The following is a 58,565-nucleotide window of genomic DNA, read 5'->3' as shown; positions in this document are numbered from 1 at the left end:
AGTTTCTTTCAGTTGAAACAGCTCAGACTTACGTTTTAGTCTTGGGACTAGGTTTGTCTGTAAAAATGGGGGTGAGAGTTTCTACATCCATATTCAATAAGTTTTGGTAAGTATTTTGAAACGGTCTTTTTGAATATTCACTGATCAGTCTTTTTCTCAAATACAAAAATATTAGATCATAGTGCAGTGTATAACAAGAAAATACACTGGAGGAGCGCAAATATAATTCTGTACCATTCATGATTATGAGACTTTACTCTGAATCTGCTCCAGAAAATACAAAATGGTAAAACTCATTCAGTCTGTAGAGGGAGACATATCACACCAACCTGTGTAATAGACCTACTTCGGAATCATGTAGTCAGTGGTTCCCAACCACGTTCCTGGAGGCTCCCCAACACTACATATTTTGCATCTCTCCTTTGTCTTTCACACCCATTTCAGGTCTTGGAGTCTCTACTAATGAAATGATCATCTGAATCAAGTGTGTTTGACTAAGGAGACATGCCAAACATGCAGTGTTGGGGGGCCTCCAGGAACGTGGTTGGGAACCACTGACGTAGATGATTTTTAATCCTTCATTAAGAAATCCAACATTGAAATAGGTAAACAAACTGTCACTATATTCATGGGTAGGCCTACAACATATTTTATGAGTGGACCTCTCTTCTCAGAAATAAGATTTTTCTCTGTTAGTTGATATCAAAAGAGATTGCTTAATATTTAGTCAGCTGCATATATGGCTTGACCCCAAAAAAAATTCAAACAAAAGGTTTCTCAGTGGTTTACAGTAGTATCAGATGTACTTAAAAACATATTAAAAGTTTACCAAAGTTGGACTCCAAGAAAGGCCACATTTTCAAAATCCCATCAGGTCCTTAAAATGACCATTACTCTTTAGTATTCCTCCTAGACCAGGAATACTGGTGCCTGATACATGTTTTGGCCATGTAATATTTTAATTAGCATATTTGCATGATAGATACAGGTAAATTATAAAATTAAAATATAAATATATAAATTAAAATGTTGTGGAAAAGTTCATTTATTTCAGTAATTCACCTCAAATTGGGAAAGTTGTGTATATTAAAGGGGATGCCCATTTTCCAGAAGTTCATATGATTCTTTACGGTCTTAATGAAAAGTCTGTAATATACTTGGTTAAAAATGCTCAATAGTAGTGTAAAAAACACCCTTTTACCTTGTCAAAATCAGCTTTGCAAAATATCAGCTCATTTTATCGCATGGGCCCTTTAAATACAAATGAGCTCTGCTCTCCCCGCCCCTCTCTGCTGAGGAATTATGAGCTGTAATATTTACTTTAGCTGCATTTAGCCTTGTTTATTGGCAAAACTTGCCAACGAGCACATTATTAAGATTCACACAAACAGAGACACATATGTAAATCAGGATCAGCGCTTTCCTTTTAAAAACGAAAGTAACGTTGTCCTCTACCTCTTAAGCAGCTCAGATGTCGGGAGCAAATGATTACTGCTATGTTCATTATTACATCCAACAACAGAACAAGATAAGACGCTCATGTCAATCTACTATCGTGGGAGGGGCCTCTGTTGGTGTTCCGTCACAACAAGAAGCTGAGAATGGCCTGATTTTAAAAAGGGGATATTACTTTTGGTTCTTTTAATTTTGATGATTTGGCTCACATTTAACAAAAACCCACCAATTCACTATCTCAACAAATTAGAATATGGTGACTTGCCAATCAGCTAATCAACTCAAAACACCTGCAAAGGTTTCCTGAGTCTTCAAAATGGTCTCTTAGTTTGGTTCACTAAGCTACACAATCATGGGGAAGACTGCTGATCTAACAGTTGTCCAGAAGACAATCATTGACACCCTTCACAAGGAGGGTAAGCCACAAACATTCATTGCCAAAGAAGCTGGCTGTTCACAGAGTGCTGTATCCAAGCATGTTAACAGAAAGTTAAGTGGAAGGAAAAAGTGTGGAAGAAAAAGATGCACAACCAACCGAAAGAAACCGCAGCCTTGAGATGCTTGTGAAGCAAAATCGATTCAAGAATTTGGGTGAACTTCACAAGGAATGGACTGTGGCTGGGGTCAAGGCATCAAGAGCCACCACACACACAGACGTGTCAAGGAATTTGGCTACAGTTGACATATTCCTCTTGTTAAGCCACTCCTGAACCACAGATAAAATCAAAGGCGCCTTACCTGGGCTAAGGAGAAGAAGAAATGGACTATTGCCCAGTGGTCCAAAGTCCTCTTTTCGGATGAGAGCAAGGTCCTGGAGTCTGGAGGAAGGGTGGAGAAGCTCATAGCCCAAGTTGCTTGAAGTTCAGTGTTAAGTTTCCACAATCTGTGATGATTTTGGGTGCATTGTCATCTGCTGGTGTTGGTCCACTATGTCTTTTTGAAAACAAAGTCACTGCACTCGTTTACCAAGAAATTTTAGAGCACTTCATGCATCCTTCTGCTGACCAGCTTTTTAAAGATGCTGATTTCATTTTCCAGCAGGATTTGGCACCTGCCCACACTGTCAAAAGCACCAAAAGTTAGTTAAATGACCATGGTGTTGGTGTGCTTGACTGGCCAGCAAACTCACCAGACCTGAACCCCATAGAGAATCTATGAGGTATTGTCAAGAGGAAAATGAGAAACAAGAGACCAAAAAAAAAATGCAGATCAGCTGAAGGCCACTGTCAAAGAAACCTGGGCTTCCATACCACAGACTGATCATCTCCATGCCACGCTGAATTGAGGCAGTAATTTTTAGCAAAAGAAGCCCCTACCAAGTATTGACTACATATACAGTAAATGAACATACTTTTCAGAAGGCCATCAATTCACTAAAAAGTTTTTTTAAATTGTTTTTTTTATTAAAGTATTCTAATTTGAGTATTCTAATGAGTATTCTAATTATAAGTATTCTAATTCTAATTTGTTGAGATAGTGAATTGGTGGGTTTTTGTTAAATGTGAGCCAAATCATCACAGTTAAATAAACTACTTCAGTCTGTGCAATGAATTTATTTAAAACACAAGTTTCACAAGTTGAATTACTGAAATAAATGAACTTTTCCACAACATTCTAATTTATGGAGATGCACCTGTAAGTGATTACAAGTACAATTATATATTAAAGCAATTTGAAATGAGTGACCATTTTAGAGGGTTCACACACAGGCCTCTGTTCAGGATAATTCAGAGTTGTTTATGATCAAAGTTATACAACTCCAATTTAAGGAACTTTTGGGTGCAATAACTTTTACATTGACTGTCAAGTCTGTGTTTTAGCAAAAAAAAAAAGCTGTGTGTGTCTAAAAACACATACTGAGTAGGAGTTACATGACATAGGCTAAATCGTTTACGTCTCTGGTTCACCCCAAACAAAGATAAAACCTTACAGTAATCTCACAACATCATATATTCCATAAGTATGTAATCATGTCAGTGCAATTTAGACGAGTCCAATGGATTCATAGACCCAGAAAACATGGGGTTAGACACCAAGATTACTTGGTTAGGTCAAATAATGAAGGAGTTAGGATATTTTAAGGGTTTTCTGCCCATCTAGAAAATGACACCTTTCTAGTGGTCAAACTTTGGTAAACTTTTAGTATGTTATTAAGGACACCTAATACTACAAAAAACAGCTGAGAAACCTTTTGTTAGAATTTTTTTTAGGGTTAGGTGTTTTTTTTTTTCATATATGCAGCCGCCTAATTGTACTGATTTGAAAACACTGTTAAACAGTATAGGCTAATCATCACCTTTGAGTGTTATCATGAACGCTGAACAACTACAAATGCTCAGGATCTTCTACTATAAATATAAAATTGAAATCGGTTCACAAATGCTACAGGGCAATGACATGCTCTGCGTCAGTATGTCTGTTTTTATGGGGTCGTATATGACAGGGATTCATACAGGTTGCATGAATAGATAGACAGTGATAAGTTAGTGCTGATGACAACACAAGCTCAAACGGAGCTCTTTTTCTGATGATACAAACTGACTTTTGTCACTTGGATACCTCCTCTCTGTAGTACTAGCATATAGTGCTCAGGTTAACTCACTGACCCTCTCTGTTTGACTGCCCATTTGAGACTAGGAATGTGAAGTCTATTGCCAAGCACAAGAAAAATATTACGTCTTCTTAAAGAGAGTGCTTTAACAAAGACCTGCACTTACATATTTTATTTTAGTAGACAATGTTATCTGGGCCATTCTACATTTAGCAGTTTTCAGTCAAACTGCTGTCCCACAAACACAAAACACATTTAAAAAGCATTCAAGTATTTAAATCTTAGATGTTTACTAAGATCCTTCTATTATCTGTTGAAATCCACAATATTTAAAATATCAGTAAGCTTAATACATGTATATAAAATCATTTATTTGGTACTTTCAATTTGGAGGTGGCTGTCCTGAACCCTAACCCCTAAACTTATGAAAATGATATTGAAGTCATTTTTGTTCCATTTTATTCCATTGTTGTTTTTAAAAATATCTTTTTGATTTTGTAAAAAAGTAAAAAAAAAAAAAAAAAAAGTATTTTATATTTTCTTTGTAAATTATAAAACTTTATGTAAAAAAAAAAAGTACTTGCATTTTCATGTCACTATCAAAACATAATGTTTATGTGTATGTTTCAGTCCATTGGCTGACACGGAGTTTAAATACACAAATTTTATCATCAGGAAATATTCCTGTCCCTCCCTCTCATAGCTACATGGTGAGTAGATAGGCCCTATGATTTTAATGCCAATAAAACATTTCTTAAATGACATATTAGCGTGTTTCAGTAATGACAAATTTAGGGAGAGGACAAATATTCCAAAACTAGTACTAGAAATGTGTACCTTGGAAATTACACAATTTGCATTAAAAATCAGTATGTTTCCAACTTCTGTCGAATGGCCCATCTACATCTTGTTCACTTTTGTATAAATCAGCATTGTGGTTAATTTATGAAAACTAAACTGAGAAGTCCTCAGTTTCAGTCAAAATGCCACTCAGCATAAGCCAATCAAAAGACTTTTGCTTGAGAACGTGAACAGTTGAGTAAATCAAGAGACAAAGATAACTAATTGATCAATGACCCCTGGTTAGTTATGTCTTTGTTTGGTTGGCAGCTGATAAACTTGGAGGCAGACAGAGGTGGAGATCAAGGTTTGCTACACGTTGCTAAACGCTTAGAGATAACTCCACAGTCTTGTCATGCTTTTGCCATTACTCTACCAGTTTATGACAGTGAGATGTAATCACATAGATGCATTGTAATCAATAACAAAGTGCTTAATCACAAACCAATACATGCAATCTACAGAGCACCAAAATAAAATAACAAATGTTGCACCTTTTTTTTAAATCGCTGAATTTTAGTACTTAGATTTATATGAAAGAATTTAGAGTTTCTTGCTTCTAATGCTGATTCGCTGAATAAATATTTGTCGCAGAAATTGTTTAGATACAGCTAAAAATCTCATAAAATGGCTACGCTGTTGCATTTAGATTCTCAGGGATTTAACAAATGTAGATTACAGTAATATGAAAAAAATGGCTTCAGTTCTGGCATGGTTTGTGTTTAGTGAGACTGAGAATGTGCACTGACGTATCTACAGGTATCTAAAAGGCATCTCTTATTGCATTTAACCTTTGCTCCTCTGATGTGTAAGAGGACAGGGTTCCAACTCCACATGCACTGTTCCTGCCCTATATAAGACCATTGCCTCTGCTGTCCGTCCTCGCACATTCAGAGCAGCAACACCCAGGTAAGAGCTCAAAGCAGCAGGAGTAGCTCAAGGGAATATTAAAAGCAAATTTTGGTCAAACAGTGTTATAATAAATGTTTTATCTTTCAGAGCTTAACCATGAAATTCGTGGCTCTTGCACTGACCATCCTCTTGGCTGTGGGTAAGTAACAGATTTTTCTTTAGTAATTTAAATTTACTTAATGCCTTTTTTCATGGTAACTGTTTGACCATCTGTGTTACTTGACAATTTAAAGGTCCTAAAGTAGACTTCATTGTGCTTTGAGGACTTTTGGTTTCTAAAGCTTTTCCTGTCTCCTTAGGTTCCCAGGCCCGTTTCCTGCAGGCTGATGCTCCCTCCCAGCTCGAGCACTACAAGGCAGCAGCCTTGGTGTACCTGACCCAGGTCAAGGAGCAGGCTCAGAAGGCCTTTGACAACTTGGACGGAACTGAATATGAGCAATACAAGTAAGAGCCACATCTTATCGAGTTAACCTCTCATGTCTCTCACTCTTTTCTCAATCTTCTGTTTGTGTTTTTTTACTGTTCCCAAATCCCACTTTGCCCCTTCTCAGTTAAGTAATTCTCAAAATAAGAGTATCATCATGTCACAACTTGACATTTAAAGTCAAGTCTAGTGGTGATAGTAGTGGAGAAGAAACCAGGCTCAGTTGGGTGGCTAGTTCTCCTCTGGCCTTAATGAACAAGCACAGAGTGATTTATGATTCCAGACTGAAATGGTTTGAGTTTCCTAAATTTATGTTCTTTTCTCTTCAGGGTGAAACTTTCAGAGAGCCTGAATAGGCTCCAAGATTATGCCCAGTCCAGCTCCCAGACTCTGACTCCCTATGCTGAGACCATCTCCAACCAGTTCCTGGAGAACACCAAGCAGCTGCGCGAGCGTGTCATGACCGACTTCGAGGACCTTCGTTCCAAGCTGGAGCCCCACCGCGCTGAGCTGTACGTAGTGCTTCAAAAGCACTTTGACGAGTACCGTGAGAAGCTGGAGCCCGTCGTCCAGGAATACGCCAACCTGAACCGCGAAAATGCTGAGCAGCTGCGTGCCAAGCTGCAGCCCATGTTGGAGGAGATGAGGCAGAAGTTCGAGACCAACGTTGAGGAGACCAAGTCTAAGATTGCGCCCATGGTCGAGGCCATTCGCACTAAGCTGACCGAGGGCCTGGAGGAGCTGAAAACCATGGCTGCCCCCTATGCTGAGGAATACAAGGAACAGCTGGTGAAGGCTGTCGAGGAGGCCAAAGAGAAGCTTGCCCCCCACACCCAGGACCTGCAGGGACGCATGGAGCCCTACATGGAGAATGCGAGGGCCAGGTTTGCACAGGTGTATGAAACCATCGTCAAGGCCATGCAGGCATAAAAATGCACAAGGACTTTGCAGCAAAGAACAGAACTCATGTTTGGTGATGGAAGGAGTGTAGATGCAAGGGTTGTGTAATGAATGTAATAGTGCAAACAAATAAAATGCAAAAAAAAAAAGTTCTTTGTGTCAATGTTTTCTTCCATTCTGAAACAGCTTGATATGTCACACTACAGTTTTCATACTTAACATCATTATTTATTTTTAATGTTGTAAAAAAGGGTGACTTTCAGTGATTACAAAAAGACAATCCATTTATTTTTCCTTTTTAATGTATGAAACTCTCTACATAAGCCTCTGTTAATCATTAATTTAATAAAATGCAGAAATTATTAATAATAACTGCAACATTTTCCAGATAAGTACAGTTTTGTATCACTTGGTAAAGTTTTGAAAGAAACCTTTTATTTACTTTTGGGGTTATGTATGCTACATTACCTTTATAAAAGCGTACATAATGGAGATTATACTTTAGGGTATGTTTGAAAATCTTTGGAATAACATTGAATACTGAAAAAGTACAATTCATATTGTGAGAATTTCCACTGATCTGCAAAGTATCATTAATTAGTATAACATTGTCCTTATAATAATTAACTGTGCAGGAATGGAACAAAATGCTTTTTTTATATTAACCAGAGCTATTTCAAGTGTCTTGATAACTATTTATATATTCATTCCACTTGATTTTTTGCAGGTACTGGCTCAACTATGAGTGTGTGTTTTCTCCTGAAGTCAGACCTCATTTGGATGGGCAGAAAGGACAGGAATTATTCTTGCTAGTCTTAAGCCAAACGCTAACGCACTAAAAAAAGGAGAGAGAAAAAAAAAACAGAGTTATTAGAACACACCAGACAAAGGCAAATACTGTGTATTTTGTAAATGTTACACACTCACTTCTTTGTGCATGGTATGGGAGCAATTGGTGTTGTACTGAGTTCCAGCATCCACAGGATTCTGACACATCAAACAAAATTTCCGGATAGTGGGCTGAGAGAGAAAGGGATAAAGTGTGTGTTTATATGGTTAAAAATAAGAATGACCAAAATGTTTAAAATTATTCTAATACATTCAAAATCTGAATACTGGTCTTCCTGGTTGGTTTATAGATAAAACAGTATTACACTGTGTCCTAACTACACACAACACGACAAGATTCCAGCGACAAGCAATTTGGTGGTCAACATCAAATATCACAGCCATTCAGAAGCGCAAAAGCGCTCACTGCACTCCCAACGAAATGGATGCGTTTATAATCTAATTCATAAATATTAAACCTTTAATACTGTTAAAACTACATACTAAATGACTGACACCTTCTTTGTCATGGAAAACTCTTGTTGGTTTGCACTTTTAACGTATATGTTTGCTTCAATTTATTTTCAAGATCTGAGGTAAAATCTGTTTTTGCTTTTAGTATGGCTATAAATGTCACACAATATGATACTAAAACTCACATTAAACATTTTTAAGATTGTATACAGCACATAATCAATACCTGAGATTTTAACTGCCATGGTCTGTATGTTGTTGTTCCAGCTGCGACGTCGCAGAAATTAGAATTTCTAAAATAGAAATTTCGCCTGTCGGCAGCGTGGCTTGTTAAGACAAAAACGCTGATTAACATGGGAAAAATATATTTTTCCTTTCATTGCGTGTCTCGGCGCCGCGTGTAGTTAGGACATGGTGTTAATATTTATGTTAATTCATTGTTTTGTCTTACCATATTCCCCAAAGATTTTATATACTCTAATAGGACTGTCACTAATGATTATTTTGGTAATCGAGTAATTGGTCGATTATTCTGACGATTAATCAAGTAATCGGATAATTTTGCCACAATATAATAGCAATGAGGCAATAATAATTTGTTCAAATAAAGTAGTGGAATGCTGCAGTATTTTGCCAGTTTTTTGACATGGGCAAAACTCAACTGACAATTTTTAATAATTGAGTACTCAAATTGAATTAAGGAATCCTAAAAGCCCTATATTCTAATGGGGGCTAATTTGTAGGGTTGGGAATCGAAAATCGATTCCGATTCTGGAATCGGATACTTAAGATAAAGAATCGGATACTTGTTATAATATTAAAATTTCGATTCCTCGTTTCGATTCCTGGTTGCATTTTTTCCATCTAGTGATCTGCCAGGACCTTCCGCGCGTGCAATCTGCCAGGACTTTACGTGGTAATGTAAACATCAGTCGAAAAGATGGATCACGGTAAGCGTTTAAAAGTGTGTCTACGCTTTGTAAAAACCGAAGACAAATCTACCGCTGCACGCAAACTTCATCTTAGAGATCTGCAAGGGACGGATTTTAGTCCTGCGCCCGCCCACTCCAGAAGGAATATATGTTATTTCGTCCCGCAAAAGCCCACATAAAAGTCACTTATACCCCCGCGGGAAGACAGGTATCTACTTTATCTCTTGGCTGCATGAAACAAACCCTCCCGGTAATGTAAAGACAAAGATGACCAGAGTAATAGTAACGAACTCGCGCGTGCCTAATGTATTCATTCTTGTATATCGGAGTCGTACATTAGGCACGCATAAGTCCGCTGTTGATTCACTAACTATTCATGCTTTCGGTGCTCTGATCCATATTCATTTTGAAAACTATGCAAATATTTTGAAATTTCACGCAAAAATACTGTCCTGTGAGTTTTTTATAATGAATGCTTACCCATAGAGGTGGATCTTGTAAGGGTCAGTGGTGTTTAAGCACATATGAGCACCAGCATAAACAGATTTACAATGTATTTACTGTATTTTTCATTTATATGTTTATTTTATAATGAATACAAACAGTAGATATTCAGTCACTTAAGAAAGAGTACTCTGAAGTTGTGAAGAATGTCTGAATTAAATAATTTAGGTGCTTTAAATCTGTGTGTATTCATGTTAAAAAGTTAGAGCAGAGGATTTTCTTTTAAATTCAAAAGTATAGCTTTAATTTAAAGTTTGCTTGATTTTTTTTAATAACATGCAGGAGAAAAAAAAAAGGCAAAACTAATGTTTAGGTTAATAAAAAAGGTTTAAAAATAAACACCTTTAGAGGAAATGTCAGGCATAGGGGGGCCTTGCAAAACTGACCCGAGAAGAAGGGGGCCCTGATATAAAAAAGGTTGAGAACCCCTGTAATAAAATAATATGTTGCAAGCTAGCACTGAAAATAAACATGTTTAATATATTAATGTTTGACTTTTGTGTTTGTTGTTTTTTTTTTTTACTAAATCGGAATCGAAACTGGGAATCGAAAAGAATCGGAATCGATAAGTGGAATCGGAATCGGAATCGATAAAATTCAAACGATACCCACCCCTACTAATTTGTCTCACTTTTTTTCTTTAAACGTATTACTTTTTTGTCGTATTTAAGCTAACAGCTGACTAATTTCTTACTATGAAGAACTTCAGTAAAAAAAAAAAAAAAAGTGGCACAGCTTACCCCACACTCTCCTTTTACGCGTTTAAAGTTGAATTTTACCTGCGGGGGTCTTGTGTGGAAGACCTGAGCAACAGGGGGGCGGAAATGAGGCCGCATAGGATGCAGTGGCTGGGCTACAGGACGCTGAATTGGACCAACTGCAGCAGGAAAGGCTCTTGCTCCAGATGGAGGTGCTATAGGCCCTGGTGGCTACAACAGAGATGAAGTAATATATATATATATAAACTAACAATAAAAACACAATGTAGAGGAGTGAGACAATAAGTGTTTGTTCTCACCGTTTTTTGGTTCTGTGCAAGTCTCTGTGCAACCTGCTGAGTAAGATCATCAATTGACATGCCAGCCATAGTACCACGCTCACTCTTGATTTGCTGTAGGACACGTGTTAACTGATCTCTGATGCAGACAGAAACAGAGATCAATTTCAAAAAACAAATCTGTCAATTGTCAATCTATCAAAATACTTGCTCCTAAAAATGTAGTAGGAAGGAAACAAACTTATCACATATCTTTGTGATCTCAGTACCTTGTGCATTGTGGGAAATGTGAGCCTAGTCTCTCCAGCAGCTTGTCCAGTTTTCCTGCTGGTGCAGGATTGGAGGGGAGGGGCTGAGGGGAGGAGTTACGTGTAGCCGTGGATGGCAAGAATGTTTGGGGAAGGCGTGCTGCAGCTTGGGGTTGAAAACTAACAAAAGTGCCTGCTGAGGCAGCTGAAGGCGCATGGGAGACACCTGAAATGACTACATGTGTCTGTGGTAGGATCTGTGGGGCTGGTGTGATGGGCCCATGGGATGAGGTTTGAGGCAGGCAGATGGGTTGCATGGGTATTTGTGAGGCAGGTGCATGAGTTGTCATGGGGGCATAAATGTTTGGGATGTGTGCAGACTGTGGACCTATCGTGACGGGTAGGTATGGTGTGGTTTGAGGAGATGGGGAAGAAAGTGGAGGTGTGGCTCTTTGGGGTGGTGTGATTGAGGAGTGGAGTTGTGGGTGAACTATGGGAGGAGACGTTGTAGTGGTCGGCAGACCACTATTGAAAACAGGATAGGATGCAGGATTCTGAAGTGGACTCATTATCATCTCCAACTTCGGAAAGTCAAAAATAAGTGACACAAACACAAAATATACATTAGTTACATTAGTCTACTGTCAATGTAAACTATAAAAAATAAATATAAAACTAAACCACATTCCTCATTATATCTCACTAGAGTCACATATACATAAAACTAGTGCTAGGCAGCAATTAATCGGATCCAAAATAAAAGTTTTTGTGTACATAATGTGTGTGTGTACTGTGTTTATTTGATATGTATATATAAATACGCACATACAGTATATATTCTGAATACGAATATTAATATATCTAGGTATTAATATATACATAATAAATTTATACAGTAAACATATATTATGTACACAAAAACTTAATTTGGATGGGGAGGTATGCGATTAATCGCAATCAATCATTGCCCAGCACTACACAAAACTTAAATATGACTGGATAGGCCATGTTTCAAACCGTGATAGAACAAACATTTTAAAACAGCCAGTTTATCAACGCTTTACCAGATTATCAATCTTACAAAAGCACAGCATATGCCGTCATACAATATCGTTCAAATGTTTGGGTTCAGTAAGAATTTGTTCTTTCAAAAATAAATCAATACTTCTGTTCAAGACAAATTAGTTTGCTCAAAAGTGACAGTACAGACACCTATATTGTTACAAAAGATTTCTATTTCAAATAAATTCTGTTCTTTAGAATTTTGAAAACTTTCAATGAATTCAGAAAAACTATCAAGGTTTTCACAAAAATATTAAGCAGCAATGCAGTATACTGCATTTTCTAAATCTGCATTTCTGAATGATCATATGATACCGTTCATGAATTAAGAAAATTAAGCTTTGCCAACATATGTAAATTACATAATTTTTTTCCAATTAGAAAATAGTTATTTACTCTGTGTAAAGGTACACGGTTATCACGGTTTAGTACGTACCTTGGTTTTGGAGTCTTGGTTCGATACAAGTACGTTACAACAGGAAATTTATTTTTTCATTTATTTTGAACAGACAGTAGTGCTACTGTTTTTTGATGGCAGGTGGCACTTATGGAACATGTTATGCTCCATGAAGACTTTCTGTAAATTTACTACCGTAGATATATGAAAACTTAATTTTTGATTTGTAATATGCATTGCTAAGAACTTAATTTGGATAACTTTAAATGTGATTTTCTCAATATTAGGTTTTTTGCACCCTGAGATTCCAGATTTTCAAATAGTTGTATCTCAACCAAATATTGTCCTATCCTAACAAACCATACTGGAAAGCTTATTCATTTAGCTTTCAGATGATGTATAAATCTCAGTTTCAGAAAATTGACCCTTATGACTGGTTATGTGAACCAGGGTCACAAAAAAGGAATTTAACAGTAGTGTACCTTCCAACCCTAGGCCATATATGACTAAGGCTCAATCCCAATTCTACCCCTTACCCCTACACTTAGCCCTACCCCTCCGTTTGGCGCGTTCACGTGAAGGGGTAGGGGTGTCTCATTTCTCTTTTGGTTGGAGGGGTAGGGGTAAGGGGAAGGGCCAGATAGCCCTCCAAACGAAGATTTTTCAGGACCTCACTACAAACGAAGGGCTAAGAGAAATTTCCAACATGGCTGCTCACTCGAGCAAGCAGACTCGTAAATATAAGTAATTTTTGCCTTTAATAAGGATTTTCATGACAATGTTTCATTATATGTATATTACCTTCAATCTTGTGTTTGTGTTTATGGTGTTGTTTTGTAAATAAACGCTTGCAAAAAAATCGCTAAAGTTTGCTAGCAGATAGCACTGATTGCACGATATTACAAAATATATTTTTATGTCATATACACTTGACTGCATGTTAGAAACATGAAAGACCAGTGGCACGGCAATTTGCAACGGTGGTGTAGTGGATGGTGTACGCAGGTAACGTACGGTGTATACACACTTCCACTTTTTAAATCCCCTCTGATGCGCATTATTCAGTGTCCTGCATTCGCCAAAATCATGGCAGTCCACCACATCCAGTCATGTGAATAAATGTAAATATTCGCTCAAAACACCCAATAAAGGCAGTGATGATGCAGTCAGGACCGTGGAGCCGGCTTGCTTTGAAATGTATTTAATGATTGCGCCTAATGCACCTGCGCCCGCTCACCGCACCAGTAATTTAAATCAGTACATAATAATAAAAACGATACCTTACAAATAAAAAGAAGCTGATTTTTACGATCAGAAATTTCTTAAACCAGTGAACCCCTGTAAACATTTTAGTCCAAGGATCCAGAAAACGAATGCGTTCAAATAGAAAGTTGAAAACGAAATTCACAAATGAAGCATATATACTTCTCCAGGCACCACTACACTGATTAGCAATTTGCCGCGCATGTGATAATGCGTTGTTTGTTTTGCTTATGGCCACATGTGAATGAACGGTGCGTACACCGTACATTTGTACTTTTTGCAACATGACAACATTTTGACATCTTGGAATGAGTGATAAACATCTGCGCATGTCCTCTGACGTAACATTAGGAACTAGCGACAACGTATGATGACGTATAACAGTGTTGTAGTGGTGTCCCATTTCTTAGGGGAAATATTTTAGCCCTTCCCCTTTACACTTTGTTTCAAGGGACAAGGGGAAGGGGCGAGGGGTAGGCGAAGGGGTAGAAAATAGAATTGGGATTGGGCCTAAACTGATACTCACTGTAGGCACTGGTGGAAGGACTGGGAGCGGGACTGAAGGCAAACTGTCCAACTGTTCACCTCTCTGCAGGAGTTGATGGTTTTCATTAAACTTATTCTGTGAATGAAAAACAGAAAGAATGACAGCGAGAGAAGCTTCTAACTCTCTTCACCTGTAATCCACCAATATTAACTCCTCTCCTCACTTTTAGTCCCACCAGACTGCTGCGGACCATTGCTACATTCTGCTCCCACTTCTGTCGCTGGTGCAGGTGGTTCTGAGAAGGATTTAATCTGTCCAGAATGAGCACAAATCCAGATGATATCACATCACCATTACACATACAAACACACTGCACATGCATTAATCAGACATTAATTTACAGACAGTACCTGAGAAAATTCAGATATTTTTCAGCGTCTGCAATCCAGTCCTCCACTTGAGAAAGCGCAAGCTCTTTCTGCATCTCTAATGCAGCTATCTGCTCACACAGAAACATTTACAAACACATCTACATGATTAATTACACTGTCCATAAGATTTCTAAAAGATGTTTTCTGTGAAGGTGCAGCATTTGCCTCATCTTGAAGAACGGTTTGACTGGCCTGCTCTGCCTGTCTGCAAAGTGTTTCCATTTCCACCCTCAAGTCAGCTATTTCCTGCTCCCAGGACAGCCTGTCACATAAACAAGTCAATAAATTAATAAATAAACACAGATACAGAGACATTGTAGGTATTTCTTCTTTAATGTTTTGAATGTTTTACTTTTCTTGACTCTGTTCCTCAATCAGCAACTTGAGTTTCTTTTCTGTTTCCTCCAGCTCCTGAGCCAGCCTAAAACATACACAAATCTTATTTAAATTCAATGACCCATCCAATATTATATACTACTGTTCAAAAGCTTAGAATCAATACAATTACAATTTTTAAAGAAATGAATACCTTTATTTAGCATGGATGCATAAAATTGATCAATAGTGACCAAAACACATTTATATTTGTAACGTTTTTTTTTTTTTTTTTTAATGCTGTTCTGTGACATTTATATTCAAAGAATCCTGAAATAAATGTATCAACTTCTGCAAAAATATTAAGTAGCACAACTGTTTTCAACACTGATAGTAAGAAATGTTTCTTCAGCACCAAATCAGCATATTAAAATGATTTCGGAAGGATCATGTGACACTGAAGACTAAAAAAAGGTCACAGAAATAAATCTTAAATTATATTAAAATACAAATAGGTTAAATTGTAATATTACTGTATAACAGTATACAGTAATATTACAATTTAACCTATTTGTATTTTAATATAATTTAAGATTTATTTCTGTGACCTTTTTTAGTCTTCAGTGTCACATGATCCTTCCGTAATATTACTGTATATAATTGTAATATTATTGTATAACAGTATTTTTGATCAAATAAATGCAACCTTGGTGAGAATAAAAGACTTGTAAAAAGACTTATAAAAAATTACTTTTGAACAGTAGTATATATTCTAGCCCAGTGATTCTCAACTCCAGTCCTCGGGGCCCACTGCTCTGCACATTTTGTATGTTTCTGAATCTGACACACTCAGTTCAGTTCATGGATCTTTCTCCTAACGAGCTGATTATCTCAATCAGGTGTGCTTAATGAAGGAGACATACAAAATGTTCAGAGCAGAGGGCCTCGAGGACTGGAGTTGAGAATCACTGTTCTAGCCCAAGCTGAAAGCTAGATTTGATAAACATTTTAATGCTTGTTTACCTTGTTTTTTCCTCTTCCATTCGCTCTTTGTCTGCAGTAAGCTCTTGCCGTTTTACCATGAAGTTTTTCCGTGTGGTCTTGCTGCTATTCAGCTCCAATTTAACTTGCAAAGACTCAATTTTTTCAATAAAACCCTACACGTAAAAAAACAACAACACACACACTGCATTTTAACAATGAAAATGAAGTAATACCATGTAAAACTAGAGTGTTGAACTAGGGAACTGAACTGAATATTAGACACTGAACTCACTAGGGAATGGTAATGCTTTGTGCAAAAGATATTAAGCACTGCTATTCAAATAACCTTGGGTAAAAGTCAAAACCTCTACAGACCATCTATAGTGGTAGTGGTTTTATGTAAATGTATGATTCTGAACCTGGTACTGATGATTTCTGTCATCTCTGGTCTTTTCCAGACTGCGGACATGGAAGTTGTGCTCCTCCTGCTCCGCTGCATGCTGCTTCCTCAGTGCCTCATACTGTTCACTTAGCTCAATACTGCAGTCTTCTATAGCTCGCTAAAGTGACAAAAAGAGAGAAAAAAATACATACATTAGCGTCTGAAAAGTCTGAGATTATTCTGAAAATTATATATCATTATATAATTATCATTGTACAAATGGATGTTCTTGCTACCAGTGAATCACACAACACTCTTTGAAACACTGTTAATTCATGGAAATGTTTTAATAATCTATGTACTAATATTATGTGGTCTCAGACATTTGAACCCCACTCTACACACATTCACATTTCTAAAACATCTATAACACATTTATAAACTCCACAAAGAGTAAAACAAAAAAGCATAGGGTTCCAAAGCTGATTTTTTTTTCTAAATTTGAATTTTTAAAAAATTACAATTGCTACAAAGTTTGTATTTGCTACAAATCTCCCGAGGACAATAACAAGGTTGTTCTGTCCAGCAGTACAAGGCTAAAGTCTCACAAATACACACACAAACAAATACTGGTTACACCGTCACACAAACATGTAAAAGCAAAACACATTTTGATTTCAAGGATAACTTTAAATGCTTCAAAAGTAATTGTTCAACATGTTCACTATATTTGTGAGAATATTTTCACTACTATTGCTTGTACACAGAGAGACACAGACACACACATAAAGGTTTAAATGGAGACCAAATTTATGATCATTACCTGTGGGGACCATTTTTTCTTAAAGTTTTAGAGGTCTAAAAAAATAAATAAATGATACTAACCATTGTTTTGTTAGCCTACACACAACTTCAAACATCTGAACTAAAGTAATGACTTGACCATGCTAAATTGAGTGAACATACCTGATAGTGACCCTTATTTGCATGCGATTTGCACAATACACACCCTTTCCCATTAGATTTGTGGGGACCTTGTAACAACATACATATAACTAATGACAAAAGCATTTATACCAAGTAAATCATCAGACTGCATTTGTGCATTTGCACTTAAAAAAGAATGTCTACAACTAAGTAGAATTAAAAGATACAGTAGTAGTACAAAACAGCTGAAATTTAAAAACTGAGCTAAGAATAAGTTGTTCATATGTAGTTGATGAGACGTAATGGGTCCTGCAAATGGTGCTAGTGATTCAAAACTTATGCAAAGAACACCTGTTGTGTATGTAGTATAACCACAACATGCAGAATTTTTGGTTCGACTGATTTTCCTAGATAATAGGAATAGCAGTGTGATTGAAGTGCACTGGTGAAGCAGTGAAAAAAGTTCTCTCTTCACATATGAGGTATTGAAATTGTAGTGAATTACTGAATATTTTCCAACCCATATCAAACCTACAAGTGAAACCTCTAAACCTTTCCACGTCAAACTTTTTTTTTAATGTAATTGTAATGATTTAAGTGTATATCCACAGCAAACTATCAGCTACTAGTTCCCCTGATACTTCTTACTATGATAATAAATCTACTAATAATTACTAAATGAACCTTGAGACATAAAATCACTTAATTTGCTGAATGTAACTTTTAATGAGTTCAACTTTACAAACAAATGAAGTCAAATAAGCCCTGCAAAATCTTAGTGACGCCACATTTGTCACCTATGTCCTTTGCTGGACACTCTCATTGCTTCTTTTTCAGCCTGTGAAAAATATCTTTGTAGCTGTCCCATTGGCTAATATGTGTGAATGTAAATTACTGTTGCCTCACACAAACTCTATTTCAAATGTTGTTTGCAGTATGTTTTAGGTTTCTGATGAAAGCTACAAGCTAGAAAGCACTGGTCTAACAATACATTTGTTTAATAATCTACACATTTGACCTCTTTCAAAACAGCATAGGTATATTTAGCAAAACTTCACCTACCTCAACATTGAATGGAAGAGAAAAAAAATGCTAATAAAAACAAACAGCCATACCAGAGAGTTGGTAATCTTCATATTATTAGCACTGCAAACTCTTTCTATAGGCTGTAATGCGATTATATATGAAGAATTTCACATTCTTCCAGTCCCGGTTCTTCAGAGCTTCTGGTTCAGCCTTTAAACACTTCTCACAGTCACTCTTTGCTGGTACAGTGAAAGATGTGATGAATTGCATCATGTGCCTTTCCACCGCCTGCACCTCTGTCTGCTGCCAGGGATTTTTCTTATGGGTAGTTTTACCTTAAAACAGTGAATACAATTTTTTTTATTAAATTAAAAGATTAGAAATAAGAGTGTGTGCTAGAATTTTAATCCAAAGTTATGAATCATATATCAGTATTTATATCAGTATCTATAGTGCAAGTAAAGTTATTTCCACTCTACATATAAATATACACTGATTTCTACATTGTCACTTGGACTGAAATGGTCACTAAGGGAAAAGGAAAATATAATTAGGGTCATTTTATTGGTTATAAGCACACATACACCTTTTACACATTAATGAAAATACATTACCTCATTTCTTAAATTGGGACAGAAATAATAAAGAGTGAAGAGTTGTGGTGGTGGGATACTGGAAAACTGCCGTGGGACAGAGGTGAGCTGGCTATACATACACAATAGATCTTCTCTAATGTTAATTGAGTAGATTATCTAAATGTGCTCTTCCAGACTTTGTTAAATAAACACCATTATATGACTACGCAGGGTTTATACATCAGGCCCCTGGACCGAGACATGGATTTTATTAACTAGTTGGGTGCTTTTGTCTGAAAATTGGGAATATTCCTGGAATGGACTATTACTTCTACAGCAACATTTGGCCAATTCTAGTTTAATTTGTACACTGACAACACATCTCCAAAAAGCAGAGGACAAAATCATTACTGACATTAAAAATGTGTAAAGAACTCACCTTTAAAGGAAGGCCTCACAGCACTGACTCCTGAGGGAATCTCTTTATCTGGTGTTTTTTGTCTTTTGGGTGGTAGTGGCATTTCATTCCTCTCGGCAGAAGGAAGAGTCTCCTCCGCTATTGGTTCTATGAAAAATCATCATAAATGACCAAAATGATCATAATTCAACAGTTTCAGAAAGATATACTTTACATGCACTATAGAAGGCAGACAATACACAACTTGTTATCTGCAGTACTAATGGTTTTAAATTATAAGTGCAATAAACCATTAAGTGTGCATTTCTGTTCATCATCGCAAATATAACTGAAACACATTAGTCAGCGAATGAATAAAAGACCTTTTATGTTAATTTTATTTCCTATTAACTGATATTAATGATAATGATTATAGTACAACAAAGTGCTCCCACAAAGAACCAAGTGCTCATAAGTTTACTTTTAACTTTGTAGCCTGCTCAGTTAAAGTATTTAACCAGACAAAAAAGGGAACACAATTTTATTTATGTACACTGTGAATATTTGTGAATAATATGTTTGATTTATTTACATTATTGTAGCTTTTAAGTCCCAGTCAGTAAGTCCTTATGCACATTCTGAAAACAGTCAACACACTGTGATAATAATCGCCACTGCAAGTAATGTTGGAGCAATGTTCTGCAATCTCTCTGCGTGACTAAAAACTATGAACAGAGACAAACTGTAGTATTTTTACAGTGACACAAACCATAAACAGTAGATGAAGAGTGTCCCTCCTGTATGCTCCTGACTTCCCAATCACTTTCGAGAACTTTTTCTGTTGAGGCCAAACAAAGCACAGCTTAATGTGATTCAGCGAAAAGGAATGTTTGGTAAACACAAAAAAAGCAAACAAAGAAACCCACCATCAGGATTTATTACAATTTCATCCAAGTTCTTGCCATAGAACTCTAATCTTCCTTGTTCAAGAGCCATAAGAACTTTGCAAATCTTGGCAAGTTGCAGGGTCTTCATAGGAAGTTGACCGAACTCACAATGTATTATGTCAAATCCAATAAAGTTTGCCAGCTGGTCCATCTCTGTGTCTGTCATATTCAGCACTGTTGAAAGGATTGCAACATGCTTTCGCACTCTGGTGGATGTCAGTGACTTGGGACACTTTGCGCCACACGCCTTTGCAAAGCCACGGAGGCAGTCTGACCCTCGAAAATGTGTCATGGCTTCTGGTCTTGCAAACATATAAATATTGTCTTTTATAACGCCACAAGGCTCTCTCTGCTTAACAAGGAGTTCTAAGGCACACAGCATTTTTGAGGTCAGAAGAATTGGAACTAGTCGACCATGCTTTCCCCTGGTGATAATCCTTGAGAAGTGTCTGCAGAGATTTTTTTCCACTTCGGACAGTGCCCAGTCCACATCTTCATGTGGATCAGAAGTGTCTCTTGATAAAAATGCAGACAAAGGCATGCTAGACACCTCTCCTCCCCTGCGCCGGTTAAAGAGAATTATCTGGGCTAGACAAACCTTTGCAAGCTCTATCCAGGCTTTAGTAGAACTACTTTCAGAGAGTGATTTGTAACACGTGTCTTGCACTTGATTGATATGTTTATGCATTTTTTGGACATCCTCAGTAAAGGGAATGAGAGTGGGCACATTGCACTTTGCTTCCCTGATATTCTTCAATGCTGTAGCTAAGATCATCTCGTTCCACTTTTCCAGATGGACATCTTGAAACTCACTGGCATTCTTCACAAGCTGTTTGTCGTTTAGGATTAAGCCCTGTGCTTTTAAGAGCTTGCTTACTTTAACCAGGGAACTTCCGAGCTTCTTTGCAAGTGATGGAATCATGAACTTGTCAGATTCATACCCACATGTATACTTGACAGCTTCGACAGTCTCCATGTACTTCTTTGGATTTACACAATCTTCTATAGTTTTTAAGGAGGTGACTCTCCTAGCGTTGTGAACCAACCTTCCCAATTCTCGCATCTTTTCTCGCACACACTGTTTATTCTTGGCTGATAGCCCACCTATGTTTAACAAGTGCTGGCCGACATCAATAATTACTTTGTCATTTTTTATAACATCTGTGATTGGGTCAGGATTCATGGCACTAATTACTTCCCATAGTTGTTCAGTCATGTTTGAAGGCACAGTCCCTGTGTTTATGCACATGGACTGAACACGGTTTTTTCCTGGTTTGACGGGAACTGATTGAGGTTGAAGTCTACAAGTGCGCATATGTCGCCACAGGACCTTTCTTGTAAAAAGTCCTTGACAGTATGCGCAATGCATGAAATCTTTTCCCTGTGCTTCTTTAGGTGGTCGTTTGTATGGCACAAGTTCCCCCTTTCCTGTTTCCATAACGGCAGCATTGTGAGCATAGTTTCCTCTGTTGCGAATATAATCAAGCTGTTTTTTTCTCTCCTTGGAACTCTTCGGAAAGCTTAGCGCTTTAGCCACATCAGATTCTTTTGCATGTGAACTTTCTAGATGCCTTGCCATCTTAGCGTAAGGTTTAGAGCAATACACGCAGTAATGTCTTTTGTTGTACACTCTACTAACACCTCTTTTTTGGTATGCACTAACAACTATGCCATCTATTGCGTTCTGACTTGAACATGGTTGTTCTGTTCCAGAAGCTTCAGATGCAAGGCTCTGCTCTTTATCTGGTGTTGTGTCACAGTCAAGAGAACTCACTGAGCCAGAGTACTCAACATTCAGTTCATCATAAAGAAGCTGAAGTTTTGTTTTGTTTGGTATAAGACTAGCATCACTGTCGCTGTCACTTTCGGAAGTAGTATCTGTAAAGTAAGAATCTGAACTCCCTGGTGTAGAATCAAAGAGGTCATCAGAATCTTGAAGATCTTTTATCTAAAAAGATAATGGTTAGAAATGTGACAATTAATTGATCAGTAATTTAACAAATACAATGGTAACTACTGATTGATAAAATCCAAGAGCCTTCTGGCCCTCCATAGACAGCAATGCAACTGAAACGCTCCCAGGCCCAGAAAGGTAGTAAGGACAGTGTTAAAATAGTCCATGTGACATCAGTGGTTCACTAAGAGAATACTTTTTGTGTCCAAAGAAAACAAAAATAACGAGTACCACGACACATGCGTGAGAATTCATCTGCTTGTAAACAAGGCACAGCGCATGGTACTCTCGTGAATGGCAGTGGAGACTGACCCAGAAGAAAAGAAGTCATTGAATAAAGTCGTTATTTCTGTTTTCTTTGTGCACAAAGTATTCTTGTAGCTTCTGATGTCACAACTGATGTCACATCGACTATTTTAACAATGTCCTTACTTCCTTTCTGGGCCTAGGAATATTTTAGTTGCATTTCTGTCTATAGAGGGTTAGGAAAGCTCTCATATTTCTTAAATTATTAATTTGTGTTCTAAATATGAACAAAGGTCATGAGGGTGAATAATTAATGAAGAATTATAAGAATAAGTTATGAATTCAGCTCAAAAGTCCTGTTCAATATGACATTTGAGTCACTTGTTGCAACTTGAACTTACTATTATACTTTTAGTCTGTCTCAGTCTTGGTACAAAAATCTCATTTTCATTCTGGAGCTGTGTCGCAATCTGTAAATAAAAAGCACAAATATTAACAACACTTTACATTACTATTAGGGCTGTGTATTGCCAATCATACGATAAGTATAACGATACAGGTGCTGGGATACGATGTTACGATACATTGCGATATATTGGGATATTTCTTATTTTATGAATAGGACATAATTTTAGGAAAGCTGTAATTAAGAACACACCAGCATACGCAAACCAAAAAAAAACAAAAACAACACCACACAGTAGGCTCTGCATCGGCATTAATCAGTCCCTGTAACATTCCATGTTAATGAACCACTTTTTTGTGCAGTATGAGTAAAGGGGGAAAATAATGTATAAAATGTATTAAAAAATATAAATATATATTTATGTATAAAAAATGATAAAATGTAAGCTTTCATAAACAGATATATGTGACCCTGGACCACAAAACCAGTCTTAAGTCGCTGGGGTATATTTGTAGCAATAGCCAAAAATACATTGTATGGGTCAAAATTATTGATTTTTCTTTTATGTCAAAAATCATTAGGAAATTAAGTAAAGATCATGTTCCATGAAGATTTTTTGTAAAATTCCTACTGTAAACTAGGGCTGTGCGATTAATTGAAATCGTATCGAAATCGCGATGTGAACATACACGATTTCTAAATCGCCTTACAGCACGATTTTTTGCACGCACTCGACTGATACTTTTCCCGCAGCATGCTATTTTAACCGATCACAACACAGCGCGCCTAAACAGAGAGCAAGAACATGCCAACGTTCATGCTTGAAACCAGAAATGGTCATGCTGGTTTTCTTAGCAGAAAGCAGCTAGACTCTGTCAGTGTTCTAATTGTTTTTATGTGGGACACTGTGGTCTGGGTTGTTGTTTTTTCAAATACACGCACACACATACTTACTTTTTGGCAGAGGTCTGTTCTAAAGACATTTTGTTCTACCTTTACTAGGCAGGGCTCGAAATTGTGAACGTTTTGGTCGCATATGCTCCCAAAATTTAATCTGCCTGACCTGAAATTATATTTGGGACCATTCGTGCAAGTGCAAGAAACTGTTGTGGTCCGACTTGGTTTCATTTCTTTACAAAACTTTCGCTAGCCTAACTACTGCACAGACTGCTGTGAGCTGATACAGTGACAGGTTCGCCATTCTCTCTTTCGGTTGTGAAAAATAAAAGGTCTCAACAAACCGCTTTTGAAGAAATATAATATATTTCGTGCTATAGCGTACATTCTGTCAGATACAATTCTGGCGCCTCCGTGTCCATATACGTTACTGTACAACGCGGCATTCATCCACATCAGATGATAACTCAGCGGCAGAGTTCCATTCACACAGGCGCGTAATTTTCACTGGGGACATGCTTTTCAAAATCCTGTTTGTGTCCTCTCATATTTCAAATGGTTTTGTTATAATAATCTCTTTTATTGTAGAATGCACGCTCAGCGCCTTTGAGAGTTTGAGCGCCGCAAGATCGTTAAAACGAAACCAAAAGTAAAACGCTGACACGCATTCAAAAGCAATTTTAATATCCCGCGTTTAGAGAGCGACTCCTCAATGCGCGCAAATTAGGCTACATAAAATATCTAGGCAGTTATTAGTATGTGGGCTATAAAAATATATTGTGCAGTTGTCTATAGTTTGAAAAATTCGGTCTCTATTTGCACTTTGAATATTTAAATAGAAGCCTACTTTGATCATGTGCTTGTAAAACATCTGCAGTCAGAATCAGCCATGAAGAATCAAGATCAGTGCATTAATAAAAAGAAATTGGGTGCGCCTACATTTTTTTTGGTGCTCCTAACTTTTTTTCACCTGCTAGGTGATTTTTTTTCCACCTTCTGTTTTAGAGACATATTACAGGTCTTTGATAAAGATCTAATTGTTTTCCTTTAAAAAAAATGTTTTAGATTCACACTGTAAAACATGTCTGTGTCAAAATCGTGATTAAAATCGAAATCGCAATACTGTTCAAGAAAATCGTGATAGGTTTCTTTTGTCCATATCGCACAGCCCTACTGTAAACCTATCAAAATGTAATTTTTGATTAGTAATATGCATTGCTAAGAACTTAATTTGGACAACTTTAAAGGTGATTTTCTCAGTATTTTGATTTTTTGCACCCTTAGATTTCAGATTTTCAAATAGATGTATTTCGGCCAAATATTGTCCTATCCTAACAAACCATACATCAATAGAAAGCTTATTTATCAGGCATGTGATTGGCTAAGGACAAAAAAGCAGGAAAATATACTAAGACAACACCCCCCCCACGCCGATCAAACTGGTGGCGGATCTATATGGATAGTAAAGCAGGACCCATAACAACTTATTTGAACAAAAAAAATACATTGTAATTTAACATGCAACTCGACGGATTCGGCAGCATTCATTTGCGGAAAAATCATTAGGCTTACATAGTCTACATAGATTCCTTTAAATGTTAAGGGGAAGATTAAAAAAGAGAAACTGGGTCTGTGAATTCAATTTTCACAGAATCACAATTGAATTCACAATTGAATTCATATCTTACTACTCAGTCAGAATCTCATTAACCTGGAGTCCCAGTCTCTGTCACAATTAGTGTTGTCAAAAGTCCCGGTACTTCGGTACCAAGTCAGTACTAAAAAAATTAAAATGTTACGGTTCCAGGTTTTCTTTAGTACCGGTGGTACCGACTATCCGGTCGACCCGGTTAACATTATTGCATATTTTAATTTGAAAGTCGGATTGTAATGTAGTTAATCATTAGCATAAGCGGCTAACGCTAATATGCTGGGCCTTAGAACGATTTTGAGCTATTTAACGCTCCCATAATTTTTATTAGGGTAAAAGAAAAAAGGAAGACATGATATATGTACTATTTATACACACAAATGACCTGTTTATCCAAAATATGTGTGTTAAAGAATGTACAAATGTATCGTTAACAATGTTTATGTCCTTAATATCAGTCTGTCAGAAAACGTTCTTATTCTTGGCTGGATAACTCTAGCAGGTTTATAAAGCTTTTTATTATTAACCCTCTGGGCCTCTTCGGTCATTTTTGACCGAAAAATTTTATGTTTTGAATTTTTAAAAATCGTAGCTTCATCAGAATGAGATGACACTTGGTGACTTTTGTTGCATTAGCTATGTGAGTACAAAAAAAAATCAGTGACATGATTCGGATATGTTAAAGGGTCCAAAAAAAAAATAGTCACACTTGGCTCCTTCGCGGTCAAAAATGACCGACATAGGAAATGAATGGGAAATACGACAAAATGTGATAATTCAGATAATCTTTTGGTAATACAATCTACAAATGAGCAACTGTGCTGAAAAGAAGTGTTCAGCAAGCAAGGACTGACACTCTAAAATAAGAAAAGTACAGAACTGACACACACATGCACACACACGCGCACACACACACACACAGACACACAGAAATAAGCAGAAAAGTGCAAAACCTGATATTTATCCAATCAAAAAAAATCTAAACCTTGCCAAAATTTATCTTTTAGAATGTCTGAATATATTTCTAAATGCAAAGCCTAATAAAATGAAGAAACAATAAAAAGAAAAAAAACAATAGGAATCCCAAAGCCCCTGTATATATGTATATAGGGAGATACAGGAGTTTACATGGCATTACACAAGTTTTTATTTTTTATGCCACTAGATGGTGCAATTTTCACTTTAAAAATGGATTTTAAATGCTTTTACTCTATTTTAATGTGAAATGTTGTATTTATTGAAAAATAATAAATACATAATTAATTAAAAAATATAATATAAAATATAAATCTACTGGGAAAAAATTGCTCATTAAAACTGTATAAATATTGCATAGATTCATAAAAAAATGCTCAAAATTCTAAATAATAATTACAAAATATTATTGAACAAAAATATATTTAATTGATTTTCCTGAAGAAAAAAAAAAGTTACTTTTTAAGGCTTCGGTCACTTTTGACCGCGAGGGAGCCAAGTGTGACCCCTTAATGAGGAGGCCCAGAGGGTTAAATATGAACGCAGTTTGGATTAAATAAAAGTACAGTCAAATAAAACACGTTTGATCTGCAGTTTAGTTTTGTCATACTTTACAATAAGATTAAATTCATGCATTATCTAACAAACTTAAGTGAACAATATATTTTTACAACATTAATTCAAAATGTTATTCAATACAAACACATGATCATTCATGTTTGTTCATGTTTAACAGTTTAACATGATTTTATGGATTAGTAAATGTTGAAATGAGCCTAACCTTAAGAAGAATAATTGCCATATAACTACTGTTTTTTTTTTGTAAGGTCATGTTGTCTAACAAATGAAATCGTATTGTAAAGAGTTTTCAATACTGCAGTTTCTATCTGTTATAGACAGTTAACTTAATATATATAATCTTATCTAAATTTATTATAAAAGCTGAGGTTTGTTATTTACTGAAAATTAATATTTTTGCTGGTGTCAATGATCTAATGTTGCATCTGGTCAGACTTAGCCCACTGCTTTACTTAAATGTATTATATTTTTTTTTTTACAGCTGCAGATTGAGGAAGATCATGAAACACCCCAGCAAACTCTAAAACAGACAACAGTACAGATGTTTTTAGAAGCAGCAGAAACAAAGTTTTGGATGAAGCTTGTGTACATTTTTTGAATGCCTGTAATTTATTTATTTGTTATTTAATTATTAAAATGTTTACAATCCTTGAAATACTTTTATTACTTGGAAAAACCTGAAACTAAATTTAGATAAGTATAACGAATGACATTGGTTTTTGCACATTTTATTTTTCTTTAACTTTATTAATAAAAAATAGTGTGTTGTTCAATTAATGTTATTGCGTTTTATTTTGGTACCGAAATTGGTACCGAGAACCGTGGATTTTCACTGGTATTGGTACCGAATACTGAAATTTTGGTACCGTGACAACACTAGTCACAATAACCATATAGGCTATGTGATGTTTTAGGCCTATTTTGCAGACATCCATTTAAAATGTAGGCAATGGCTTATATAGAACCTTTTTTCCATACCCACTTAGGTTTCTCAGCTTGCACTCTAGCATTTGTGTGGTCCAGGTAACGTTAGCTTTGCATAAAAAATGGTTATCATTCGCATGGCTACTTTTACTTGAGTAAAGAAGTTAAATCAGTACTTCTACTTTTACCAGAGTATTTTTTACCACAAGTATCTGTACTTCTACTTGAGTATGAGAAGTGAGACGGACTATTTTCTTTAGCGGAAGCTGTATAAATCATTTTAAATCAATAAACTCCTTTTAAAATCAATATTTTGTGTCAAATTATTGATTTATTTTGTAGGTAGCCATGTAATAAGCGGGATAATGTAGAGTTTGTCTTACATGTGCTTCATGAGGCACATACGCGCGGTCTCTTGCTCTCTCTCCCTCTGTCATGCACGCGCTACGCAGTCTCGCACTCACTCCCTCGCTCAAGATTCCGGGAGAAACTATTTGCGGCCATCAGATTCAGTGAGCTATATATTTAATATAATAATTAAAATATAATTATTGATTTTTCATTAGACTATTTTTTGGTGCCCCCTCAGCACTCGGTACCCTATGCACAGTGCGTGATGCGCGTGGTGGGAGCGGCAGGGCTTTTTCTTTACTTTTTTTTTTTTTTTTTACAGATCTGCATGATTCACATAGGTCACATTTTCAGGTCGAAAAAACCCGGAATTCCGGATTAATCCGGAAAAAATGACATCCCTGATTTATTGAGCTTTCATATGATGTATATATCTCAGTTTTGTAAAATTTAACATTATGACTGGTTTTGTGGTCCAGGGTCACATATATTGTTAGACCACTGATTTACAACTTAAGCTTACAATTACAACATACAACGTCAGAACATTTTTATCTGAACTTAAGAATTACACCTGCTTAATATCAATGAAAAATAAAGTGCTTGCACGATTCCTAAAGAAAACAACAGAATTGTAAAACAAAATAAATACAGATATTGGACATTCTGAGAACCTTTTTGTTCTGAGAATTTCGCAAGTTTTTCAGTTTGTAATTATGTTCCACGTGAAATCACAGAGATAGCGATTCGAGCATGCATCAACTGCACAAAACAGTCCCACCACGCCGGCACGAAGGCCCTTTAACACGGGACGTGGCAAGCAGCGGAACCGCCGTGCTGCCGAGGCGGCACTTGTGCCGTGGCCCTGGGTGGGGTGGACGTTACCTTAAAAGCCGAAATGACGCCACACTTTAGCTTTCTGGACCGGGAGCAGGAACTATTCTTTCATCCTCTATTAATGCTAACATTTGTGGTGTGCCCTTATGCTAATATTTTCTGTCACTGTTCAAGTTCAGAGATAAGAAGACTGCAATCTTGCAGTCAGGATATAAACTCAAAACGAAGCAACTGCCATGAATCTTGTATGATTTTTTTTTATATTGATATTGTGCTTTTAAGAATCGATACAGTATCGCCAAACAAAATAAATCGCAATACACACGTGTATCGATATTTTCTAATATCCCTAATAGTTATGGTATGGTAAGCTGAAAAGTTTAGATAGAACATAACTTTGTTCTTAAACTTAAATATGCAATAAACATAACAATGACAGAAAGTAGTCTTCTAAATCTTAAGTAATAAATGTGAACATACCTGTTGAGAAGAGTTGTTTTGACCAGTAGCATCATTCATCTTTGACTGGAGGGAAGGATCAGAGTCACTTTCTGCCTTGTTATATGCAGCAATGCTGGTTTTCTGTAAAAGACAGAGGTAAAATCTGATGTCTAAGACTTCAGAAGAAAAATCAACTTCATCTTAAAGTGCCCCTATTATGCCTTTTAAAATATGATATTTCATGTAGTGTGTCATGTAGCTGTATGTGAACATAAACTATCTGCAAAGTTGTGACGCCGACAGTGCACGACAAATGAAGTTTTTGTCTATCAAAAAAAAAGAGTCGGCTCACATTCGCCTAAACGAGTCCTCAGCAATTTGAATCTTTTTCTGTTACGGCCACACGTCACGAGCTAATACATTTGCATAATGTCCGCCCACGTTCTATGTCGCGAACAACTTGTCCGCCCACAAACAGTACAATTTTCACGTGGATTACATCATGTCAAGACGACGCTGTATCCTGCGCTGTGAGAGTAAATTTGTTTTATATGCGCTTCCGAAAGATGAATCTACAAAGAATGAGTGGTTAACATTCATTTTTTCAACAACACCACCTCAGCAGTACAATTCCAGTCTTGTGTTGTGTTTGCGTCATTTTACTGATGACTGCTTTTCCAATCTTGGGGAGTAACGTTACAACACGGGATTCACCAAACGCTTGGTTTAAAAAAAAATGGATCAGTGCCCAGTTTATTTGGACCGGCTTGCTCCTCTGAACTTCTACCTGTAAGTATGATTAATAATTGATGATTGTATTTTCTAGCGATCGTTCAAAATACGTCTTTGTGTACGTTATGGTGTTTAACAACCCCGCACATGTCTTGGTAACCGGCTAACTTGCGTTTCTGTAGTTCTGTTGTTCAGCTGTGAGTGCAATGTAGTCTAAAAATTGTGATTGATGCAGCTTGACTGTCTGTCTGCCTTATTAGTTTAAGTAATGATAATGATAAACGATGGCTTAACGCAGGTGTTATGCATTATACAATGTTGAAGTTCACAACGTAGAGGTGTGCCCGGTTCGCTTACAAAAGCAAATTGCAAGCACTGTTAACAGGTAACATATGACACCCACTGAGAAACGTCCTGCTCCAGTCGTGCTTGCGAAACAGTTTCTTGTCGATGTGCCACTTCAGCCGTTTCATCGTCAGACTCCGGCTCGAATTGATAGCCTCGATTTTACCCTATCTTTTCTATGTATTGACAGGTCTCCACAGCTGTCATTCAGTTATGCCAATGGGCGTTTCGTTTTTGCGCTGTAGCGGTAGACCAATCATGAAGGACTGCACCATCTGACCAATCACAGCAGTGAGGGCTCACGGAAAGGAGGGGTTTAGAGAGACTGATTCTTCGAACTGCTTCACACGAGTCGTTTACGAATCATTTAGAAACGGGGTAAAATTAAATCTAATTTTGGAGAAAACTAAAGTGTTTTTTGAACTTGCAAACACGTAAACCTGTTTTAAGAGACTATTACAACAATATTAACTACCTTTAAAATGGCATAATAGGGGCACTTTAAAACATTTGTTCCTGTCCAGCCAATCTCTGTCTGCACACATTCATGAGGACCTTTCACGCACAACGTTATAGTTCATTAGGTGGACCTGTTTCATCCAGTTCAACACACAAGTTTGAACTGAAATGATGACTAAAAGTGTGCCGTGGGAATGTTGAGTCTCCATTATAGATAAACAATTAACCAAAAAAATCCCTGTGAAGGATAAAAAGGGCCCTAAATATACTACCACTAACGTGTTGCAACAATGAGGTATTCTGAACACAGGGTGTTGTGCAACATACTTGTGTTCTCCACGGGTAGTCTTCTTCTCCATAATCATAGGTAATTTCTTCTCCTTCTTTAATGTCATTCAGGGCAAACAAACAAAGGTGTGGCTTTCCATTCACATCCATTTTCTTCATCTTACAGTTTGGATGTTTGTGGTCATCATTAACTATCCGCCCAAATGATCCATCTTCTCTAGAGGCATCGATACTTTAAAAAATGAAAACATAAGAAATGGGTAAATTCAAGCATTACATTATATTACCACAAATCTGTGCCTCATTTCCTATAATACAACATAAGGAATACAGCTTTGGTGTAACTTGACTTACCACCATGTTTTCCTTCTCCACTTGAACTCAAACATAAAAGCAGTACTGGATGCGTGGTAACGTTTTTTTCTTTCCTGCAGTTCTGCATTATTTATTATATCTCCCCTATATTCAACAACAAAATCACCTTTGCAAATGGAACCCTTTGCAAACAGACCACGTCCTGCAAAATAAAGCAAAAACATTTTCAAAAAAACAGGAAGACCTATTGATTCAAACATTATTAATTAGTCTATGGCAATAAATACTACAAAAAAGCTGGTGGCAGATTTAAAATATGCTGCAACCAGGTGCCTATTTAATGCACATATGACAGTAATTATTAACTGATAAATCACACCAGACACCACCTTACCTTTCACTGCATTGATATACTTCACTTCTAATTTGAGTGTTTTGTCAGTCTTTGAAACAACATGATGCATGGCATCCTTAAGGGAGTGAATTCGTGGGGACTGAAAGAAAAAAAAAAAAGTGAAATAAATGACACTGTGAAAATGGAGACATGCACAAACTAGTATGTTCAATAAGCAGATAAGAATGTTGTTGTAATGTAACACTGTTTTATATTATTGAATTAATGTAACATTAATTACAATATTATTATAATGTAGCAATGTCACAAGAAATCATAACTAACGCTTATTTAAATATCTTGCACAATGCCAGCCTTCAGGACATCAACTCACTATTTTCATTTCAGATCAGGTTACCCATCTTACTTTTGTACCGTTTTTTCAAAGCGAAATTGGATTAGAAGGGAAAAAAAGAAAGGGGGGAGTTGCCAATGTTTTACACAAATAACTATATCCGACTGGTCCATCTCTGATGATTGTGTCATTGTAGTTCACAATCAGTGATTAAAAAAAAAATAAATAAAATAAATTATATATATGCATTTTTTTTTGTTTGTTTGATTGACAGCTGTTTGGGGCATATATTACATGTTATAGTACAAATTTTATATTTTTGGAACCAGTTTTAAAGTTTTATTACATTTTTATTACTGAAATCCACCCTTCTGCTGTTATCAGAATAATCCACTTTTTTTTGGATCAAAAGTATCCCAGTCTTTCTACAAAGGTTTTGAACAATACAAACTGAGGATTTAATCCAGATAAATACCAAAATTGGTTTTTGTGATTTAATCCGAATTTAGAATTTTCTTTTAAACAACCCATTTTTTTAAACATGATCCAATTCGATGTCCAAAATCCGATCAAATTACTTTTAAACAACTGGCCCCTGTTTATTTCAACTACTGTTGAAACTAAAACTAAGTTCAATCAATATTTGTCCGTCTCTATATATTCACTTAAAAAGTACAAACAAATATCAATCTTTAATTCTTCATATCAAAATTAAAAATCAAACACTATAAACACAAAGCCGGCATCAAGTGCAACAAACCGTCACCTCTCTGAAGGGCCTGACATAAAATCTAAAATAATTCACCCCTGCCCCCTTCCAGCACCAACGCTAACTAGACACACACACACATAAAAAATAGATATTAAAAAAAATTACTCTATTAGCAATCAGTCAGGCTAAAGATCTGATGAGAATTGTCTGTTAAAATTAGATACATTCAATTTTATTATTAGGTGATAGCTAGTTGGAAAAACATTAGAAACATTTCAGGCCACACTTGACCTCAACAGTTAATTAGCACTAACTAGCTACCTATTTAAATCTAATGAACCTAATTCGTTTGATACATATGTGCTTACCTTGGGTTTCACTTTTTATCCTCTGCACAAGTTCTTAGATCCTTAGTTGGCATCTCCTGCAAATAATCTTCTTCCTTGCTCTCCGTGTGTAGTGTCAATTTATTAACACTTACATTTTCATTTTGCTGCTGAAATCCTTCCTAACAAGGACTAGGAAGTGGGTCATACCCAAACATATTTGGAATATATGTGTGTGTGTGGAGAAGTGCATTTATGAGCCAGAAATGTTTGGGGGTCCAACTGAACACCCCCTACACACACTAATAAACGTGTTATTGACCAATGTTAAAACGTCACCAGCAACTAGAGAATAGCTCATCTATTCATTTAAAAGCGTTTCTCTTATGGGAACCTGATTTTGGGTCCCCACAAAGCGACTGTGTAAACAGATTTTGTCCCCACATGGTGATAACCAGAACACACAAACACACACCTGCAAACACACAAAATCTGCAGTAAAATGCTGAAAACTTACCATGTCTGATTCCCAGTCCTCATTTGTGTTTGTTGATCTTTCCTCTGTCCATTCCTCCGTCTATAGTTGCAGAAAACAAAAAATAAATTACATAAAATTACATTTCGATGATAGTTTTTGTGAAATGTGTCATTAGGAGCTTCTTCAGACCTGTACGTTTTGGCTCTGTGTTTCATTGCTGGGGATAAAAGTGCTGTAATTTGGTGCTTCAGGATACTGATTTAATACTGATGGGATGCTGCTCTGAGTGGACCAGGGCCCGGCTGATAAGCTCCATGGGGAAGGATCCGGCTGAATCACCGCAGAAATGGAATTCCTGTCAAGAGAGAGGGACAGTCGTGTTGCTGAATCATTTTAAACACAAAGACTTTAAAATCCTACATTAAGCTGTGTTGTACTTACTGAAGTAAGCCTTCATCTAAAGCCGAACTCCACTCGGTGCGTTTTTCACTTTCCATTGACAGGCAAACTCAGTGACAAAAGACTCTGGATCTGTAATACAATACTGAGATTTAAAACCTAAGCAGCAGTGTTTTCATGAACGCGTCTTAATATATAACGACGATACACTAGCTCTAAAACATTTTTTCAGTGAAATATGAGCGCCAAAAGCAGAGTTAACAAAAGAGCACAGAAATGAAACCAAAACTTACACTAAACATTCAAAATTGGTCTTGATGGCCAAAATGACTAGTCTGTGTATACAATATGCAATCTTAATAAATGAAATGAATATATCTTTTTCACAAAACGAAAAGCCCAGACAACTGGCGCAACCTTCATGGCATCATCTAAGCACGTTTTACTTCCGGGACGTCACGTAACGTCGCACGCTTGCTTCCGTTCCTCATCTTCTTTTGGCGTTTGTGGCGCTTGGCAAACAATCGATAGGAGCATTCCCGCCACCTACAGGGCTGGACCGTGTACAATGACCAAAGAAAGGGAGGGAAAATCTATTATCTTCTCAATTTTAGTAGACCTAAATTTCCTTAATATCTCATTAATGTATTCTATATTTTTATGATTTAATCTATTATATTGTAACGTTAGTGTTTTAAGTGTAAAACTATCCCCATCCTAACCCCATCTCTCTCAATTCTTCCAACAGCTGTGCCCTTTCTTTTTCATAAGCAGTATAAAATATTAGTACATGCTCAACAGTTTCTGCTCATAAGTTTTTGAACAGGAAGATTTTTAAAGAAGTCTCCTCTGCTCACCAAGCCTGCATTTATTTGATCCAAAAATAGTACAATTTTGAAATATTTTTACTATTTAAAATAAGTTTTCTATTTGAATATATTTTAAAATGTAATCTATTCAAAGCTTTATTCCAGAGCTGAATTTTAAGCATCAGTACTGTAGTCACATAATCTGCATTTATCTGAAATATAAATCTTTTGTGACATTATAAAAAGTCTTCAGTTTTGATTAGTTTAAAGGTACCATAGAATGCATTGATACAATATTTTAAATTGTTCTCTGATATCTACATAGAATATGGCATAGGAAAGGGCAAAAATTCTCCAGAAACAGTTTTACAGGTCCATTTACAACCCTAGGATTTGTCCCTAGAATGAAATGGTCTGTTACTACCTTATTTGGCATGTTAATGAATAATAATGATGAGCTCTGCTCTGATTGGCTGTTTCACAGAGCGGCTCATTTCCGTAGCTTGCACATGGAGGAAAATATATATTTAATCATGGAGCTCGCTATTAATATGCGGTTTATTGAAACTGCCCTTTTGAATGCACAATCATTTTACTTTCACTTTTGTGATTGCATGTGCTCTGTGTAACCTTATACTGCAGCAGCAGTACTTACCACATAAGTTTAGATGCTTGTTAGTGATGCTCAGGATCTGTAAATCATTCGCCATCATCCGCGCAGTCATCTCTCCAGCTCTCCATTCATGTGGTAAGTAAAATCTTACATACTGCAATATAACAGGCTACCGCTAACAGTAAGCTAACCATGTCCCTTCAGTGGCCCGCCTTATTTTATTAGAATGCCTTATTTGTTTTCCTTGCCTTTCTGAGTAAGTTACAGACACCAACCATCCCTGCACTTAACATCTCCTGCACGACCTGGAACATAACATTTATTTCTGTGATCTGCCATTTTTTCTATGTCTTCACTTTGTTTTTTTCACAATAGCCTAGCTGCAGAACTTCTGATGATTGGGCTATGCAAATGTTGGGGGCGTAACTATTAATGATCGCGATTCTTACGCAATAGTCGCTGTTATGTTAGGATTAGCCTATTTTTCAGTGGTCTTTTGCAAACACCAGATTTATATAAGAAGGAGGAAACGATGGTGTTTGAGAGTCACGGTATGTCATGTCCATGTACTGAACTGTTATTATTTAACTATGCCAAGGTAAATACTGTTTTCCATTCTATGGCACCTTTAAAACCTCCTTGCTAATAAAAGTATTAATTTCTATAACCCCCTCCCAAATACTGACTGTATGGTATAGTGTATAATGTTACAAAAGCTTTTTTATTTCAGATAAATGCTGCTCTTTTGATCTTTCTATTCATCAAAGAATCCTGAAAATTTTTACTCAACTGTTATTAGTATTGATAATAATAATAATAATAATAATAATAATAAAGTTTCTTGAACATCAAATCAGCATATTAGAATAATTTCTAAAGGATTATGTGACACTAAAGACTGTAAAGTAATGATGCTGAAAATTTAGGTTTGATCACAGGAATAAATTAAAATTTAAAATATATTAAAATAGAAAACTGTTATTTTAAATAGTACAAATATTTCAAAATTGTGCTGTTTTTGCTGTAATTTTGATCAAATAAATGCATGGTGGAGCTCTTCTGCAAAAATGATAAAAGTAAAGACAGCTTATTGCTTTCGCTTCTGCTTTTTTGACATTTTGCAGATGGTGCAATATTAATTTGATCATGATCATCAAGTTGTAGTTAACTTTTTAAGTTAACATTTCCCACTACTTCCTTTTTCCAATTAGTCAGAGACTATGGCTATAGACAGAAAAGGAAGTGCAGAAGAAAAAAGAAAGTCAGCAGCACAGAGAAAATTGTGCTATAGCTTTGCATGTTAATCAACAAAACCACAAACAACATTCAGCATCACATTTTTTATCCTCAGAGGGTGTGATATATGATTCTTACAGCTGTGTGCATGTGCAATTACTGAAGTGCTTGTGAGCATGATGGAGCTGCAGCAGCGTTTTTCTGTGTCCGCAAATGAATATGAAGAGGGTGAGGGAGTTGCAGAGAAGAGGGAGATGCAGACAAATGATGCTGTTAAAACAGAAGATCTTTATCAGTGTCTTCAATTCCCACCTACTGCACACCAGGGAACTATTAACAGTACAACACTGGTCTCAGGTAAGATAACAGAGGATGGAAGGATGAATGGAATTGTTGGAACAAAATTTTTCATGTAGTTTACAGATCTTTATTAATCTGTTTAACAGAACTCCGTGAAATAAAGTATGTGTTTTTACTGTTTGCTGTGAACATTCTTATCTCAGCCATCATCCTTGTCATTGTGGGCCTAAACTGTAAGTATCATTGCACAGCATTTGAAATTTATTGAGGCACAAAATAATAATATAGAAAAATTTGTGTCTGTAAAATATTTTACATTTCTGAATATCATGTTTCCCCCCTAGACTCTCACAACAAAGAAACATAACCAATAAAAGGACAAAAAGGTTTATTTAAATTTTTACTTACTGGTGTAAAAAATGTACTTACTGAACATAAACTGATTCACACATACTTCATTGTTAAATTATTTCCAGTTTGATACATTTCTGTCTTAAATGTTTACACATTGTTCGTCATTTTGACAATGTTGTGTATCATCTTTTGAGCTAAACTGAAAAACCAAACTGTCTTTTGTGGTTTTGCTCTAAACCTGCCCTGTTTAGCAGATGACACTCACAAAACGAATACAAACCAATCAACTAACAAACTATTCTATGTTTTATACTCTTCTTTCTTATAATTCAGAAATGTGGCTTCTCCATGACAATGTGTTTTATTTGTTCTGGAGTGGCCGCAGTGACTGCAGCGCTGCTGAGAGCTTCTGTTCTAAGAGGAATGCCAGTCTGGCCATTTTAACTGAGCATAACAAGGTACAGCATCCATCCACTTTCTTCTCTTTTTCATGTGAATACATTGTTGAATGTATTTGTGTACTTGGGCAGGTCTGGTTGGTGTTGAGGACTAATGGAAAGCAATTTTTGGTTTCAAGAACCTCATCAGATGGATCTGGAGACATTGATTCTCCATCAGTGGTATTTGAATATTTAAAATTGACTTTTTTTTTTTCAAAGCTTTTAAAGCTACTGGAGATTTGTAAAACTGAGAGTTTGAAAAAGAAATTGTTTTATAGTGTATATATGATGAATGGCAGCAGTACATAGAACCACTCATTTACACAAAACAGCATAGGAAAAGTAAAAAAAAATAAAAAAAAATAAGAAAAAATAAGAAAAGCATGTGAGAAAGTATGTTAGAAAGTGTGTCTTACTAAAGCAATAAGCCTCAAGAAGCCACTTTGCGTTGTGCCTAACAACACCCCTTAGCTGTTATAAATTTACTGTAAACCACGGCTTCACAGGGCTTATTGTTTTTATTCCATTTACGTAGTAAGGTTTCATGAAAAAAACAGCAAATAAAGTGTAATCATATGAATAAAAACTGTATTTTTTCCACCAAACAATGTAATTCCTCAGAAGCAGTTGTGGTTCCAACAAAGCGGTTACCGAGCAACACAAACATAAACAAGGTTGTGGATTACTTTTTTATTTCTTTGGATTTACACAATCTTCTAGCCTGGCTAATGCCAGACCACGTTATGACTTCGTCATGATTCGTGGTCTGGGAACCACATGTTCATTTTCTCGTATTTGAGGCGTGGTTTACGAATGCCCAGAGCCATTTATTGGGCGATACGAATGTCTATCAAATGCGCCTGTGCGTAGCTCATAGTCAATTGTTTCAATTATACCGGATGACATATGTAGAGTGAACGCCAAAAGTTGCTCTTTATTAAAAATAAACTTGCGTTCTAAACAACTTAGAACACTATACACCGTGTCTACACCGGACACGACAGTTGCCGTGCCGCAACAGCTAAAGTCTGTCTACACTAGACGCGACCGTTGCAAATCATTTAAACTTTGTGTGAGCACGTCATAAATAGAACGCGGCAGCAGATTACTGTCGGGGATACTGTCTGGGCATTTACAATGTCCCCTGCAACAGAAAAAACCATCTCACTTGGGACCAGAGTATGTGAGCGGAGTGGAGTGGCAACAATTTCCCCTCCGCGCTCTGTGCATTTAATAATCGCTCCACTCCAGCTTCCAAGCTAATAACATCAACATTAAAATAGTATAATTGCTCCTTTATGCAGTACAAAGTTTGTAATGAAAATAAAAATACATTTTTCATCAGTTATTTTATGGATCGCTGCATTTCTTACAGATTTCTGCTCATTCGAAATCGGATATCATTACATTTGTTTTAATGCATTAACAGAGTGATTGCGTGTGAATAAGTGCTGTCCCTGTTTAAATGATGCTTTCGCCTAAAAATATTAAGTATCTAGGAAGAACAAACTTGTGAACTATAATTTACCGCTCATATGATGTCCATTGCCGTCAACGTAGCCTTCACATTATTTCTGATTTGAGTGATCCATCTCTATCAAGCGAAATATGTTTAGCATGTGAATTCCTGCTTAATATGCAGTTATATTACGGACCGTTGGCATGAGTTGTTCTCATGATGGAGCGGTCTTGGAGCGAGTTAAAACCACGACGCTCCGAGTTTTCAAGCATCCGCTCCTCCCTCCATTCAGAATCACACCGCTTCACTCCGCTCACATACTCTGTAGCGACAACAGACCGCAAAGGATGATGGCCACGCCTGGGCTGATGGGAATTGTAGTTCCCGCTACCTCCCGTTCGCTCCATTCGCCTGAGCAAACTTTTCTCAGAAGACCTATCGTTTTATTGAGTCATGTGACCACGGTAGTATCGAAAAAATTTGCTATTGCGGTACGACGGTATTTACAATACCGTTACATCCCTAGTAGACAGCATAATAGGTTCTAATGTCATTTGTCGCGTCGCATCGCGCCGCTCGCGTACGGTGTAGACACGGTGTAAGGCTGCATCGAAAGATAACTTTGCGTCTGCTGCCATGCTGGATCCATAGTTATTAACAAACTGCTTCAGTGAGTCGCATAGAAGGCGTCATCGTCTTGCTGCTCCCTCCCCGTTCTGTGATTGGTTCCCTATCTTAGGTGAAAATTAGGTCCATGGTTTCCAGACTAGACTAGCAGCGTGAATAAAATCGCGCTGCGCAAGGCAGTATGGGGAAACCCAGGCTAACAATCTTCTATAGTTTTTAAGGAGGTGACTTTCCTAGCGTTGTGAACCAACCTTCCCAATTCTCGCATCTTTTCTCGCACACACTGTTTATTCTTGGCTGATAGTCCACCTATGTTTAACAAGTGCTGGCCGACATCAATAATTACTTTGTCATTTTTTATAACATCTGTGATTGGGTCAGGATTCATGGCACTAATTACTTCCCATAGTTGTTCAGTCATGTTTGAAGGCACAGTCCCTGTGTTTATGCACATGGACTGAACACGGTTTTTTCCTGGTTTGACGGGAACTGATTGAGGTTGAAGTCTACAAGTGCGCATATGTCGCCACAGGACCTTTCTTGTAAAAAGTCCTTGACAGTATGCGCAATGCATGAAATCTTTTCCCTGTGCTTCTTTAGGTGGTCGTTTGTATGGCACAAGTTCCCCCTTTCCTGTTTCCATAACAGCAGCATTGTGAGCATAGTTTCCTCTGTTGCGAATATAATCAAGCTGTTTTTTTCTCTCCTTGGAACTCTTCGGGAAGCTTAGCGCTTTAGCCACATCAGATTCTTTTGCATGTGAACTTTCTAGATGCCTTGCCATCTTAGCGTAAGGTTTAGAGCAATACACGCAGTAATGTCTTTTGTTGTACACTCTACTAACACCTCTTTTTTGGTATGCACTAACAACTACGCCATCTATTGCGTTCTGACTTGAACATGGTTGTTCTGTTCCAGAAGCTTCAGATGCAAGGCTCTGCTCTTTATCTGGTGTTGTGTCACAGTCAAGAGAACTCACTGAGCCAGAGTACTCAACATTCAGTTCATCATAAAGAAGCTGAAGTTTTGTTTTGTTTGGTATAAGACTAGCATCACTGTCGCAGTCACTTTCGGAAGTAGTATCCGTAAAGTAAGAATCTGAACTCCCTGGTGTAGAATCAAAAAGGTCATCAGAATCTTGAAGATCTTTTATCTAAAAAGATAATGGTTAGAAATGTGACAATTAATTGATCAGTAATTTAACACATACAATGGTAACTACTGAGATAATTAATGTACCTGAACAATTAATTAAAAACTTGATTACATAAATGGGGTGATGAACTTTGATCTTTTGTAGTCCAAATGATTGATCCCCTAAGAATATATTAAAGGGACAGTACACCCCAAAATTAATTCTATCATTAATTACTCTCCCTTCATGTCATTCCAAACCTGTAAGACCTTCATTCATCTTCGGAAGACAAATTAGAATATTTTTGATAAAATCCAAGAGCCTTCTGGCCCTGCATAGACAGCAATGCAACTGAAACGCTCCCAGGCCCAGAAAGGTAGTAAGGACAGTGTTAAAATAGTCCATGTGACATCAGTGGTTCACTAAGAGAATACTTTTTGTGTCCAAAGAAAACAAAAATAACGAGTACCACGACACATGCGTGAGAATTCATCTGCTTGTAAACAGTGTTGGGGAGGTTACTTTGGAAATGTAATAGATTACAGATTACAAATTACCCTATTTAAAATGTAATAAGTAGTGTACCTTTTCAATTACTTTATAAAAGTAAAGTAACTAGTTACATCTGATTACTTTTTGATTACTTTTAAGTTTCTAATGGATATTTTCAACTAAATCATTTCAATTTTATACCAAGCAGGTGTGACCTTACAGTAGCACTCTGTTTACTGTTAGAATTTCAAAATCTTTCATCACTTGAATTAAGATTATATTAATTTAATTTTAAAGTACAGCCACCACAAAACCAGACCTTATAACAAAAAAAATGTTTACTGTTGTCACAAAATCAAATTTTTGTATAGCTTTGACAGGACACACTAGCAATGCCTTGAAAAAAAACTTAAATCTTAAAAAAGATTTCTTGAATGTTTCCTCTAAAAAAGCAGATAATTATTTTTTAGTTATATTTAAGAGAAAACACAATTCTAGATTATAATAATGTAGTAAAAACACGTTTTTTTCTTCTTACTGATAAAATAAAAAATAGTAAAAATCTGCATACTATTAATTTTTTACCTCTATTGTGTGAATAAATTCTAGAATAGATACTGCCAAATCCAAACAGACTCCATCATTGTAGCTGTGTCATAAAATCTATGGTATTGTTGTTGTTGTTGTTTTTTTATTGTTTTAAATAAAGTTACATTTCATCTAAAACACTGCTTACATTCAATGACCAACTGGGACAAAATGGAACAAACTAATTGAGAGATTTGTCCACTAGGTGGCATGTTAGGTCAACATCGATCATTATAGAGAAAAGTTTCAAGCCCTCGAGAAAAATAGATTTATATTTTTCGAAAATAAACAGAACTGCAGCGGATTTTCATCCTTCAAATCATTAGTCACGTTTCAGCTGAAAATCATGCAGTAGTCTAAAGACTAATTTTACAAATGACACTCAAAATTAAAATGGTTTGAAAATGCGATTTTTTTTTTTGTGAAAGGGTTCATAAATACAAGTGTTTCTGGAAAAGGCAGCTAGCAGGCTAGCTAATTTGTTATGAATGTTTTTAATATTGATCTCGAATACAGAAAGAGAGACGAAGAATGCACTGGCAAAGAGGATTAACGTTATTGGCAGACGTAGTGCGTCGCATATTCAAACCGGAAAACCAATCAAAAGCATCAGAATAGTACCGATTTATTAAATGGCCTTAGCAGAAGGCATCGTGCATATCAAAAACAGGCAAAGCAACAGATTAATATTATTCAACATATCCCAGATTTTTAAAGAAAATTTTTAAATGTAACCCCATTTGTAATCTTTAACATTTTCATAAGTAACTGTAATTTAATTACACATTTTTCACAGTAACTGTAACGAATTACTGTTACATTTATTTTGTAATTAAATTACGTAACGCCGTTACATGTAACTAGTTACTCCCCAACACTGCTTGTAAACAAGGCACAGCGCATGGTACTCTCGTGAATGGCAGTGGAGACTGACCCGGAAGAAAAGAAGTCATTGAATAAAGTCGTTATTTCTGTTCTTTGTGCACAAAGTATTCTTGTAGCTTCATAAAATTAAGGTTGAACAACTAATCACATCGACTATTTTAACAATGTCCTTACTTCCTTTCTGGGCCTAGGAATATTTTAGTTGCATTTCTGTCTATAGAGGGTTAGGAAAGCTCTCATATTTCTTAAATTATTAATTTGTGTTCTAAAGATGAACAAAGGTCATGAGGGTGAATAATTAATGAAGAATTATAAGAATAAGTTATGAATTCAGCTCAAAAGTCCTGTTCAATATGACATTTGAGTCACTTGTTGCAACTTGAACTTACTATTATACTTTTAGTCTGTCTCAGTCTTGGTACAAAAATCTCATTTTCATTCTGGAGCTGTGTCGCAATCTGTAAATAAAAAGCACAAATATTAACAACACTTTACATTACTATTAGGGCTGTGTATTGCCAATCATACGATAAGTATAACGATACAGGGATACTGGGATACGATGTTACGATACATTGCGATATATTGGGATATTTCTTATTTTATGAATAGGACATAATTTTAGGAAAGCTGTAATTAAGAACACACCAGCATACCGAAACCAAAAAAAAAAAACAACACCACACAGTAGGACCTGCATCGGCATTAATCAGTCCCTGTAACATTCCATGTTAATGAACCACTTTTTTGTGCAGTATGAGTAAAGGGGGAAAATAATGTATAAAATGTATTAAAAAATATAAATATACATTTATGTATAAAAAATATATGTATAAAAAATGATAAAATGTAAGCTTTCATAAACAGATATATGTGACCCTGGACCACAAAACCAGTCTTAAGTCGCTGGGGTATATTTGTAGCAATAGCCAAAAATACATTGTATGGGTCAAAATTATTGATTTTTCTTTTATGTCAAAAATCATTAGGAAATTAAGTAAAGATCATGTTCCATGAAGATTTTTTGTAAAATTCCTACTGTAAACTAGGGCTGTGCGATTAATTGAAATCGTATCGAAATCGCGATGTGAACATACACGATTTCTAAATCGCCTTACAGCACGATTTTTTGCACGCACTCGACTGATACTTTTCCCGCAGCATGCTATTTTAACCGATCACAACACAGCGCGCCTAAACAGAGAGCAAGAACATGCCAACGTTCATGCTTGAAACCAGAAATGGTCATGCTGGTTTTCTTAGCAGAAAGCAGCTAGACTCTGTCAGTGTTCTAATTGTTTTTATGTGGGACACTGTGGTCTGGGTTGTTGTTTTTTCAAATACACGCACACACATACTTACTTTTTGGCAGAGGTCTGTTCTAAAGACATTTTGTTCTACCTTTACTAGGCAGGGCTCGAAATTGTGAACGTTTTGGTCGCATATGCTCCCAAAATTTAATCTGCCTGACCTGAAATTATATTTGGGACCATTCGTGCAAGTGCAAGAAACTGTTGTGGTCCGACTTGGTTTCATTTCTTTACAAAACTTTCGCTAGCCTAACTACTGCACAGACTGCTGTGAGCTGATACAGTGACAGGTTCGCCATTCTCTCTTTCGGTTGTGAAAAATAAAAGGTCTCAACAAACCGCTTTTGAAGAAATATAATATATTTCGTGCTATAGCGTACATTCTGTCAGATACAATTCTGGCGCCTCCGTGTCCATATACGTTACTGTACAACGCGGCATTCATCCACATCAGATGATAACTCAGCGGCAGAGTTCCATTCACACAGGCGCGTAATTTTCACTGGGGACATGCTTTTCAAAATCCTGTTTGTGTCCTCTCATATTTCAAATGGTTTTGTTATAATAATCTCTTTTATTGTAGAATGCACGCTCAGCGCCTTTGAGAGTTTGAGCGCCGCAAGATCGTTAAAACGAAACCAAAAGTAAAACGCTGACACGCATTCAAAAGCAATTTTAATATCCCGCGTTTAGAGAGCGACTCCTCAATGCGCGCAAATTAGGCTACATAAAATATCTAGGCAGTTATTAGTATGTGGGCTATAAAAATATATTGTGCAGTTGTCTATAGTTTGAAAAATTCGGTCTCTATTTGCACTTTGAATATTTAAATAGAAGCCTACTTTGATCATGTGCTTGTAAAACATCTGCAGTCAGAATCAGCCATGAAGAATCAAGATCAGTGCATTAATAAAAAGAAATTGGGTGCGCCTACATTTTTTTTGGTGCTCCTAACTTTTTTTCACCTGCTAGGTGATTTTTTTTCCACCTTCTGTTTTAGAGACATATTACAGGTCTTTGATAAAGATCTAATTGTTTTCCTTTAAAAAAAATGTTTTAGATTCACATGTAAAGCATGTCTGTGTCAAAATCGTGATTAAAATCGAAATCGCAATACTGTTCAAGAAAATCGTGATAGGTTTCTTTTGTCCATATCGCACAGCCCTACTGTAAACCTATCAAAATGTAATTTTTGATTAGTAATATGCATTGCTAAGAACTTAATTTGGACAACTTTAAAGGTGATTTTCTCAGTATTTTGATTTTTTGCACCCTTAGATTTCAGATTTTCAAATAGATGTATTTCGGCCAAATATTGTCCTATCCTAACAAACCATACATCAATAGAAAGCTTATTTATCAGGCATGTGATTGGCTAAGGACAAAAAAGCAGGAAAATATACTAAGACAACACCCCCCCCACGCCGATCAAACTGGTGGCGGATCTATATGGATAGTAAAGCAGGACCCATAACAACTTATTTGAACAAAAAAAATACATTGTAATTTATTTAACATGCAACTCGACGGATTCGGCAGCATTCATTTGCGGAAAAATCATTAGGCTTACATAGTCTACATAGATTCCTTTAAATGTTAAGGGGAAGATTAAAAAAGAGAAACTGGGTCTGTGAATTCAATTTTCACAGAATCACAATTGAATTCACAATTGAATTCATATCTTACTACTCAGTCAGAATCTCATTAACCTGGAGTCCCAGTCTCTGTCACAATTAGTGTTGTCAAAAGTCCCGGTACTTCGGTACCAAGTCAGTACTAAAAAAATTAAAATGTTACGGTTCCAGGTTTTCTTTAGTACCGGTGGTACCGACTATCCGGTCGACCCGGTTAACATTATTGCATATTTTAATTTGAAAGTCGGATTGTAATGTAGTTAATCATTAGCATAAGCGGCTAACGCTAATATGCTGGGCCTTAGAACGATTTTGAGCTATTTAACGCTCCCATAATTTTTATTAGGGTAAAAGAAAAAAGGAAGACATGATATATGTACTATTTATACACACAAACATGGGCGACATTAGGGGGGGGCAAGGGGGGGCAGTTGCCCCCCCTGTGGTTAGTCATGGAATCCTCGACAGCCCCGCTGCAACTGCTTTAGCCAAGCTTAGGCTCGGTTGTATTTGGGAACTAGACGGTGCTATATAACCCTCAAACGAAAGCAAAGCAATTGAAGATCTGGCAAACTATCCAACGTGTTTTTGCAGCATTGAGCAATGTAGCCAATCACAGACATATCTGTTGTTTCCGAACAATTAGAAACACTTGTCAGAATTCACTCACTGCTGAAAGCGCCTGATCGGTTTTTATTAAGTGCCGTTTTGTGCGCTCGTGAATCATCTTATGAGTGTAGACGCGATGTAAATAAAATATTAATTGTGTAGTTTAGAGAGCTTTATTAATTATAACGGAATTTTGTGAGATCTCTATGAACTTTTAGTGATAATAAGGGGAGCGTGCTTTGCACTTTCCAGGCTATAATCCATTTAGAATTTGTATGAAACTTTCGTTTTTCGGCACATGCAAGCTGATATGTTTTGGGAGTGACATTTGCATATTTACGCTGGGTTTATTCTCGAAATAACGGTGAAGCAATAGACGGGATAAAAATATATTTTCCCCTTCTCCCAAAACAACTTACTGTTTCAGCTATAAAATAGTTCAGTTTTGTATGTAATGGCAAAATGTTTATATTTAGTTTCGTTTTTTATTTAGCTAATTTAGAAAAACGCTTGGAGCATTTTTTATTCGTTAAATATATATATATTTACCGAACAGCGCCCAGCGGAAGACTGATCATAGTCTGTTTGATCAGTTTGCCTTCTCAAATCATCACGACTTGCCTAAAATGAAATCTATAGATATAAAACAGTTCAAGTATAAAAAAATGGTAGTTTAAACGTTACAGATAAATGTGCGATATGCGCATAGTTTGTGCAGAAAGTGGAAGCTAAAGCTTGCAGGACATCGAGGCACCAGCACGATCACTTGCATTTTTTTCATTGGAAGCAATTTAAAATTATCCGTCATTTTTGCTCACAAAGTACGAGTAATACATCGAAAAAAACGTTACAGCATTTTTATAAAATAAAGAAAACAAAAATTATGTGCTTTCTGCCGTCTGGTTCTTGAACAGGAGTGCTTAACAAAATGAAGCGAAATGCATGCCTCACAGACATAATAAATACATTTATAGAAAGCTTTAAATTATTACTTAACGAAATAAAACAAATCAAAAGCACAAACTGTTTCATGTAATCCGTAAAGATGAATTTCTCTCTAAAGGCGCGTCCAAAAAGGAGATTGCGAGTCAGGATCTTTGCGACACTGACTCAGAATACACAAATTAATTAATAAATAATTCATTTATGTCCTTACTCTTTCCTCGACACATTCATTGTTATTTATTTTTGCTGGTGCTTGGGGCGAGTTTTAGCCTATTGTGTGCGCTTGAACACGGATTCAGCTGCGCTAAAGCACACTAAACGATGTCTGAGTCGGTCTCAAAAGTGAAAGCGAAAGTGAAGTTTCGTGTTGTTTCCACCAGCGCAGAATTTTTTTTCTTCACCATAATTGATGGATGTCTAAATTATGAAAATAAGGAGAAGCCTAAAACAGGCCCGATGCCAGCCCGGGTCTGAACTATGACGTGAAAATTGGCCCGAAGCCGTAGCCCTGGGGTGTAAAAAAAAGTCAGGGCCCATCGGCCCGGGCTGAAGTGCAGCGCTTTAATTGACTGCTTTGATGTGCTGCAATACCGTAGGGCACTGCTTTAATGCTTACATCTGATTTTTTTTTCTTGCCCCCCCTGACTCAAGAGTCAAATGTCGCCCATGCACACAAATGACCTGTTTATCCAAAATATGTGTGTTAAAGAATGTACAAATGTATCGTTAACAATGTTTATGTCCTTAATATCAGTCTGTCAGAAAACATTCTTATTCTTGGCTGGATAACTCTAGCAGGTTTATAAAGCTTTTTATTATTAAATATGAACGCAGTTTGGATTAAATAAAAGTACAGTCAAATAAAACACGTTTGATCTGCAGTTTAGTTTTGTCATACTTTACAATAAGATCAAATTCATGCATTATCTAACAAACTTAAGTGAACAATATATTTTTACAACATTAATTCAAAATGTTATTCAATGCAAACACATGATCATTCATGTTTGTTTATGTTTAACAGTTTAACATGATTTTATGGATTAGTAAATGTTGAAATGAGCCTAACCTTAAGAAGAATAATTGCCATATAACTACTGTTTGTTTTTTGTAAGGTCATGTTGTCTAACAAATGAAATCGTATTGTAAAGAGTTTTCAATACTGCAGTTTCTATCTGTTATAGACAGTTAACTTAATATATGTAATCTTATCTAAATTTATTATAAAAGCTGAGGTTTGTTATTTACTGAAAATTAATATTTTTGCTGGTGTCAATGATCTAATGTTGCATCTGGTCAGACTTAGCCCACTGCTTTACTTAAATGTATTATATTTTCTTTTTACAGCTGCAGATTGAGGAAGATCATGAAACACCCCAGCAAACTCTAAAACAGACAACAGTACAGATGTTTTTAGAAGCAGCAGAAACAAAGTTTTGGATGAAGCTTGTGTACATTTTTTGAATGCCTGTAATTTATTTATTTGTTATTTAATTATTAAAATGTTTACAATCCTACAATACTTTTATTACTTGGAAAAACCTGAAACTAAATTTAGATAAGTATAACGAATGACATTGGTTTTTGCACATTTTATTTTTCTTTAACTTTATTAATAAAAAATAGTGTGTTGTTCAATTAATGTTATTGCGTTTTATTTTGGTACCGAAATTGGTAACCGTGGATTTTCACTGGTATTGGTACCGAATACTGAAATTTTGGTACCGTGACAACACTAGTCACAATAACCATATAGGCTATGTGATGTTTTAGGCCTATTTTGCAGACATCCATTTAAAATGTAGGCAATGGCTTATATAGAACCTTTTTTCCATACCCACTTAGGTTTCTCAGCTTGCACTCTAGCATTTGTGTGGTCCAGGTAACGTTAGCTTTGCATAAAAAATGGTTATCATTCGCATGGCTACTTTTACTTGAGTAAAGAAGTTAAATCAGTACTTCTACTTTTACCAGAGTATTTTTTACCACAAGTATCTGTACTTCTACTTGAGTATGAGAAGTGAGACGGACTATTTTGTTTAGCGGAAGCTGTATAAATCATTTTAAATCAATAAACTCCTTTTAAAATCAATATTTTGTGTCAAATTATTGATTTATTTTGTAGGTAGCCATGTAATAAGCGGGATAATGTAGAGTTTGTCTTACATGTGCTTCATGAGGCACATACGCGCGGTCTCTTGCTCTCTCTCCCTCTGTCATGCACGCGCTACGCAGTCTCGCACTCACTCCCTCGCTCAAGATTCCGGGAGAAACTATTTGCGGCCATCAGATTCAGTGAGCTATATATTTAATATAATAATTAAAATATAATTATTGATTTTTCATTAGACTATTTTTTGGTGCCCCCTCAGCACTCGGTACCCTATGCACAGTGCGTGATGCGCGTGGTGGGAGCGGCAGGGCTTTTTCTTTTCTTTTTTTTTTTTTTACAGATCTGCATGATTCACATAGGTCACATTTTCAGGTCGAAAAAACCCGGAATTCCGGATTAATCCGGAAAAAATGACATCCCTGATTTATTGAGCTTTCATATGATGTATATATCTCAGTTTTGTAAAATTTAACCTTATGACTGGTTTTGTGGTCCAGGGTCACATATATTGTTAGACCACTGATTTACAACTTAAGCTTACAATTACAACATACAACGTCAGAACATTTTTATCTGAACTTAAGAATTACACCTGCTTAATATCAATGAAAAATAAAGTGCTTGCACGATTCCTAAAGAAAACAACAGAATTGTAAAACAAAATAAATACAGATATTGGACATTCTGAGAACCTTTTTGTTCTGAGAATTTCGCAAGTTTTTCAGTTTGTAATTATGTTCCACGTGAAATCACAGAGATAGCGATTCGAGCATGCATCAACTGCACAAAACAGTCCCACCACGCCGGCACGAAGGCCCTTTAACACGGGACGTGGCAAGCAGCGGAACCGCCGTGCTGCCGAGGCGGTACTTGTGCCGTGGCCCTGGGTGGGGTGGACGTTACCTTAAAAGCCGAAATGACGCCACACTTTAGCTTTCTGGACCGGGAGCAGGAACTATTCTTTCATCCTCTATTAATGCTAACATTTGTGGTGTGCCCTTATGCTAATATTTTCTGTCACTGTTCAAGTTCAGAGATAAGAAGACTGCAATCTTGCAGTCAGGATATAAACTCAAAACGAAGCAACTGCCATGAATCTTGTATGATTTTTTTTTATATTGATATTGTGCTTTTAAGAATCGATACAGTATCGCCAAACAAAATAAATCGCAATACACACGTGTATCGATATTTTCTAATATCCCTAATAGTTATGGTATGGTAAGCTGAAAAGTTTAGATAGAACATAACTTTGTTCTTAAACTTAAATATGCAATAAACATAACAATGACAGAAAGTAGTCTTCTAAATCTTAAGTAATAAATGTGAACATACCTGTTGAGAAGAGTTGTTTTGACCAGTAGCATCATTCATCTTTGACTGGAGGGAAGGATCAGAGTCACTTTCTGCCTTGTTATATGCAGCAATGCTGGTTTTCTGTAAAAGACAGAGGTAAAATCTGATGTCTAAGACTTCAGAAGAAAAATCAACTTCATCTTAAAGTGCCCCTATTATGCCTTTTAAAATATGATATTTCATGTAGTGTGTCATGTAGCTGTATGTGAACATAAACTATCTGCAAAGTTGTGACGCCGACAGTGCACGACAAATGAAGTTTTTGTCTATCAAAAAAAAAAAAAAAAAGAGTCGGCTCACATTCGCCTAAACGAGTCCTCAGCAATTCGAATCTTTTTCTGTTACGGCCACACGTCACGAGCTAATACATTTGCATAATGTCCGCCCACGTTCTATGTCGCGAACAACTTGTCCGCCCACAAACAGTACAATTTTCACGTGGATTACATCATGTCAAGACGACGCTGTATCCTGCGCTGTGAGAGTAAATTTGTTTTATATGCGCTTCCGAAAGATGAATCTACAAAGAATGAGTGGTTAACATTCATTTTTTCAACAACACCACCTCAGCAGTACAATTCCAGTCTTGTGTTGTGTTTGCGTCATTTTACTGATGACTGCTTTTCCAATCTTGGGGAGTAACGTTACAACACGGGATTCACCAAACGCTTGGTTTTAAAAAAAATGGATCAGTGCCCAGTTTATTTGGACCGGCTTGCTCCTCTGAACTTCTACCTGTAAGTATGATTAATAATTGATGATTGTATTTTCTAGCGATCGTTCAAAATACGTCTTTGTGTACGTTATGGTGTTTAACAACCCCGCACATGTCTTGGTAACCGGCTAACTTGCGTTTCTGTAGTTCTGTTGTTCAGCTGTGAGTACAATGTAGTCTAAAAATTGTGATTGATGCAGCTTGACTGTCTGTCTGCCTTATTAGTTTAAGTAATGATAATGATAAACGATGGCTTAACGCAGGTGTTATGCATTATACAATGTTGAAGTTCACAACGTAGAGGTGTGCCCGGTTCGCTTACAAAAGCAAATTGCAAGCACTTTTAACAGGTAACATATGACACCCACTGAGAAACGTCCTGCTCCAGTCGTGCTTGCGAAACAGTTTCTTGTCGATGTGCCACTTCAGCCGTTTCATCGTCAGACTCCGGCTCGAATTGATAGCCTCGATTTTACCCTATCTTTTCTATGTATTGACAGGTCTCCACAGCTGTCATTCAGTTATGCCAATGGGCGTTTCGTTTTTGCGCTGTAGCGGTAGACCAATCATGAAGGACTGCACCATCTGACCAATCACAGCAGTGAGGGCTCACGGAAAGGAGGGGTTTAGAGAGACTGATTCTTCGAACTGCTTCACACGAGTCGTTTACGAATCATTTAGAAACGGGGTAAAATTAAATCTAATTTTGGAGAAAACTAAAGTGTTTTTTGAACTTGCAAACACGTAAACCTGTTTTAAGAGACTAATACAACAATATTAACTACCTTTAAAATGGCATAATAGGGGCACTTTAAAACATTTGTTCCTGTCCAGCCAATCTCTGTCTGCACACATTCATGAGGACCTTTCACGCACAACGTTATAGTTCATTAGGTGGACCTGTTTCATCCAGTTCAACACACAAGTTTGAACTGAAATGATGACTAAAAGTGTGCCGTGGGAATGTTGAGTCTCCATTATAGATAAACAATTAACCAAAAAAATCCCTGTGAAGGATAAAAAGGGCCCTAAATATACTACCACTAACGTGTTGCAACAATGAGGTATTCTGAACACAGGGTGTTGTGCAACATACTTGTGTTCTCCACGGGTAGTCTTCTTCTCCATAATCATAGGTAATTTCTTCTCCTTCTTTAATGTCATTCAGGGCAAACAAACAAAGGTGTGGCTTTCCATTCACATCCATTTTCTTCATCTTACAGTTTGGATGTTTGTGGTCATCATTAACTATCCGCCCAAATGATCCATCTTCTCTAGAGGCATCGATACTTTAAAAAATGAAAACATAAGAAATGGGTAAATTCTAGAGATGTTCCGATACCCTTTTTTCCTTCCCGATACCGATTCCGATACCTGGGCTCGGGGTATCGGCCGATACCGAGTACTAATCCGATACCTGGGTGTGTAATTGTATATACAGCTGTAGATAATACTAATAAATTATTTTATTGTGTGCTTCAGACTTATTCCTTAATAAAACAAATATACAGTGATATATACAGTGAACTAGAGTATTTTTATTATATGACATACATTGAACTTTTATTATATGTCATATACAGTGAACTAGAGTATTTTTATTATATGACACATTTGACAGTAATATTTTTTCATATAGTTAGTATTACTAATCTGGTTTTCTGACGTACATCAGCCCTGTTTATAACAGAGAATTTTGGCCAGAATTTGAAAGATTCTCACTAGATCTCGCAGCAACCTTATTCATTGTGCGGCATTTTCAAATGCTCCTCACTGCATCTCGCAGCAGTAACAGTGTTGCAAAATCAACGTTGGCTCCCGAATAAAGCTGTTCGGGGTTTGTGCAAGTTTGTTTGCATTGCAGTCCAAGCTGATAAACGGTCAGCGCTGAGCAGCTCAAACGTGTCGTGTTAGTTTCACTTTCGTTTCGCGTGCCATTTTATGTTTCTCATCTGAGACAGAAATGGCAGAGCTTATGAGTTGAACAACGCGGTGGTCGCGCCAGTGTGACCGCTCACGAAATTAGTAACACTGGCAGAAAAATTGGTCACAGTCTGGAGCCCTTTAATATTACCGCAAGTGTCCCGCGCGCTTCAGTACAAGGAGTAAACAAACCACGCGCCTGTACAATTCATTAACACAGAACCACGCATTAATTCATATTTAAACAGTCGGTTTTTGGCTTAATATTAGTCCATATCACGTGTAATGAACTACCTTTGATTAATGCATCAAAGTTTGACAAATTCCGTGACGTTCCGCGTTAAACTGTAAGTTCCATTTTGACTGGATTCCGCGATTCCGTCCGTGTTTTCCGCATCGCAGAAATCATAAAGCCCTACATATGAGACATGCCGCCGTTTTAGCGGACAAACTGCTAGCACATTTGTATTTCTTCTTCGCTGCTCTAAACAGTGGTTGCTTGTGGCAACACTGTTTGCATTCTGAGCCGCGAAGAAGAACTGGCTTCTGATTTGCTAGCGGGAATAACTTATATCTTAAGAAAATGGTATCGGATCGGTACGTGGGTTCAAGTACTCGCCGATTCCGATGCTAGATTTTTTTGTGGTATCGGCGGCATTTCCGATACTAGTATCGGAATCGGAACAACCCTAGTAAATTCAAGCATTACATTATATTACCACAAATCTGTGCCTCATTTTCTATAATACAACATAAGGAATACAGCTTTGGTGTAACTTGACTTACCACCATGTTTTCCTTCTCCACTTGAACTCAAACATAAAAGCAGCACTGGATGCGTGGTAACGTTTTTTTCTTTTCTGCAGTTCTGCATTATTTATTATATCTCCCCTATATTCAACAACAAAATCACCTTTGCAAATGGAACCCTTTGCAAACAGACCACGTCCTGCAAAATAAAGCAAAAACATTTTCAAAAAACAGGAAGACCTATTGATTCAACATTATTAATTAGTCTATGGCAATAAATACTACAAAAAAGCTGGTGGCAGATTTAAAATATGCTGCAACCAGGTGCCTATTTAATGCACATATGACAGTAATTATTAACTGATAAATCACACCAGACACCACCTTACCTTTCACTGCATTGATATACTTCACTTCTAATTTGAATGTTTTGTCAGTCTTTGAAACAACATGATGCATGGCATCCTTAAGGGAGTGAATTCGTGGGGACTGAAAAAAAAAAAAAAGTGAAATAAATGACACTGTGAAAATGGAGACATGCACAAACTAGTATGTTCAATAAGCAGATAAGAATGTTGTTGTAATGTAACACTGTTTTATATTATTGAATTAATGTAACATTAATTACAATATTATTATAATGTAGCAATGTCACAAGAAATCATAACTAACGCTTATTTAAATATCTTGCACAATGCCAGCCTTTAGGACATCAACTCACTATTTTCATTTCAGATCAGGTTACCCATCTTACTTTTGTACCGTTTTTTCAAAGCGAAATTGGATTAGATGGGGGGGGAAAAAGAAAGGGGGGAGTTGCCAATGTTTTGCATTGCATTTACACAAATAACTATATCCGACTGGTCCATCTCTGATGATTGTGTCATTGTAGTTTACAATCAGTGATTTAAAAAAAAAAAAAAAATTATGTATTTTTTTTTTTTTGTTTGTTTGATTGACAGCTGTTTGGGGGATATATTACATGTTATAGTACAAATTTTATATTTTTGGAACCAGTTTTAAAGTTTTATTACATTTTTATTACTGAAATCCACCGTTCTGCTGTTATCAGAATAATCCACTTTTTTTTGGATCAAAAGTATCCCAAGTCTTTCTACAAAGGTTTTTAACAATACAAACTGAGGATTTAATCCAGATAAATACCAAAATTGGTTTTTGTGATTTAATCCGAATTTAGAATTTTCTTTTAAACAACCCATTTTTTTTTAAACATGATCCAATTCGATGTCAACTACTGTCATAACTAAAACTAAGTTCAATCAATATTTGTCCTTCTCTATATATTCACTTAAAAAGTACAAACAAATATCAATCTTTAATTCTTCATATCAAAATTAAAAATCAAACACTATAAACACAAACCCGGCATCAAGTGCAACAAACCGTCCCCTCTCTGAAGGGCCTGACGTAAAATCTAAAATAATTCACCCCTGCCCCCTTCCAGCACCAACGCTAACTAGACACACACACACACACACACACACACACACACACACACACACATAAAAAATAGATATTAACAAAATTACTCCATTAGCAATCAGTCAGGCTAAAGATCTGATGAGAATTGTCTGTTAAAATTAGATACATTCAATTTTATTATTAGGTGATAGCTAGTTGGAAAAACATTAGAAACATTTCAGGCCACACTTGACCTCAACAGTTAATTAGCACCAACTAGCTACCTATTTAAATCTAATGAACCTAATTCGTTTGATACATATGTGCTTACCTTGGGTTTCACTTTTTATCCTCTGCACAAGTTCTTAGATCCTTAGTTGGCATCTCCTGCAAATAATCTTCCTTGCTCTCCGTGTGTAGTGTCAATTTATTAACACTTACATTTTCATTTTGCTGCTGAAATCCTTCCTAACAAGGACTAGGAAGTGGGTCATACCCAAACATATTTGGAATATATGTGTGTGTGTGGAGAAGTGCATTTATGAGCCAGAAATGTTTGGGGGTCCAACTGAACACCCCCTACACACACTAATAAACGTGTTATTGACCAATGTTAAAACGTCACCAGCAACTAGAGAATAGCTCATCTATTCATTTAAAAGTGTTTCTCTTATGGGAACCTGATTTTGGGTCCCCACAAAGCGACTGTGTAAACAGATTTTGTCCCCACATGGTGATGATAACCAGAACACACAAACACACAAAATCTGCAGTAAAATGCTGAAAACTTACCATGTCTGATTCCCAGTCCTCATTGGTGTTTGTTGATCTTTCCTCTGTCCATTCCTCCGTCTATAGTTGCAGAAAACAAAAAATAAATTACATAAAATTACATTTTGATGATAGTTTTTGTGAAATGTGTCATTAGGAGCTTCTTCAGACCTGTACGTTTTGGCTCTGTGTTTCATTGCTGGGTATAAAAGTCACCGCAGAAATGGAATTCCTGTCAAGAGAGAGGGACAGTAGTTTTGCTGAATCATTTTAAACACAAAGACTTTAAAATCCTACATTAAGCTGTGTTGTACTTACTGAAGTAAGCCTTCATCTAAAGCCGAACTCCACTCGGTGCGTTTTTCACTTTCCATTGACAGGCAAACTCAGTGACAAAAGACTCTGGATCTGTAATACAATACTGAGATTTAAAACCTAAGCAGCAGTGTTTTCATGAACGCGTCTTAATATATAACGACGATACACTAGCTCTAAAACATTTTTTCAGTGAAATATGAGCGCCAAAAGCAGAGTTAACAAAAGAGCACAGAAATGAAACCAAAACTTACACTAAACATTCAAAATTGGTCTTGATGGCCAAAATGACTAGTCTGTGTATACAATATGCAATCTTAATAAATGAAATGAATATATCTTTTTCACAAAACGAAAAGCCCAGACAACTGGCGCAACCTTCATGGCATCATCTAAGCACGTTTTACTTCCGGGACGTCACGTAACGTCGCACGCTTGCTTCCGTTCCTCATCTTCTTTTGGCGTTTGTGGCGCTTGGCAAACACTCGATAGGAGCATTCCCGCCACCTACAGGGCTGGACCGTGTACATTGACCAAAGAAAGGGAGGGAAAATCTATATTTATCTTCTAAATTTTAGTAGACCTACATTTCCTTAATATCTCATTGATGTATTCTATATTTTTATGATTTAATCCATTATATTGTAGTGTTTTAAGTGTAAAACTATCCCCATCCTAACCCCATCTCTCTCAATTCTTCCAACAGCTGTGCCCTTTCTTTTTCGTAAGCAGTATAAAATATTAGTACATGCTCAACAGTTTCTGCTCATAAATTTTTGAACAGGAAGATTTTTAAAGAAGTCTCCTCTGCTCACCAAGCCTGCATTTATTTGATCCAAAAATAGTACAATTTTGAAATATTTTTACTATTTAAAATAACAGTTTTCTATTTGAATATATTTTAAAATGTAATCTATTCAAAGCTTTATTTCAGAGCTGAATTTTAAAGGAACCGTATGTAAGAAATTTATGTCAGTTAATCATAAAATGGCCCTGACATGTCACTAGACATTAAGAAATCATATGTTCATTTCAAATACTTATATCACTGACAACAGTGGTCCGGCCAGGATATTGTCATTTAAAAGTGAGAGTTGCAGCCCTCAACTGATGTTATTGTTGTCATTTTGTGTTTTGGTCTGAGGCGCCACCCTCCAGCTATCTACCAATCACCAAGTCAGTAAAGTTTCGTGATCTGGGTTGCCAGCTCTGTTACAGCTGCGGCTATACGAACGTGTCGGATAAAACATGTATAACGTTACGAAACGTAAAAGACCTCGTTATGAATCCGAAATACGTCGTGACAAAGTCCGAAATAAAAAAAGGATTTGTATAGGATATGCCTTTGAAAGATGGAGACGGCTGAAAACGGAGAAGAATTTGAAGATAGACGCCATCGTTGGTAATTTTCTCCTGGACAAGTAAGATTCATCTATGTTTGGCTAACTTTGCTTCCGTACACAGTGGATTTCCGTGGCCGTGCAAAATGCGTTCATAAAAAG

The 58,565-nt window shown here is 36.5% G+C and overlaps 3 protein-coding genes across 4 annotated transcripts; 1 reads left to right on the top strand and 2 right to left on the bottom strand.

Moving 5' to 3' along the window:
* The first annotated feature begins 5,687 nt into the window (after positions 1-5,687).
* On the top strand, positions 5,688-7,234 carry apoa1a (apolipoprotein A-Ia). The gene is made up of 4 exons (XM_073839604.1): positions 5,688-5,755; positions 5,846-5,897; positions 6,058-6,202; positions 6,512-7,234. The coding sequence occupies exons 2-4, from the start codon at positions 5,855-5,857 to the stop codon at positions 7,110-7,112; spliced, it is 789 nt and encodes a 262-aa protein (XP_073695705.1). The 5' UTR covers positions 5,688-5,755; positions 5,846-5,854; the 3' UTR covers positions 7,113-7,234.
* A 261-nt stretch (positions 7,235-7,495) lies between these two features.
* On the bottom strand, positions 7,496-34,706 carry rnf214 (ring finger protein 214). 2 transcript variants are annotated; one of them, XM_073839603.1, is made up of 16 exons: positions 34,556-34,706; positions 34,305-34,394; positions 34,053-34,218; positions 33,903-33,962; positions 16,424-16,564; positions 16,044-16,177; positions 15,058-15,126; positions 14,871-14,967; positions 14,685-14,773; positions 14,498-14,585; positions 14,314-14,409; positions 11,087-11,646; positions 10,839-10,956; positions 10,600-10,749; positions 8,010-8,102; positions 7,496-7,917 (listed from the first exon to the last, which is right to left on the bottom strand). In XM_073839603.1, the coding sequence occupies exons 2-16, from the start codon at positions 34,358-34,360 to the stop codon at positions 7,855-7,857; spliced, it is 1,980 nt and encodes a 659-aa protein (XP_073695704.1). In that variant the 5' UTR covers positions 34,361-34,394; positions 34,556-34,706; the 3' UTR covers positions 7,496-7,854. The 2 variants fall into 2 exon arrangements, with proteins under 2 accessions (XP_073695704.1, XP_073695703.1); XM_073839602.1 differs by lacking the exons at positions 7,496-7,917; positions 8,010-8,102; positions 10,600-10,749; ... (6 more) ...; positions 15,058-15,126; positions 16,044-16,177 and adding exons at positions 19,354-19,479; positions 20,081-20,149; positions 20,238-22,206; ... (3 more) ...; positions 31,698-31,860; positions 32,053-32,152 and having other exon boundaries at positions 16,429-18,674.
* A 2,885-nt stretch (positions 34,707-37,591) lies between these two features.
* Positions 37,592-57,468, bottom strand: LOC141335630 (uncharacterized). Its single transcript, XM_073841149.1, has 10 exons — positions 57,318-57,468; positions 57,067-57,156; positions 56,920-56,980; positions 56,770-56,829; positions 54,945-55,044; positions 54,592-54,754; positions 52,979-53,171; positions 51,147-51,248; positions 43,590-43,658; positions 37,592-41,253 (listed from the first exon to the last, which is right to left on the bottom strand). Exons 2-10 carry the CDS (start codon positions 57,120-57,122, stop codon positions 40,297-40,299), a joined length of 1,761 nt encoding a protein of 586 aa, XP_073697250.1. The 5' UTR covers positions 57,123-57,156; positions 57,318-57,468; the 3' UTR covers positions 37,592-40,296.
* Between the last annotated feature and the right edge of the window lie 1,097 nt (positions 57,469-58,565).

The sequence above is a fragment of the Garra rufa genome, chromosome 5, assembly GCF_049309525.1.
Source record: "Garra rufa chromosome 5, GarRuf1.0, whole genome shotgun sequence".
NCBI lineage: Eukaryota > Metazoa > Chordata > Actinopteri > Cypriniformes > Cyprinidae > Garra > Garra rufa.
Note: the sequence above shows the minus strand (reverse complement) of the source record. Positions and strands in the feature narration are given on the sequence as shown.

Excerpts from the sequence above, each read along its gene's own strand:
- rnf214 (XM_073839602.1), bottom strand. The coding sequence starts at position 34,360 with ATGGAAAGTGAAAAACGCACCGAGTGGAGTTCGGCTTTAGATGAAGGC. Across the intron at positions 19,480-20,080 it reads CTCTTCATCTACTGTTTATG|AACCAATAGCGGAGGAGACT; the intron begins GTTTGTGTCACT and ends GATTTTTCATAG. Across the intron at positions 18,675-19,353 it reads TGTGAGGCCTTCCTTTAAAG|GTAAAACTACCCATAAGAAA; the intron begins GTGAGTTCTTTA and ends CACTGTTTTAAG.
- LOC141335630 (XM_073841149.1), bottom strand. The coding sequence starts at position 57,122 with ATGGAAAGTGAAAAACGCACCGAGTGGAGTTCGGCTTTAGATGAAGGC. Across the intron at positions 43,659-51,146 it reads AAAACAACTCTTCTCAACAG|ATTGCGACACAGCTCCAGAA; the intron begins GTATGTTCACAT and ends TTTTATTTACAG. Across the intron at positions 41,254-43,589 it reads GACAGACTAAAAGTATAATA|ATAAAAGATCTTCAAGATTC; the intron begins GTAAGTTCAAGT and ends TTATCTTTTTAG.
- apoa1a (XM_073839604.1), top strand. The coding sequence starts at position 5,855 with ATGAAATTCGTGGCTCTTGCACTGACCATCCTCTTGGCTGTGG. Across the intron at positions 5,898-6,057 it reads GACCATCCTCTTGGCTGTGG|GTTCCCAGGCCCGTTTCCTG; the intron begins GTAAGTAACAGA and ends CTGTCTCCTTAG. Across the intron at positions 6,203-6,511 it reads ACTGAATATGAGCAATACAA|GGTGAAACTTTCAGAGAGCC; the intron begins GTAAGAGCCACA and ends TTTTCTCTTCAG.